At 43.3% G+C, this 72,089-nt stretch overlaps 2 protein-coding genes across 2 annotated transcripts; one reads left to right on the top strand and one right to left on the bottom strand.

Moving 5' to 3' along the window:
* The first annotated feature begins 12,351 nt into the window (after window positions 1–12,351).
* On the top strand, window positions 12,352–21,881 carry LOC139410099 (diphthamide biosynthesis 5). Its single transcript, XM_071155542.1, has 7 exons — window positions 12,352–12,803; window positions 13,275–13,399; window positions 16,607–16,715; window positions 18,121–18,241; window positions 19,942–19,981; window positions 21,206–21,309; window positions 21,379–21,881. Exons 1-7 carry the CDS (start codon window positions 12,669–12,671, stop codon window positions 21,612–21,614), a joined length of 870 nt encoding a protein of 289 aa, XP_071011643.1. The 5' UTR covers window positions 12,352–12,668; the 3' UTR covers window positions 21,615–21,881.
* Window positions 21,882–22,058: 177 nt separating this feature from the next.
* On the bottom strand, window positions 22,059–54,264 carry LOC139409037 (zinc transporter 7-like). The gene is made up of 11 exons (XM_071153694.1): window positions 54,101–54,264; window positions 53,215–53,316; window positions 52,576–52,689; window positions 49,432–49,519; window positions 49,099–49,231; window positions 45,153–45,359; window positions 40,872–40,919; window positions 36,829–36,964; window positions 25,428–25,518; window positions 25,162–25,311; window positions 22,059–23,748 (listed from the first exon to the last, which is right to left on the bottom strand). Exons 1-11 carry the CDS (start codon window positions 54,178–54,180, stop codon window positions 23,701–23,703), a joined length of 1,197 nt encoding a protein of 398 aa, XP_071009795.1. The 5' UTR covers window positions 54,181–54,264; the 3' UTR covers window positions 22,059–23,700.
* Window positions 54,265–72,089: the final 17,825 nt, after the last annotated feature.

Raw genomic sequence — 72,089 nt, forward strand, 5'->3', positions numbered from 1 at the left:
GCAGGACCAAATCAGAGAGATAGATAGGAGCAAGTCCATGTTATGCTTTGTAGGTTAGCAGTAAAACCTTGAAATCAGCCTTAGCCTTCACAGGATACCAGTGTTGAGAGGCTAGCACTGGAGTTATATGATAATTCTAGCAGCAGTATTTAGTACTAACTGAAGTTTATTTCGTGGTTTATCCGGGTAGCCGGAGAGTAGAGCATTGCAGTAGTCTGATCTAGAAGTGACAAAAGCATGGATTAGCTTCTGCATAATTTTTGCACAAAAAAATTCAGATTTTGGCAATGTTACGAAGATGGAAAAAAAGCTGTCATCGAAACAGACTTGATATGTTCGTCAAAAGAGAGATCAGGGTCCAGAGTAACGCCGAGGTCCTTCACAGTTTTATTTAAGACGACTGTACAACCATCAAGATGAATTGTCAGATCAAACAGCAGATCTCTTTGTTTCTTGGGACCTAGAACTAGCATCTCTATTTTGTCCGAGTTTAAAAGTAAAACATTTGCCGCCATCCACTTCCTTATGTCTGAAACACAGACTTCCAGGGTAGGCAATTTCAGAGCTTCACTATGTTTCTTCGAAATATACAGCTGTGTGCCGTCAGCATTGCAGTGAAAGTTGACATTGTGTGTCCGAATGACATCACCAAGAGGTAGAATATATAGTGAAAGCAATATAGTGGTTCTACAACAGAACCTTGAGGAACACCGATATTTACAATTGATTTGTCATAGGACACACCATCCACAGAGACTAACTGATATAATTCTGCCAGATAAGATTTAAACCAGGCAAGAACTTGTCCGTGTAGACCAATTAGGCTTTCCAATCTCTCCAAAAGAATGTGGTGACCGATGGTGTCAAAGGCGGCACTAAGGTCTAGAACCACGAGGACATATGCAGAGCCTTGGTCTGAAGCCTTAAAAGGTAATTTACCACCTTCACGAGTGCAGTCTCAGCAGTATGATTGGGTCTAAAACCAGATTGGAGCGTTTCGTATATATTATTTGTCTTCTTGAAGGCAGTGAGTTGCTGAGCAACAGAGGGATCACAGAAATGTATGCAATCATTTAATTGTAAGTGGCTTTGGATAAAAGCATCTACCAAGTGGCATATATTATATTAACATGGTAAAATACAGTAAGATAGGGAACTTATTTCAATTAAAAATTTTACATTCGCTACATTCAAACACTTACATATTCCCCACTCTCTTTTAGTTCACACTACCTTACTTTTTCTATACATCTTTCCCCATCCCCCTCTCCCTACCATTATTTTTGGCATACAATACAAGTTGCTTCTTTACTCTGAAAGCCCCCCTCTATGCTGGGTTAAAGTTCATTTAACCAAGGAGCTGAGGACTGGGAAATAGTTAGTTTGTGTGTGGGAGGAGGACACTCACCACAGTACCGTCCAACCGTATTGCCCCTTACTGCAGGGACAATTTGCTACTGGCTGACTGGACTCAAACAAAACGGAAGAGAAAAGGGACCAGGGGACAAAGAGAGACGCCAGTGGAAGCTGGCACTCCTCCCCATGGCAAGCTTAATCACCTCACAGAGGAGCACAGAATGCCATTACATAATCAGCCACTAAAACAACAACCACTGCCATTAATTGGGCTGCAATTTAAAGTTTGGGGAGGAGTGTCCCAGAGATTAAGCTTGGCTGTTTTCCACTTAAAGGGTTAATCAGAGAGACGTACATGTGCAATAGTAGGTGAGTTACAGAGAGCTGATAGTTTGATAGCCTAGATAGCCTAGATACCCAATATTATAGTGAGAAAGGGAGAAGTGTCACACTTCAAAAGTTTATCATATCATCTACCCATTTTGTAATCAAAAACTTTTCAGGTACAATTATATGGGGAGACAAAGGAATACATCTAATATACTTCATAAGGAAACTATCAATAGATCTAATGTACTTCATAAGGAAAATATCAATAGATCTAATGTACTTCATAAGGAAAATATCAATAGATCTAATATACTTCATAAAAAAAATATCAATAGATCTAATGTAATTCTTAAAGGAAATATCAATAGATCTAATGTAATTCTTAAAGGAAATATCAATAGATCAAATATACTTCATAAGGAAAATATCAATAGATTGAATATACTTTATTAGGAAAATATCAATAGATCTAATATACTTCATAAGGAAAATATCAATAGATCTAATATACTTCATAAAAAAAATATCAATAGATCTAATGTAATTCTTAAAGGAAATATCAATAGATCAAATATACTTCATAAGGAAAATATCAATAGATTGAATATACTTTATTAGGAAAATATCAATAGATCTAATATACTTCATAAGGAAAATATTCAATAGATCTAATGTATTTCATTAGGAAAATATCAATAGATCTAATATACTTCATAAGGAAAAGATCAATAGATCTAATGTACTTCATAAGGAAAATATCAATACATATAATGTACTTCATAAGGAAAATATCAATACATCTAATGTACTTCATTAGGAAAAGATAAATAGGAATTTCAGAGGATGTGAGCTGAGACGCATCAAAAGACCTACTCTTAATAGAAAAATAAAACCTTGACCCAGACATTTGGGCCATAAACTTTAGCTTCAATTAAACCATCAGCTTAATTTGTTAAAATACTGTACATAAACAGGGCATTCAATGTTGAGTGTCCAAGGAGCAGAACTCCAATCCCCCCCCCCCTCCCCTCCCATTTTCCCACACCGCATGTGTGAAGTAAATTCTCATTAAGAACCAAATTGTTTTCAGATGCTGGCCTGGCTGAGTTTCCCTGGAAACGTCTGGGAGTAGGCTGGCGTGGCAGGCAGTGTTGGAATGGGCAGAGGGAGAAAGAGAGAGATCCGGGCATGCTGCAAATCTCATTTCCAGGGTTCAGTGAGCCCATTTTGCCACGCACAATGTCCGCCGACGGGCTCTATTTGGCCCTTTACAAATGGCAAGGAAGAATCACTGGCAAGCCCTTGGATAAGTCATTTTCTTTCATTTATATTATAAAATATATTTAATTAATCAACTTTAGGGTTAGTGTTATACTCATTGAAATAAAACCAATTATTCTGGTGCCATACTGGAAACAAAGTAACAACAAAATGGAATAAAATAAAACATGTTTGAATTAACTTCATTTCCATGTAGAAGGACCCATGAGCACCAACATGTGAAGTTCATATGAGCATGTCAAAGTGGGTGTCAAATGAAAGCTAAGAGTCTACATTTTGTTTTAATTAAGGCACATGTAAAACAAAATTTTACCATTTCCCATCCTAAAAATGTGGAATAAGCAAAGGCTTGGATTTCTTGTCAAACAGATGGAAAATGAATCTTAAAAATCATCTACTATAAAACGTCTTAAAGGTTATTAGAAATACATCAAACACAATAATGTTGAAGACCCCCGCCAACTAATATCAACATTTATATTTAGTTTATCAATAAAAGTTCTGCTTTCTGTATGTTTAAGAAACACTTCTGTTACCAAAAACTTTAAGATATTTTCTAATTTCTCTCCCTCATGAGGGGGATAACAAAAGTTCACAGAAGTAACAAGTAAAGGTAGACCTATCAACACCATACCTACTGTGAAGCATGGGGGTGGAAACATCATGCTTTGGGGCTGTTTTTCTGCAAAGGGACCAGGATGACTGATCCGTGTAAAGGAAAGAATGAATGGGGCCATGTATCGTGAGATTTTGAGTGAAAACCTCCTTCCATCAGCAAAGGCATTGAAGATGAAATGTGTCTGGGTCTTTCAGCATGACAATGATCCCAAACACACCGCAAGGGCAACGAAGGAGTGGCTTCGTAAGAAGCATTTCAAGGTCCTGGAGTGGCCTAGCCAGTCTCCAGATCTCAACCCCATAGAAAATCTTTGGAGGGAGTTGAAAGTCCGTGTTGCCCAGCAACAGCCCCAAAACATCACTGCTCTAGAGGAGATCTGCATGGAGGAATGGGCCAAAATACCAGCAACAGTGTGTGAAAACCTTGTGAAGACTTACAGAAAACGTTTGACCTCTGTCATTGCCAATAAAGGGTATATAACAAAGTATTGAGATAAAATTTTGTTATTGACCAAATACTTATTTAATTTGCAAATAAATTCATTAAAAATTCTACAATGTGATTTTCTTTATTTTTTATCCTCATTTTGTCTGTCATAGTTGAAGTGTACCTATGATGAAAATTACAGGCCTCTCTCATATTTTTAAGTGGGATAACTTGCACAATTGGTGGCTGACTAAATACATTTTTGCCCCACTTTATATATTTTTTCACCTATATTTAACCAGGTAGACCAGTTGAGAACAAGTTCTCATTTACAACTGCGACCTGGCCAAGATAGGGCAAAACAGTGTGACACAAACAACACAGAGTTACACATGGGATAAACAAACGTACAGTCAATAACGCAATAGAAAAGTCTATATACAGTGTGTGCAAATGTAGTAAGAGTTAGGGAGGTAAGGCAATAATAGGCCATAGTGGCGAAATAATTACGATTTAGCAATTAAACACTGGAGTGATAGATGTGCAGAAGATTAATGTGCAAGTAGAGATACTGGGGTGCAAAGGAGCAAAAACAATATGGGGATGAGGCAGTTGAGTGGGCTATTTACAGATGGGCTATGTACAGGTGCATCGATCGGTAAGCTGCTCTGACAGCTGATGCTTAAAGTTAGTGAGGGAGATATAAGTCTCCAGCTTCAGTGATTTTTGGCAGCAGAGAACTGAAAGGAAAGGCGGCCAAAGGAAGAGTTGGATTTGGGGGTGACCAGTGAAATATACCTGCTGGAGCGTAAGCTATGGGTGGTGCTGCTATGGTGACCAGTGAGCTGAGATAAGGCAGGGTTTTACCTAGCAAAGACTTATAGATGACCTGGAGCCAGTGGGTTTGGCAAAGAATATGAAGCGAGGGCCAGCCAACGAGAGCATACAGGTTGAAGTGGTGGGTAGTATATGGGGCTTTGGTGACAAAACGGATGGCACTGTGATAGACTACATCCAATTTGCTGAGTAGAGTGTTGGAGGCTATTTTGTAAATGACATCGCCGAAGTCAAGGATCGGTAGGATAGTCAGTTTTACGAGGGTATGTTTGGCAGCATGAGTGAAGGATGCTTTGTTGCGAAATAGGAAGCCGGATCTAGATTCAATTTGGGATTAGAGATGCTTAATGTGAGTCTGGAAGGAGAGTTTACAGTCTAACCAGACACCTAGGTATTTGTAGTTGCCCGCAAATTCTAAGTCAGAACCATCCAGAGTAGTGATGCTAGACGGTCGGACGGGTGTGGGCAGCGATCGGTTGAAGAGTATGCATTTAGTTTTGCTTGTATTTAAGAGCAGTTGGAGGCCACGGAAGGAGTGTTGTATGGCATTGAAGCTCGTCCAAAGAAGGGCCAGATGTATACAGAATGGTGTTGTCATGACGTTGGCCTGGGGGTAGGTTTATGACAGTCATAAATACCTCTCCCCCCTTTTTTCTCTCTCTACCTTACTGATGTGACATTTGATAATCCTTTGGTTAACATAGAGACTCTGGGAACATCAGAAGGTGGGGGGAAATTAACTATATTCTGGTAATCCGACCAATTGAACATATGCGGTGGTACTTAATGAATATGATGTCAGTTCGATTGTCATCTGAGACATTCTCATCAATGATAGGATGACATAAACTCTACAGTGGAAAGTCTACACATTGTAGTAATCGGATTCACATGGAATTGTTGTTCAATTTAAATGTTTGAATATAAAATTATTGGTGAAGAGATTAAATGTAATTTTCGCTTCCAAATGAGAGATTTGGGTTTTCATAAGATTAGGGCTCTGCTCAATCAGTGGCCCGCCCCTGTGAAGAGACATGGGTTATAAAACTTTTCAAACACACCCTTCTCACTCCACTATATAAAGCCTTGAAGAAAATGTAACCTCCTGTTCCGAGGAAGTGAGGACGACGGTCCGATGTCAAAATGGTTCAGATAATAACTACAGAACGAAGCCAACCTCAGCGTGAGCTTTGGTTGTGAATGGTATGAACTTTGAACTCTTATTCAATACAGAAGTGATACCTCCGTTGAGTTAGCAACAGCAGCTGCAAACGTGGGCTAGGAAAGAACAGACAGAGTATCCCGTCTACCACACAATGACGTTACTACAACGTATTCAATTTACCAGCAGAGACATTCTTCAAAGGACACGGCTTTTCATCTACCACCAACCTACCGAAGCGCAGCTCAGAGTGAATATTTATTGCATTTTCCTTTTCCAAATGGGCAGTAATTTGGAATGCATAAGATACTATATTTACAATAGAGACATCGCTTCTCCCTTCGTTCCTCAGTCTTCCTGCTCTTTCACTCAAACCCTTTTCTTTGGGTAGCCAGCTGTCATATCTGTTCCGCCCGCTAGGGACATTTTCCTTTATGACAAAATGTGTAATGAATGTATGATTCATTCTGTGTATATGTAATTCTGTGTGATTAGTTAGGTATTTAGTAAATAAATAATTAAACCCAATTTTGTATTGCTGATTCAACTTGTTAGCCAGGGTTCGTGAAGATAACCAAGAATTTACAACTTTCAGATGAGACTGAAATAAGGTGATGATTAATATTGACTGCTATTGATGTAAAATATTACTAGGTCTTTAAGAGTTTATTTGGAAGATAACTGCTCTATAAATATTATTTTGTGGTGCCCCGACTTTCTAGTTAATTACATTTACATGATTAGCTCAATCAGGTAATATTAATTACAGAGAAAGGATTTTATAGAATAGCATGTCATATCACTTAATCCGGCATAGCCAAAGAATCACCAGCAGCAAGAGCGACATCATTGATGTATACAGAGAAAAGAGTCAGCCCAAGAATTGAACCATGTGGCACCCCCATAGAGACTGCCATAGGTCCGGACAACAGGCCCACCGATTTGACACTCTGAACTCTATCTGAGAAGTAGTTGGTGAACCAGTCGAGGCAGTAATTTCAGAAACCAAAGCTGTTGAGTCTGCAGATAAGAATGTGGTGATTTACAGAGTTGAAAGCCTTGGCCAGGTCGATGAATATGGCTGCATTGTATTGTCTTTTATCGATTGTGGCTATGATATCGTTCAGGACGTTGAGCATGGCTGAGGTTCACCCATGACCAGCTCGGAAACCATATTGCATAGCGGAGAAGGTACAGTGGGATTCGAAATGGTCTGTGATCTGTTTGTTAACTTGGCTTTCGAAGACTTTAGAAAGGCAGAGTAGTATAGATATGGGTCTGTAACAGTTTGGGTCTAGAGTGTCATCCCCTTTGAAGAGGGGGATGACCGTGGCAGCTTTCCAATCTTTAGGGACTTCAGACAATATGAAAGAGAGGTTATAGGGGTTGCAACAATTGTGGCGGATAATTTTAGAAAGAGAGGATCCAGATTGTCTAGCCCAGCTGATATGTAGGGGTCCAGATTTTGCAGCTCTTTCATAACATCAGCTATCTGGATTTGGGTGAAGGAGAAATGGGGAGGCTTGGGAAAGTAGCTGTGGGGGGTGCAGAGCTGTTGACCGGGTTAGGGTTAGTTTTTGTGCTGGTCAAGGGTAGTCAGGTCTGGAGTGAACCAAGAGCTATATCTTTTCTTAGTTTATTTTTATTTTTTATGGGGCATGCTTATTTCAGTGGTGAGGAAAGCACTTTAAATAATAACCAGGCATCCTCTACTGACGGTATGAGGTCAATATCCTTCCAGGATACCCGGGCCAGGTCGATTAGAAAGGCCTGCTCGCTGAAGTGTTTTAGGGAGAGTTTGACAGTGATGAGGGGTGGTCGTTTGACCGCGGACCCATTACGGACGCAGGCAATGAGGCAATGATCGCTGAGATCCTATTTGAAGAGAGCAGAGGTGTATTTAAAGGGCAGGTTGGTCAGGATGATATCTATGAGGGGGCCCATGTTTACAGATTTAGGGTTGTTGCTGGTAGGTTCCTTGATAGGTTGTGTGAGATTGAGGGCATCTAGCTTAGATTGTAGGACGGCCGGGGTGTTAAGCATATCCCAGTTTAGGTCACCTAACAGTACAAACTCTGAAGATAAATGGGGGGAAATGAATTCACATATGGTGTCTAGGGCACAGCTGGGGGCTGAGGGGGGTCTATAACAAGCGGCAACAGTGAGAGACTTATTACTAGAAAGGCAGATTTTTTCAAGTAGAAGCTCTTACTATTTGGGCACAGACCTGGATAGCATGGAAGAACTCTGCAGGCTATCTCTGCAGTAGATTGCAACTCCACCCCCTTTGGCAGTTTTATCTTGGCGGAAAATGTTGTAGTTGGGGATGGAAAATTCAGAATTTTTGGTGGCCTTCCTAAGCCAGGATTCAGACACGGCTAGGACATCAGTGTTGGCAGAGTGTTCTAAAGCAGTGAATAAAACAAACTTAGGGAGGATGCTTCAGATGTTAACATGCATGAAACCAAGGCTTTTACGGTTACAGAAGTCAACAAATGATAGCGCCTGGGGTATAGGAGGGGATCTAGGGGCTACAGGGCCTGGGTTAACCTCTACATCACCAGAGGAACCGAGGAGGAGTAGGATAAGGGTACGGCTAAAGGCTATAAGAACTGGTCGTCTAGTGCGTTGGGGACAGAGAATGAAAGGAGCAGATTTCTGGGAGTGGTTGAATAGATTCAAGGCATAATGTACAGACAAGGGTAAGGTAGGATGTGAGTACAGTGGAGGTAAACCTAGGCGTTGAATGACGATGAGAGAGGTTTCGTCTCTAGAGGGACAAGTTAAGCCAGGTGAGGTCTCCGCATGTGTGTGGGGTGGGACGAAAGAGCTATCTAAGGCATTTTGAGCGGGACTGAAGGCTCTACGGTGAAATAAAACAGTAAAAACTAGCCAAGACAGCAGTAGACAAGGCATATTGACATTAGAGAGAGGCATAAAGCAATCACAGGTGTTGATCAGGAGAGCTAAGACAACAACTGGGAAATGGCGATGTTATTGAAACAGTCCAGGGGGAATCAGCTGTGGAGCCGAGTGATCATAGGGTCAAAAGAGCAGCAGTAGGTGAGTCAGAGTGCTGTTCGGTAGTCACTACTACACTAGAGCGAGCAGTGTTCAGAAAAGCTAGCGGGACGGGGCTAGTAACTGGTCTTTCAGGGACATATGTTACCAAATTGGTAACAGAATTTCCAAGAAACGGTAACAGAATTTCTGCAATTAAATTGGCTACAATGGGAATTCCCAGTAGTCACAAACCACAGTTGGGTCACCTGCTACTGTCCTTCCTCCCTTCCACTGACATAATGTTATGTTCAGCTCATAACTATTTTCTTTCTCTTTCTGTCATCTGGTGGTCAAAGCAAGAGTGTTTAAACAGTCTGGACAACCCCTCCCTCTCTCTCTCTTTTCTCTCTCTCTCCAATTAATGACACCTCTCCCCGCTCTTTCCATTTACCAAAAAAAGCATCCTCACCCACTGAGCAACGACCGACACCGGAAGTCCATGGACGTTGAAAAGAAGTAGACATTTTGTCAGTCCGCCCTGGCCTTGAATTGAGTGCCCACAGACGCTGTTTTTCGGTCCGTTTCGGACAAGCCTTGTTTCATTGTCCACAGACGTCTGGACCGGCATTCACCTGGCCCAAACATAGACGTTCATGATTGGTTCAGATTTGGTCCGGTCCGAAGTTCAGTTCAGTACAGAACAGTACAGAGAAGTAGAGTATGGTTCAGTACGCAGTAGAGCACACTAGACTCGAGTACACAAATGTACTGTAGTGAACTCTATTGCACTGTACTGAGCTCTACTGTGCTGGACTTTGATGTGTAAACCTGAACATCTATGATTGGTTCAGATTTAGTCCAGTCTTGGTTGTGGAGCTCAATAAATAATAGCCAGTGTGTAGAAAAATACCCAAAATACCTTTATGTATCCATTTAGGGTACATCACCATGAAAGGAATGACATTCATATCCATAATTATGCAATTCCGTTACCAGAACTATGTTACCAGTGTAAATCCTCTTCACTTACTGTAGCTGAATAACCATAAGAGATTTCTTTCTAACTCAAGGCTTCATGTCATAGCTGACACACACATTTTTTTCTGCAGACATCTTTGAATCTTAATCTCTTAATTAGGAGCAGATATTTAACAAAGTTCTTGGAAAATGTGGTCACATAAAAAAACTGGAGGAAGATTTTACCGACATTGCAAACTTTGTATTTGCACAGTTCTTCCAGTAAATATGTTTTTGTGTAAAATTTTCTGTGAATTTTTTTCAAAAGTAGTGCATAACTCAATGGTTTTTGTTTGGCATACATTTTAAATCCGCTACTGTGGAATTGCCCTTTATTTAAAGAGAATAAAAGATTGACAACCATGTTTCAATTAGTAACTTATCAAACCTCATGAAGAAACAGATCATTTGATACGCTATTCAAATAATAACCTTTTGCCAAGTGGTTCAGTGGTGGAGAGTGGACAAGATGGTTAATATGTCTTAGACTTATGTGTTTCAATTCTTTCAACTCTCACTTCAATTGGTGTTGAAGACCACCTTGGTCTTGAAAGATGTACATTTAAATACGTGTCCTCAGCAAAACAATGCCTGCTGATAATTTCCTTTAGGCGGGTGCTCATTTAATTTCCAACACAGAACTCTTCCCCAGACAATTCTGCTAATACTTTCTATTTGTTTTTGCACACCATGGCAGGCTATCAGCTCTAGACAATCTTTCCAGTCCGTTGTACAGTATGTCTGCCCTCTGTTGCACTTCCTCTTTTACCCACAGCTCCCTCGACAGGTAGGAAGCCATTAGCAATCTCATATCAGATTTCATATCTGTCTTGAAATGATTATAAAATTAGCCTTAATTACCTCTAGCTCCTCTTGGTATCAGTGATATCACACTCTGCTCTTGTGAGAGAGAACTTCTGTTTATTGGAATTTTCATCACTTTCATGGATTATGTGTTAGCTGAAACTCTGACAAATGAGTACAAGACTCCAGGTTTAATAGGTGAGAGGGAAAGGCATGTCTTATTTTGTTTTGTTTTCTGTAGGTGATGGTGGGAGGGAAGAGGAGGAAACACACACACACACACACATACACACACACACTGCTTCCCCATCTCAGCACAATGGCAGTGCCTCCCTCACTCTGTCCATTCGAAGCAGTTCTTTGAAAGAGCTGTAGAGACAAGCAGAGGCCCACAAAGCCCCTCACTGTTGGCCTCTACCCTCAAACCCTAACTATAAATCAAAGTTCCCATTGCCCAAGTTCTCCATTTGGTGACAAAATGCTGCATATTTCTGAACATTATATTGATATAATGAAACCTGGTCAGATAATGTCGAATACATTATTGAAGGGAAGGAAGTTGTTTAACAGATGTCTACTCCACATTATCTTGGCAACTTTGTGAACACTGTACACTGATGAGGTAATAAACTGCACTCAAAACCAGGCCTTCACATGAATACATTTTGGTGCTAAAACACCCACATTCCGTCCCATTAACATGCAAGTGCTTGGGTATTGCCCAAACCAGCTCCATGAAAAGTGTTGCTCCCTGTGGATTGTTTTACAATACATGTAACGAATCAGCTAGAATCAAAACTCTAAACGCATTCCAGTCAGATTAGAGAAACTGTGGGGTCGAGTTCCGGGGCAATGCCTGTAACCTTGACAACAGTATCCATTCAATAAACAGGACAATCAGCGTAAAACACAACCCCATGATCTCCTCTGCCTAAATAAATACTGATAGGGATTCTAGTAAATGCTTAGAAAGAGTGACATTAGAAAGTGAAAATGTGTGTTGGTGAACTGTGATGGCATGCCCTCTGCATTGTGAGTATGATCTTCATGCTTAATTTTTTGAAATGTGTCTTTATTTAACCTTTATTTAACTAGACAAGTCAGTTAAGAACAAATTCTTATTTTACAATGAGGCCTACCCCGGACAAACCCTCCCCTAACCCGGACGACGCTGGGACAATTGTGCGCCGCCCTACGGGAGTCCCGATCACGGACGTTGTGATAAAGCCAGGGTCTGTAGTGACGCCTCTAGCACTTAGAGGCAGTGCATTAGAACGCTGCGCCACTCGGGAACATGCACTTAACTATGCAATCACATTATGATTTTATACATTTTTTCACTTTTACTTTGTAAAAACGTTAAAGTCACAAGGAAATTGAAAAAAAGTCAAACTTTATAAATAATCCGAAAGTAGCCTACATGATGCTCCACCGACAAATGCACTCCCACTGTTCTAATACCGGGCTGGAACGGACCCACATTGCAGGAAGACATGCAACTGTGTCGTAAAATCAAGAGTATTTTGCGTCAAGACGTATGTGAAATCGTATAGTGTTTACACGTGCGTTTAGTGACAAGTGGATTCAAGTTCCAAACTGTAGTAGCGGCGTATATTCACGAGGGAATCTGATAATACATGCAAGCGTATTCTAGGTACCAGTTTAGATATGTTATGTCATAACTAACGGAACATTTTAAAACGGCAGCGGTCTGTTTTCTGCTAGGTTTAGCAATTAGCTAGCCTTAGCCTGCTATTAAGACAGTTGTGATGACGTGTGGTGTTAGCCACCAATATAGCTAACTCATAAAAAGTGTGGTATTTCTACGTTGCAATGCTGTACTTTATTGGGCTTGGGTTGGGAGATGCAAAGGACATCACCGTAAAGGGGTTAGAAATTGTAAAGCAATGCAGTCGTGTCTACTTGGAAGCCTACACGTCCATATTGACAGTTGGGAAAGATGCATTGGTAGGTTGAATATTATGTAGCACTATGGCATGCATGTGGTGAAATTGTGCATGTCTGTGCTACAACAATCCCTCCAATTTCGAAGTCGGCACTGATGCAGTCCAGAGCATGTGATAAAACTGCATCAGGGTACAATACCTCTTGAAGTGCCTGTTGTCTTTGCTTCTAGTTAAAGATATTATAGACTTTTCCATGACAGTAAAGTTGCATTAGTTGAAATGACCAATGAGTGGCTGGAAATCGTATAGACTGTGTGGCGTTGACACTTCCTACTCATGGTGTTTTCTTAAAATTGAGTAAAAGTCACATGTTCTCAAGTTTATAGACAGTGCACGTTCATTAAACAGAGCTCAAGCTGGCAGGATGGAGATCAAGGTTTTATCGTTGCCACCAGATAAAGTCCATCCACCGTTTTTAAAGCAAGTTCAAAAGGCACTATGTGCCGTGAATAAGTGTGATCTATGACCTTAGGAGGAGTACTATGGACGGGAGCTGATACTGGCCGACAGAGACATGGTGGAACAGGAGGCTGATGAGATCCTGAAAGGGGCTGACGTCAGTGATGTGGCATTTCTTGTGGTGGGAGATCCATTTGGGTAATTGATTACTGTACTTGTTTTTCATGCTTGAAAAGTAATTCATTACGTTATGACTATTACTGGCAGGCTAGTTTTAAAAGATGTTGCCGTGAACAATAGAAGTGCAGGCCCTGGCCGTAGATGAACTTGCTAACCACTGCTCCAATAGGATTGAAGGACTTCTGGGAGGTCGTAAGGCGCATAGGAATGTTACACTAGCCCCTCCGTCTCCCAGGCAGTAGGCGATACAAATCGGTAACAATTCACACAAAGTTTCGTTCATGACACGTCATAACAATGTCATAAGCGGCATCGTAAAGTGTCCTAACACATGACACGTGACCTTTATTTTATGAATGCTTATGACAGCTGGAATGAGCTATATATTTATTTGCATTATGACAGGTGTGTGTGATTGATCAGACACGCTAAGGAGAGATCTCCATCTGTTAAGTTCATGATTACCTCCACTGACGCAGCACACACGTCATATCACTTCCCCTGTTTGCACTGCTCTAATGTATGTACAGTGTGATATAATGAGTGAGGTGTTATATCACACATACTGTACACGCACCTTAGTAAGTATGTCATGAAAATGAAAGTCCCAACACATTTTGAGGGAGTGTATACAACAACAATTACAAACAGGATTGAAAATAACATCATTACAAACCGGTTGATAAAACGTCATTACAAACAGGTTGAAATAACGTCATTACAGACAGGTTGAAATAACGTCATTACAGACAGGTTGATAAAACGTCATTACAGACAGGTTGATAAAACGTCATTACAGACAGGCTTGAAAATAACGTCATTACAGACAGGATGAAAATAACGTCATTACAGACAGGCTTGAAAATAACGTCATTACAGACAGGCTTGAAAATAACGTCATTACAGACAGGATGAAAATAATGTCATTACAGACAGGTTGATAAAACGTCATTACAGACAGGTTGATAAAACGTCATTACAGACAGGTTGATAAAACGTCATTACAGACAGGTTGATAAAACGTCATTACAGACAGGTTGATGTCATTACAGACAGGTTGATAAAACGTCATTACAGACAGGTTGATAAAACGTCATTACAGACAGGTTGATAAAACGTCATTACAGACAGGTTGATAAAACGTCATTACAGACAGGTTGATAAAACGTCATTACAGACAGGTTGATAAAACGTCATTACAGACAGGTTGATAAAACGTCATTACAGACAGGTTGATAAAACTTCATTACAGACAGTCATTGATAAAACATCATTACAGACAGGTTGATAAAACGTCATTACAGACAGGATTGAAAATAACGTCATCACAAACAGGTTGAAATAACGTCATTACAGACAGGTTGATAAAACATCATTACAGACAGGTTGATAAAACGTCATTACAGACCGGTTGAAATAACGTCATTACAGACAGGATTGAAAATAACGTCATTACAGACAGGCTTGAAAATAATGTCATTACAGACAGGTTGATAAAACGTCATTACAGACCGGTTGAAATAACGTCATTACAGACAGGATTGAAAATAACGTCATCACAAACAGGTTGAAATAACGTCATTACAGACAGGTTGATAAAACATCATTACAAACAGGTTGAAATAACGTCATTACAAACAGGTTGAAAATAACGTCATTACAGACAGGTTGAAATAACGTCATTACAGACAGGTTGAAATAACGTCATTACAGACAGGTTGAAATAACGTCATTACAGACAGGTTGAAATAACGTCATTACAGACAGGTTGAAATAACGTCATTACAGACAGGTTGAAATAACGTCATTACAGACCGGTTGAAATAACGTCATTACAGACAGGTTGAAATAACGTCATTACAGACAGGTTGAAATAACGTCATTACAGACAGGTTGAAATAACGTCATTACAGACAGGTTGAAATAACGTCATTACAGACAGGTTGATATCTGGTTGAAATGACAGCGTTGCATTCAGTTTTTCTCTGAGGGAGGCACACAAGTAGGAATGAGTAAATCAGTAAGACATAGCCCTATCTGATTAGGGAGTACCATTGTAAACAACGCTCATCAATACCACTCACTCACTCCTTCATTTCGCTATTTGAGTTGTAAACAAATGGATAGGCTACATTTTTTTTGACATTTACAAAACATGGTTTCATTAAATCAATAACTAAAGAGAACCCTGAACCTTAAGTGGAGAATGTTGCTTTGGTGATCACACTGTTTTTCTTCTTTGCCATTTGAAAGCCTGCTGGAAGTTGATGCTTGTCATCATTTGAACAACATCCCTTGCCGCAAAAATATTGAAAGTCTCATGACCTTGGTATGCTTCAGTCCGCAATGACTATCATCTGCAGTTTCCATTTGCTTCCCATACAAATGGAAACGGAACTAATTGCTACAAAAATACTATCTCACAAAATCGTTTGGTATGACATCGATGCTCAACGGAGCACCACATGATTAAGAAAAGTGTTTTTGCAGCTATATGCTCTCTGAGCCGGTGGGGAAACGTTCTGCGGAGGGAGTAGTTGGACCAAACTGCTGTGTGAACACTGCAACGTCTCTGGAAAGAGCCACTCATTCATTGTACTGCACTCCCATTTGCTAGCGCTACTAATAGTGCTTAACGGGCATGGGGGTGGCAGGTAGCCTAGTGGTTAGAGCGTTGGACTAGTAACCGAAAAGGTTCTAAGATCAAATCCCCAAGCTGACAAGGTAAAAATCTGTCATTCTGCCCCTGAACAAGGCAGTTAACCCACTGTTCCTAGGCCATCATTGAAAATAAAAACTTGTTTTTAACTGACTTGCCTAGTTAAATCAAGATTTATTTTTTTAAATGGTGAAGAATGTTTTGGCTCTGCTCTTTTTCCATCCAAAACCACTGACCAGGAGGAGGGGAGGTTCAGTCAAATTCTCCACTCTCCATCACGGTCACGATTTGCTCCAAGAAATGTTGGGATTTAATAAAGTTAATGACATCTAAAACCAAGGATTCGGTTTGGGGCCAAGTGTGGCCTTTGAAATAAATAAATCAGGCAGTCGAATAATGAGTCTCACTGACCATAACCATCCTTACTGTAGCAAATTGCCAGTTGGTTTGGAATGGAAATGGAGCAGCAATGTGACATTTTTGGTCAAAGCTTGGACTTTGTTGTCAGGTTTCTAGAGGCAGCATCATGCCATGTTCTTAACACTTGATGTATCTTTTCCTTATAGCGCCACCACCCACAGTGACTTGGTCCTGAGAGCAGTGAATGCTGGGATACAATACAGGGTCATCCATAACGCCTCTATCATGAACGCAGTTGGATGCTGCGGCCTCCAGGTACGTCCACTTGAAGTCCTATTGGAAACTGAAACACACAGATTAGCAGAAACGTTGTCTACTTTGCTAAAAAAATAAAAAAAAGAGCTTATAACATCTGGTCTTCAATGCCCCATCATCTTAACCATTCTGTAGCAACGTCCTATGAAGGCAATCAAAGAGCATAATTGCCATTGGGAAAGAAAATCCATGTGGAGTCTATGGACTGAAATGGCAGAGCAGCACCAATGTCTCTTAATACACAGCTCAGCCCAGGACATCCATAATGTGGCCTTGCATTGACCTGTCAGGGGGAGCATTGTGAGCATGGGGGCATCCAGCTGTCCCACCCTGCCTCTGATGTGGTGGTGGGGGGGATTAGTGTTGCTAACGTCAGTGTTAGCGCATCAGGGTTGTCATTAGTGGGTAGTGACGCTCCTTTGGGCGTGCATCAGACGCACTAGTTGGAAGTGATCTGGCAACTCAAAGCCACTGCCAGTGAGCAATGACAGGAGAGAAGGAGGCTTTGCTATTCTAATGAAGGACGTGCCCATCACAGGGATCAAGGTTGTGTGTGCTCCCTGCCTGTCAACCTAGTGTGCTTCACCATATCCCTCTGGGGAGGGGTGTTCTATACTATATGTGCCTGTATAATTTACCTTTCAATTGGTTGTGCATTTTAATTGTCTTCCCTGTTACCCTACCAAATTATTTTTAAATAAAATGACCAACTTGAGTTCAGATGACTGGGAATATGTGGGTGGAGAATTAGCATGTTTTGCCAAACATCCGCATATCAATTTGACATTGGTTTCAAATTAGATGAAAAAATAGATGGCTAAAATGAGGTATTACAATCGCTCTCTAACTCAGAATTTTAAATGGTAAGAAATGTTTTAGAAAATACATTCAGACCAGCCGTATCAAGTGTTTTGTCTAGCTCAAGTCAACGGTGTATTGGTCTTGCACTGCAGTGCTCTTGTTAGTGTATTGGGGGAAGGGGGGAGTTAGGTAGGGTCCCAATGCATGTTTTGGGTCGCCGTGCTGTATCAAGCATGCCGCGGCTCAGAGTGCCATGTGATTTTTCACACACTGAATAACAGGAAGCACCTTGGGACACTTAGTGCAATCCAGTCTGCTGCAGCAATCACGGCCTGCTCACGAGACATAATTTTGCTCAACACACACACACACACACACACACACACACACACACACACACACACACACACAAATATCAATCAATAAGCTCACAGGAGCTGTCAGCAAGTGAACCAGAACCACAAACTCTTTATTTGAGAAACTGACCATTCACACCCAATGCTGCTGTCCTAAGATACTTTCAATGAACCCTTAGTAGAAGACAAGTCTAACCCTGAGTAGAAGACAAGTCTTAAATCACATTGTGTACATTACCTTTGGACAGCTGTACAACTTTGGAGAGACGGTGTCCATTGTGTTCTGGACAGATACGTGGAGACCGGAAAGCTTCTACGATAAAATCAAGAAGAACAGGGACCTGGGGATGCACACACTATGTTTGCTTGGTGAGTCCTACAGTTTCATCTCTTTTAGTAACCAACCATCCAGTGACGCGGTGTCCATATTAGGAGTCAAGTGACTGTCCTAATATGGACCGTGAAAAAAATACAAAGTGGAAAATCTGTACAGAATAGTAGGGCTGAGACGATACCCGTATTGCAATATTTTTTCCCCATGGCAAAAATTAAAACACAAAGCTGTAAAAACTACTTGGTCATTTCAAAACCAGCTGTTTGTAAAATAGTGTGCTGTAGCTTGGAAAATACATAAATATGACTCTGGATGACAACATAATGATGTTTGTTCCCAACATTAGGGCCGTTTTCATCAAGAAGTTCAATCCGCTTTGTTTCCTTTGCCACTATACTAACGAGTGTCGCGATACTGGTATCATCCCTACAGAATAGCATACATACAGTATGCCCGTAACCATTATGGACCGCACACGCTACGTAGTATCATTGGGTCTGGTCATACCCGAGCACATGGTGAGGAAACATGGGCGGTCACATCCGTGCACACGTGTGTCTGAGTGATTCTCCAGGCAGTCCCTCAGAGCTCATATTCTTCCAGACCTACTTCCAGTCAAGGTGCTGGTCTGCCTTCCAGGTGGAGGAAAGGAGCGAGGATATAGTGTGTGTGTGTGTGTGTGCGCCAGCCAGCCAGCCAGCCAGTTCTACACACTTTCATCTCCGGGAGGCTGGGACCAAACAAAGCCCTCATTATGACTGTTTCTACTCCAAGACCTTTTCCCTCCTGCGTGTGTCATCCCCTGGGTGCGTCATCCCCTGGGTGCATATTAAACAGTCCTCAATCACAGTCATAGTAGTAGACTGGGGAGTAGGTTTCTGTAATGGGAAGGCGGCTGTGACTGCAGAGGCAGATGGCCCGAACGCTCATAATTTATGTTTATTTGAGCAAGAGATTTTTGTTTGGATGCAGAGGGTTGCCCCCCCACCCCTCACATGGGAGAGCCCTATAATTCGAGGTAATGGATGCTGGTTGAAGCGGAGACGGTTTTGGGTCACACCCTTATTGTCTCTGTGGGCCAAGTTCCCTATGTGTCCCCAGGTGCGGCCCCAGCTGCAGAAGGGTGTGTGCGCCTGTGAGCTCACCGATATGAACCCCACCGATATGAACCCCCATTATTCAATAGTGGATCGGAAAGCCTGGCATTAGCCAAGGCACCTCCACACCCGTGAAGCAAAGGGCACGATTCTAAAAGGATGAAGAACGAGTGCAGACAACAAAAGCAGACGCACGCACAACTCTGATTGGGTCATCTATCATGACTTCCCCAGACAACATGCACGCCATACATCTACATGAGGGGAAACCTCATCACTGTAATGACACTAGCAGGACCATTGTTCCTGTTTGATTAATACTGATTTATAATTTAAAAAAAAATAATAATAATAATGTTTGGGTAAGATTTTGATGGTCTTTGTGTAAGGATTATTGACTGTTCATATTATTCAACAAAATGATGTATGATTATTATTCTAGCGGAGCGTAAAATTTTCCTGAAAATGGAATGGCTTAAAGGTGACCATGGAAGACTTAAAGGGACATTTAGTTCATCAAGCTGGCCTTGGGTAATTTGTCAAGATGTGTTGTTCATGGCCAGTTTGAGGGGAAAAGGAATTGTCCACATCTGTGAAATGGTTCATTACCTCCACAGCCCTCCTTTTTTTGTCCGCAGATATCAAAGTCAAAGAGCAGTCCATGGAGAACCTCATGAGGTAAGTCTCTCCTTTCCCCCTCCTGCGCTGGACTGTCTGGGAGGGGGCCGTCTGATTTATATCTGGTCAGTGGCGTTTCTATCCAGCAGGACTCTGAAACGGAGCAGAGTTGAGGTTTATTGCAGACGTTCACTTAACATACATTTATACTGGCAGCTGGAGACGGGCCAGGCCAGTGAGTCAAAAAAAAAAGAATACAGTGGTTTGTTTGACTTGGACACACAATCTGTTGTCAGTGTCGTCTCATTGGGCCAGGTTCAGGAAATACATTTAGTATTTTAATCTCCTGCATGTGTTTTCAGAAAAGATGACATACAACCAGTCCCAAACACGTTGCGTTTGTCTCACACTTGAGAATCAACAGACATGTCTGTTTTGGATGCCAGTTCATCTCATTCCACACTAATGCGTTACTGTATCATGTATTGGTTTGCAGGAAGGTTGTCAACTCCTCGTTCACTTTGCAGTGTCCTGCAATTATTTTCCCAACAGGAGCCTGCATGAGAGTAGTTTTATATGTGAATCTATAAAAGCTGAAATGGACTTCAGTAATCTGCCATGTAAGGGTTATGTACAGGGGAAAAGTATGGTTTTCATTTAAGACAGAAAAGAGTCTTAATTTTTCCAAGGTTTACTGGTGCATATATATTATTACTAGGAAATGGAATAAACACATGCCCTATGATTTTGGTCAATATTAAAATGTTTGCGCAGTGAGAGATTCATGCCCATACAGTATTAGCCGAAGGAAAAAATACCCCGTCTTTTCCCCCGCGGCCAAGGAATTTAGACACATTTGTGAAGGTTTTCTTTCCAGTAACATAGTTATCAAATAGATCTCTGGCTTGCTTTGTAAGCATTTTATGACTGTAGGAGATTTACACGAGACTCTGTTATTTTAGTTCTGATCTAGCACCAGAACAGCCACAGTGAAACATTGCCAGAATAAAACCTGCTTGATTTCAAAGTGCTGAAAGAGCTGAGAATAGCTCCATCTGAGCTACTCAGCACAGTACTGAATGCTTAGCATAATGGCCTTTTCTCCTTCCTTTTGAATGGCTCTACTGGTAACAAAGGGGCTTGCATTGTCTACACCTGGTTATTAGATTCAGCTTTTATATTCTGAAGAAGTCACCTCCACAGCACTTATAGGTCTGGGCAGTATGAACCCATTGGCATTGCATTACTCCATAAGTAACGTCCTTGTTTCTTTTTCTTGTAAAGGGGCCGTAAGATTTATGAACCGCCCAGGTTTATGACCGTGAGCCAGGCGGCTGAGCAGCTCCTGGAGATAGTACAAAACAGGAGGGAGCGGGGAGATGACCTGGGTGAGTTGCTATCATGTTGAATTGAATGATGTGAAAGAAAAAACACTAATTGCCTCGCTCTCCATCTAGCCATCAGGGAGGAGACCATATGTGTGGGTCTGGCCAGGGTGGGAGCAGAGGACCAGGTCATCCGCACGGGGACACTCCGCCAACTGGCGTCATGTGACCTGGGCGGCCCGCTGCATTCCATGATCGTGACGGGTCACCTGCACCCGCTGGAGGTAGACATGTTGCGTTTGTCAGCTGCCACCCCCGACGCACTGCAGGACCTCAGAATGACCGACAGCTCAACGTACACCTCCTAATGCACACATACTGCCTCAAGAATGACTCTCAGGATCTCCAAACGACCTAGCACACAAAGTTCCACACACTAACACAGGACCATGTGTCATATAGGCCTGCTGACTTCTGTTGACTTGACACGCCTAGCCGCTGACTCTACACACCAGTAGAGATATGTATTTAAACGTTCCATCCCAGGTAATCCAGTATTTCCCACCAGAACTGTCATTCTAAAGCATGAAAATTCAAGCCATACATTAAAGACATTGTATTTAACATTCAGCAAATAGGTTTGCATCATTTGAAATGTTTTTTTCTGACATGCACTGTGAACTATAGGACCTTATGTAGACAGGTGTGCCTTAATCATGCAGAAACAGGATGCACCGGAGCTCAATTGAGGGTCTGAACATGTAAAAAAGGGATAGTGTAGATTAAGAACAAGGCTGTAATGTGAAAGGGAAGGGGTTTGAATGCTTTTGCTCCCCCCCCCCCCCCAAAAAAAAAAAAATCCCTCATCCCCCATGCTTTAGCTGAAATCACAACGCTAGCTGGCTATGGCATCAAAATGTTATTACCATGATTGAAGAGGTAACGGAGTCAGATTAGTGTCTTGGTAAAAAAATTAAGCTGTCCTGTAATTTTTTGTATTCTTGGAAAATGAAGTGCAATCTTCTGGTATGCGCAGCACTACTGCCAGAAAGTCAACCTGGGCCTGTGAAACCAGAATTAAGAGTTTTACATAGACCAAAGCATATATTTCACTGATTTATTAATACTGATGTGCTTAAATGACACTTAGAATTCATCATCTAGTTCCTGAGTTGGATAGTTTTTAAAAGGCGGCGGCAACTCCCTTACATTATCTGGAGGAGGAAAGGGCCCGTATCGCTGAAGTTCACAGCTTTTGAAATGTAAAAAAGGTCATTTCCAATTGAGCCGAAATATGCAGCGTTGACCGTGAATGCAGTCTCTGCTAAAGCTGAATAGCTGTAGCTCTTCAGTGCTACAGATAGTCGAGCCCTACTTGATATGCAACAATTTAATGACATTGTCAAAAATAAAAATGTGGATGACAGCGCAAACTGAGCAAAAGACATTTAAAAATGTGCGCCACCTCTTCTCTCAAATATCCATGTAACGAACAAACATTGATGTACAATCTGTGCCAAACCATCAAAATTTCAACCTCTGCCAGTAATGAGAGAAATTAAATTATATGCAGTAAAATCATTTATTACATTTCAAAATAAGAATGGAACTGGCCAACTGCACACTTGGCCCATTACATTAAAGTAAGACCAATGAGGGCAATGAAATCATGGGTTTTAGGCTTACATCGGTTTTAACCATCCTCTTTGACAAGGTCGTAAGCAGCTGTTCAAGGTTCAAATAAAACCACTGTGCCGTCCAGGGAATTATGACAATATTCCCTTAGGAAAAATACCATGACAACCCTCAAAGGGATGCTGGATCAAGGGGTTGGAATAACAAGACCCATGTTGGTCATCTGATTCCTTTTGGGTCTGGAGGGACATAATTCCAGTCCATGATTTGGTGAAAAAGGCACTTAAGAAACCCAGAATGACAGTTGAACGGCTCAAGTGTGCAAAGTGCAACTAAATGGCAAAATGGAATATGCCCCATGTTAATTGTGTGTGACTCATATGGACGTATAAAAATAGACTATTTATGAATCTTACATGGTTGCAGGGCTTAACACGAATGTCCATTGAAGTGTACTTTAACGCAGACAATAGTTACAAATTAATTAAAATCCCATCTTAAAATGGAGGGGGGGGGTGATAAAACCAAAATAGGTCTCTGACATTAAGATAAACACTTCCTAAACAGTAGAATGGGTGGAAGTGGGTGTGTGCAAAGTTCTCGTTTTCCCCGCAGACGGCGCATCATAATTGGCAAGTTTTGGTTTCCCCCATTTTCTTGTGTCCTCTCAAGAGTCAGTGTACTTGTCCTGTAGCTGCTTCCGTCTTGGTCCTTGGTTTGTGATGTGGACTTTAAAACCCAGAGAGATGCGGGGTTTAGGGGGGGGAACCCCACAGCAGCACAGAGGCTTTGGTCCCAGGGAGATACGAGGAACGAGTCCTACATCGTCGCCACTTCTATCTGGACATACAGTTGCCGTACTCCAGCCTGTGGACAAGTACAATGGAGAAAACCAGTCACGATTTGCTTCAACACCTGTCACAACAGTGAAGATGGTTAATTTAATGTCTGACATTTCTGTGGCCTGTCATTACCTAGTACAGGTGTAATGTAATTCTAATGATAATGATGGTCTAGTGGTAATGGCAGAGCTCTTAATACTTGGCTGCTACATCTTTGTTTCTCAAACCTTCCACCTGGACTTGAATAGACCGATTGTCTGTCCATAAACCATCATTTAGGCTGCTGACCAGTTGGCGGTTATTTAAATGATAATGCCCTCGAAGCCGGTGTTTGGAGGATGTGCCAATATATCATCCAAACACCGGCTTCAAGGGCATTATCACTTTTATACAACAGGTTACCAACATGTTTTCATTAACATTATTTTATTTATTCATCCACAAGATATAGTCCCAACACATCTATGGTTGCTACCCAAGCCGGCTGGTCATTCGTTCTATTGGTTCGGTTGTCAGAGACGCGACCAAGTCGTTCAGTCTTTGTTCTTTATCTATGGATGCGACCCAGTAGTCTGTTCTAAATGTTCCATTGCCATATTGGCTGGCAACGTTCTTATCCCTTGCTTGCTAGCTAGGCAACTACGGCTAACTTCCAGTCACGTCAAAAGAATAACAGTAGCTGTTTTCTAGTGACATTTATTTGGATACATCCATAACAATGAGCTAATGAGGCGCGATTTCACCTGGCATAGAAAATGTGCTCTCTCGTCAGGACACTTGTTCAAAGGAGCTAGCCAACAACACAATCACTTCAAACACTGAAGCTGTAAAGACTGCAAACTAGCTGCACTTCGTTTCATTTTTACCTTTTTTCAATTTACATTTCTGTGTGTGTGTGTGTGTGTGTGTGTGTGTGTGTGTGTATATATATATATATATATATATATACATAAAAATGATGCCAGCTGATTCATGATTTTGACTGGCTGAGAAACGCTGTCTTCCCGTCCTGACCCCTACATGTTACTATGGGACAGCTGGAGATCGAATATTGAAACAATGTTGCAAATGTCAGACAGCAAGGTTTATACAAAACTCTGCTGTTGAAAACTAAATGTTAGAAATGTGAGAATGTCTAGATGGTTTTTAGTGGAGATCAAGTTCATATGGCTGGGCTGATGAGACAGTGAATTGCACAGTCAGATGGAACAGAGTAAATAGGCATCATCGATTTAGCCAGTGGTAACTTGTAGAATAGACAACTGGAATGCGCTTTTAACCAATCATTATTCAGGATTAGACCCACCAATTGCATAATAATTACACATGTTCCAATGTTAGTGATTTTGTGGTTTCCCATCAGCTGCAGGCTAATCAGTGTGTGTATTTGTAGGAGAATGACCATCTGACATTACAAAAGGATGGGTTCCTCTCCTACCTGTGTGAAAATGTTGTGCGTTTGGCTTAGAATCCATTTGCTGTCAGCGTCAGGTGCAATTAGCAGCTTGACTGTGCCAATGTAGACATCTGTGCATAGGGTCCAGAAGTGAGGCTCCTGCAGATTGTACACACCCTGCATCTGCTGCACCTGCAAACACACACAGTTCACACCTAGATTTATATGACCATTTCCCCTTGTTAAACATTTAACATGTTCAGCATTGACGTGAGGGTATGGTTGAGGCATGGTTGTGCAGCACTTACCCTCTGGTAGCATTCTGGCAGGGCATTGTCCAGAGAGGGCGGAGTTCGCTGCATCAGAATCCCAATGGACTCCCTCAACAAAGGCACTACACTGTGGCACAGAGGGTAAGGGAGAAAAATAGCGTGACTTACTTCCCCAACGTTTTCCTGTCAACACTGGCAGACCCAGGGCCAAGGCATGCCACATCTGGCCAAAGTGATATTGTGCTTCTGGGGCACAAGTCACGCTGAACAATATGAACCCTGGACAATGACAGCTTGCTTGGTTAGGCATGTAGGTGGTAGCCTAGGTACCAGTCTTTGGCTAATCCACTCCCTGTACTCCATGTCATGTGCCAAAGGAAAAAAATTCCTTTCTGCCATCTTCAAATATGAACATTAATGAGCTCTAGGAAAGATGAGGATTTGTATCCTGATTCAATCACCCTCACAGCTATCCTCAAATCACAACGATTATGCAAATATTGGAACCGTCACTTTTCCCCCCCCCACACATTGCATTTCTCTTTAAAAAAAAATATATATATATATATTTTTTTTTTTTTAACGAGAAATGCAATGGCTGCCGCAGTGCAATTTAGAAGTACCCCAAAAACCCGCGACCAATACATTTTCACCCGTTTTCAAAGTAGCCCAATTTACAGGAAAATTTCAGACGCATGGCCTTGAACACGATACTGACCCAAGCCACTGAAAAGAGGTGAAATAACAATTCAAAAGAACATGTAAACCTGTTATTAAATAGAGAGCCAATGGCAATGTAGGACATGTGGGTTAAGCATGACATGCTAGTGAAATCTCCCCACATCTAAAACCATCAGAAGTCCCTCTGATTCAAAGGAGCATGAAAAAACTATTATTACAGTCAGCTACACTAGGATGGTTACCTTAAACAAAATGGTGTGGGTTTAGTAGACAGGGGAGGCCAAAACTACTCTACATTGTCAGATTTTTTTTTTTTTAAATGTAATAAAATGAATGAAACTGACAAGTAGCTAGGTTTCTATCCAATTGGCGACAGATTTTTATGTGAATATTCAAAATTCTGCATTTCCCTTTGCTTACGGAAAACCGTATCAAGCGAAGGGTTTGAGCGCTGCGCGAGTGGATATTTGAAATGGAAGTTCTGGAACTCCCTTGCATGCTTCGGTTATTGGGAAAAGTCCACAATGAAACGTTTGCATATGTTGACCACCGTAGCCTACCATTTGATACAATAAAATGTTGAAATGACAAAATCTCTGGAGTTATTGCAAATCAATTTGTGCCACTTGTGTAGCTTAACTGCAGCTAGCAAATATTTTGTAAATATCGTATGACTTCATTTTGTTGTTGTAGCGTTGTGTTATGCAATTATTAATGGCCAAGTTTAGTTAATTAAATTGGAAGTTATCAATTGTGATCATGGTCAAAGCTCTATAGCAATTGCTGATCAGCTGTTAGAAAGCGTCAGCTTAGGCTACAGGTAAGAAATCAAATTAAAATAAAAAAAAAGACAAGCACTGGCCTATTCAGTTCATATCCATATTATTAATATTTGATTCAGCGATTGAAAAATGACACCATCCTCAGTAGCCTATTCCAGCAGGTTATTGGGCAACACAAGCACTTGTCCAGGCTACTGTAGACCATATTATGTAGGTCTATAAGGGGCTACATGCTACCTGTATCTAGCTATGCAAAATAGAATTAGTCATAAACCCAGATTTAGCCTATTGAAATGACAAGTCAATCGTGCAAATAGGCCATTTATAAAACGGGTTGTAGTCTTCACATCTGGCTCATAATGGATGGCACAATTGCGATCTGTCCAAATTTCATCACTCAAAACTCTCCTGTCGGATTTATATAGTTATGCGAAAAGGGATTATTTAAAATGTTAGCAGTCAAACGAGTTAAAATGACATCCACTGGTGGAAAATGATCTGCCAAGTTTAATAAAGATAAATGATCTTCTCTCCCGGCTTATTCAAATTCCTTTTACATGACGTTAGCTCACAATAATTATTACATTGATGACAGAGTTTTGCTTCTTATGTTGATATTCCTTAATTCGCTCGATAACGTTATGGGAAAGGGTTTGTATAAATATGACAACTCCTCTCGCTGTGCATCCATTTTTTGGGGCTAGTTTTTCAAGCCTTGTGGGCAGATTGAGTGGTGATTGTGCTAGAAATTTGGGCTAGACCTGGCAAACCCAGTCTTCACGTTGGTATCCGGTTGCTAAGAAACCGTATTTGCCCAGACAATCCTGTCAAAAGTTGCTAGCTCAGTGTAAATACATACTGCAATTAGAACCACAAAATATCTTATTTTGAGGCTTAAAATCTAAAACTACAACGTGCCTAGCTAACAGCTAAATGTTTGTTTTTGACTTTGTTAATTCTTTATCAATGACAAGGAGTGGCAAGCTTGCCAAAGGGATTGGTACTCAAGACTATGCAGGTAGGGCCACACCATACAGAATTGGAAGTCACAGAAGCTGCTTTCAGTGAGCAGGAATACTGCACTACAGACCCTAGCTGGCTGCAGCCGAGACTACTAGCATAGTTGAACAATGACTTCATGAGGCTGGACAGTGCCACGTCAGCCATTCTTGATCCTTCCTTTTGTCTCCTCGCAACCATCTCGCGGCCACAGTTTTAAAAAAATCCCATTGCATGTCCCGCCTAACCCCTATACCAAAGCCACAAGGCCGACCACCACAGCATATGTGAGCCATCAGAGGGTTTGGCAGCTTTCCCCATTCCCAAAACCCCACTCACTCCCCTCTTCTCCCCGTCATTATCCCTGAATCCCCTACACCCCACCAGAAGCCCCACTCGGTCCATGTCAACGTGGGCAAAACTTTCCCTTTGCTCTTCCTCCACGTCTACAGTCTTCCTTGCACTACATGCTAGTAGCACACTACACTAACCAGCTCGTCGGCATATAGGCTACTGTACATTCTTCAGCTTTGCCTTTGAGTCTTAAGGGTCCGGTCGAAATGTAGCCAACGTTCCCCTACCGAACGTGTTAATATGAAATCAAAGACTTGATTATGGCCGACGGGAAAAGAGAACCTTTGAAGAAATTTAAAAAGTCACACATTGACTCCTTATTTATGACATGTATTCCACAATTATAACAGCCATGAACTTTTTGTTTTGACTGTCATTTTGTAATAACTTAAATGACAACCATTTTCTCAAAACGGTCTTTGAATTGAAGCTAAATAAACAAATGTGAAAGAGATTTGTTTACGTCGGTCTGTTCTTTAAGACAAGATTTTCCATGGGCTGCTTCTCAATACACTGATATCACCCTTCTGTATCTGCAGTGAAAGGTGACAGAGCTAGAGCAGTGTTTGTCAGATCATGAGACATCCCGAAAATTGGTCTTCTCACGAAAATGTCTGTAGTATCCAAACGGTTATGATCACTATTGAAAGGTGTCTCTCCCCATTTTGCTCTAGGATACCCACAAGCCTCGTCTGAAAGTCCCTGGTACCTGTTTTTTTTTTTTTTAATGAATGGAAGTATATATTGAGATATTTTAGACATTTAAACTAAGGGGATAAATACATTTCCTGATCTTTCTTATCACAGACACGTCAGAACAAACTTCCTTTAGATGTTTTTTGGAACCATCTATTGTTCCATGTAGTGAATTTGTTAGCAATTTCCAAATGCCTGAAGGTACCACGTTCATCTGTACAAACAATAGTACGCAAGTATCAACACCATGGGACCACGCAGCCGCCATACCGCTCAGGAAGGAGACACTTTGTCTCCTAGAGATGAACGTATTTTGGTGGGAAATGTGCAAATCAATCCCAGAACAGCAGCAAAGGACCTTGTGAAGATGCTGGAGGAAACAGGTACAAAAGTATCTATATCCACAGTTAAACGAGTCCTATATCAACATAACCTGAAAGGTCGCTCAGCAAGGAAGAAGCCACTGCTCCAAAACCGCCATAAAAAAGCCAGACTACGGTTTACAACTGCAAATGGGGACAAAGATCATACTTTTTGGAGAAATGTCCTCTGGTCTAATGAAACAAAAATAGAACTGTTTGGCCATAATGACCATCATTATGTTTAGAGGAAAAAGGGGGAGGCTTGCAAGCTGAAGAGCAGCATCCCAACCATGAAGCACGGGGGTGGCAGCATCATGTAGTGGAGGCGCTTTGCTGCAGGAGGGACTGGTGCACTTCACAAAATAGATGGCATCATGAGGCAGTAAAATTGTGAATATATTGAAGCAACAGCAAGACATCAGTCAGGAAGTTAAAGCTTGGTTGCAAATGGGTCTTCCAAATGGACAATGACTCCAAGCATACTTCCAAAGTTGTGGCAAAATGGGCAAAACTGAAAAAGCATGTGCGAGCAAGGAAGCCTACAAACCTGACTTAGTTACACCAGCTCTGTCAGGAGGAATGGGCCCAACTTATTGTGGGAAGCTTGTGTAAAGCTACCTGACACGTTGGACCCAAGTTAAAACAATTTAAAAGGCAATGCAACCAAATACTAATTGAGTGCATGTAAACTTCTGACCCACTGGGAATGTGATGAAAGAAACAAAAGCTGAAATAAAATCACTACTATTATTCTGACATTTCACATTCTTAAAATAAAGTGGTGATCCTAACTGACCTAAGACAGGGAATTTTTACTGGGATTAAATGTATTTGGCTAAGGTGTATGTAAACTTCAACTGTATATATAATTTTTTAGATACCTTAAAGAGGAGTCTTTCTATTCAAAAATCAAATAGCTAAATAATCCTTGGTATGACCATCTTAAAACAATTCCATATGTTAGCTTAGAACCCCCCCCCAATCTAGAGGGTTAAACAGGGGGATTTTGATAATGTTAAAATTCGATTTCCGCAGGGAAATTTAAGGCCAATGTCTAAAAAATATTTGGTAATAAGTGGAAGGCAAGGCATCTTGTGAAATGCCAGTGACTTCCTCTTCCCCAGTTGACTAGTTATGATTATGAAGGTATGGGCAGCAATTAGAGAAGCTTTTATTTGTGCCAGCCTGACATTAACAGTAGCCAAATGAGGAGCCGTTAAGTGATCCATCCATTTCCTGACTGTTCAGCACTCCTGGCCAGTAAACGCTGTGGTAACACACTTAACAATTCAGCACACAGAAGCATTTTGTGTAATACACGTGTGGTGTACTGAACCATGTACTGTATGGTACTGTGGAAGCAGCCAATAACCAACAGTATAGAATCTCAGAGTCAGGAGCTTGTGTCTTTGTTTTGCTCCCCGATTTGATTAATGAAAATATTGAATACATACTGGTAAATTATAGAAACATTCTATAATATTTTCCAGAATGCAATACTGTCTTCAATCACGAAGTTGCATTGGATCAAAAACCAACTAGTAGCTGAAGGATGGGACTAAAAACAAAATATAACTATTGTAAAATGTATAAGCTAGAAGTAAAAGCCTGTGTTGTTGTCCATTAGTTTACTTCAATTTGGGAAGGTAGGGTTTATATATATAAATTATATAATTTATATATATCTAAAAATGCCAACATCGGTATCAGCCGATGTCTAGTTTAACGCCGATATGGAAAACCGATGTCAAATCTGACGTGCATACCTATATAACGTATATTTGACGTAATGGCGCCACATAAAATGATGCGTGCAATACAGCATTCCTAAACTAGCCCATGTAAGCTGTGTGGATCGAGAGCAGTCATTTGAAAGTAACACAATTTCAGCGAGACAATTTAAAGGCGAAATCCATTAAAGCCAATAATAGAATTCATTGCCCTTGACAATCAACCGTTCTGACGCCGACTGGTTGAGCACCGGTACACACTACCAAGTGATCTATTTTTCAGTGCGCTATTTTTCAGATGTTGGCCTACCGGAGTTACAGTAATACCGTCACTACTATTAGCTTCACGACACATACTATGGAACGCCGTTTGGGTCTTTGTGTGTCAAAAAATATACTTAACCCTGTTGCCCAAAGCGAACGTTACAGCTATATAGTTAGCTAGCTAACTATAGCTACTGAAACGGATGATGTCGTTTTGCTATGTTTTTGGGGAACAATATTGTTTGCATCCATGAGCTAGCTAGCTTTTTTTATGACCAGCACTGTAGGTGCGAGACAACTTTACCAGCATCATAGCATACGTATCGATGAAGCGTTGTGATGAAGCGTTTTCGCTCCTCCCTTGTACTTGACTGAAGAATTAAGATCACTAATTGGTAAGAAACTCCCCTCACCTGGTTGTCTCGGTCTTAATTGAAAAGAAAAAACCCCAGAAGACACTAGGCCCTCCATGGAATGCATTTGAGTCCCCTGATTTCGAGCTTTGAACCAAGACTCAAAGCGCCAATGTGTAACATCCCTGGTATTGGCATCTTGGAAACCAATTCACCAAACATTTTCTCACCAATTAGTGGACGTCTAACAAGTACAGGATCTTTAGCAAGGCACACAATAATCAACCACTAAGTACTATCGATATAAGCAGTCATTCAATAACAGTAGCAAGAGCAGTATAGGCCTAAACCCCTCAGTCAAGGGTGATTTACCACCAAAAAAAAAGTGGGAACATCGCACTCACCAGGCAACCAATACTAAACAGTAGGCAACATTTGACTCATACTGACGTTACTGCATGATGAGGTTGAAGCAAATCCCGTTTCTTCCCAATGGGGAAAATAATGCTCTTCCAATGAGGGGCTGCCAAAGTGTCAACACTGTTCTGGAATTCCCCAAGTTGTAAAGAGGGGGAGTCAGACCCACATTCTTCAAGGCCTTGGCTCGAACAGTCTTGGAGTTGAACAATGAAGCAAAACTATGGAAGCTCCACCACGATAAGACCAGAAGAAAATTAAGCCTACATCCACCCGTTCTGAATGAAAGCATATGTTCATCATGAGAACATCTAAAAAAGGACACAGACCTGCCATGGATAACATGGGTTGAGAAGTTAGAAACAGTTTAAGATGGATACATAAATCTCAGACGCATGGCCTTGAACACAATACTGACCCAAGCCACTGAAAAGAGGTGAAATAACAATTCAAAAGAACATGTAAACCTGTTATTAAATAGAGAGCCAATGGCAATGTAGGACATGTGGGTTAAGCATGACATGCTAGTGAAATCTCCCCACATCTAAAACCATCAGAAGTCCCTCTGATTCAAAGGAGCATGAACAACCTATTATTACAGTCAGCTACACTAGGATGGTTACCTTAAACAAAATGGTGTGGATTTAGTAGACAGGGGAGGCCGAAACTACTCTACATTGTCATAATTTTTTTAAATTTTTAAATGTAATAAAATGAATGAAACTGACAAGTAGCTAGGTTTCTATCCAATTGGCGACAGATTTTTATGTGAATATTCAAAATTCTGCATTAAAAATAAATAAACTCTTAAAATAAGTGTTTTATTGCATTTAACTCTACCAATGGTTTTATCAAACTTTAACGATAATATAGCAAATTTGCCCAGTCTTGTTTTGACGCATGCTCTCGAGAAGTTCGCTGATAAAGTGGACAGGTTATATGATGAGATGTGGATAAGAGCAATAATTGTATTTGCTAATTGGCAGCCAAGCACCGATCATCATCATTAATTTTACCGACAAGATCCCACCACGTCGAATGAAAAAATGGCGTGTCGACATTTATGAAATTGTACAGACATGTCCTGTTTCCATCAGCCCTGTTGTGACAGGGTTTTTTACGCGTCAGGTAATTCATCTGCATTAGATAGTTGGATGAAAACCTGGTTATTGTCAAGAATCGACGAAAGTAGTGTCAACTTTCTGCCTTTTCCATCTTTCAACTCTTTATGTCTCCTCAACTCAAGGAAACGTGACAGCATTAAAGAGGGAACACTGAAAACACAAGGCCCTCCCCATCAGAAAGGGGAGGGCTTTCACAGTGGTTATGTGGAGGAAGGGCTCATTACCTAACCTCAAGCCCTCACCTTCATTACCAGCCAACACGATGGCTCTTCTGCCAAGTCTAGTTCATGAAAGGAAATACCTCAAGGGAATGATGTAACAGAGGTCAAAGGTAAGAGTACACTATGACTAATTATGTACGAGTTTGGAAGTGATGAATTGTATTTTTTTTTATTTTTTAAATGCTTCAACTTCAAGCCTTCAATAATTGGGTCAAAATAAACAGCATTCAAGTTAACGCATAGCACTCACCCCGTTATATGTAATCAATGTACTTTTGTATGGCACCTGGGTATGTACTGTTCAAACATCTAACAATGAGTTGCCACACTAAAGCCAATTCATCTTAGCACACCGTCGTCTCTTTAACATCCTTCCAATAGTTATCCTCATTTCAAATGAGCCAAATCACTGTCCCAAAAGGCCTTGATTAGTACTCGTATTTACATAGTGTCCTAATTTATTCACACCTACCTTATCTGGTTTCCAGGCTTTCACCTGGGAGTCATTACCCAGCCTTTTCCTCCAGCAGGGAGGGAGGAGCCTCAGCCGGGCTCTTGGTCCCAGCAGCAGAGTCCCACATAAGGCCACAGCTAACCCACAGCCCCACAGAGAGAGCCAAGGGGCCCGCAGGGGCCTCTAACCACCTCTCTTCACTCTCTAATCACAGGCTGCACAGACTGTTCCATCTGTCCACAGCCAACCCAGATATTCCCCCTTTGGTGCGAGGCCAGCAGCCACCAGGCCTTGACCGAGGCACACAAAGAAACACACTGGGACAGCCCAAGGCAAACACACACGTGCAAAGGGTCTGTGCTTGGTTCTGTAGTTTTTGCAAGCTGCAAAGGTTTCTTCCAAGTATGGCTGTTCAGGGAGGATGGGAAAACTGCACCCCCCCCCTTAATAGTCCTCCTGCCTCCAAATGTGGTCAATGTCAGCAAAATAAAATAAAACAAAACATGGTCAACCAGCTGAGGTTCAAGGAGCACACACACTGACTTCCATTTCTCCAAACAACCTACTGTCCTTCTGCCGGTCCAATAACAGAGAGAGAACTACGGTCCATTTCACTGGGTAATCAAATAGAAAAATGATATCTGTAGGCCAATATTGTTTGAATCTTGAATCGCACAAATGGATGATGGCAATTCCAGAACGGTGGGGAATATACTTCAAGTAATTACACAACTTTCATTTTGCGTGGTTCTGGAATAAATCCAGCACTCATTGCAGTGCTAAAGGTTTTTATCAAGATATCACAATACGAGGTCCCAAAATAACTTCACACAGAACTTAAACTAACAGGAAGGTGATTACACTCAAAACAAAAACAAATATTCACGACAAAAACAACACGCATCAAGGCCTGTGGAAATTAATCTCCGTTCCCGCACAACCATCTGGGTGGGGTCCAACAAAATGTCCACAAAGGGGAAATGTTTTCCAATCCCTGTTTGACTACTCTCTCGCTCTCCATTTTTTCCCTGTCCAGCCGCTTAACAAAAACAACAAGTACAAACATTCTGAAAATAATAGCCAAATACCAGCCGCGGATTAGGTGGTTTTACAACGGAGGTTAGTTGTATGTTTTTCGCTACTTATTTTGGGGCTCACATCTGCTTCATTATTTTATTTGCTCTCTCCCTCTTCATTCTTCCCTCACTTGTTCCATTTCGCACCTGTATTGAAATGGCTCTTTTACGAGCCTCGCTCGGTTCCAAGATGGAATGCAACATGCTGTAGAATAAGCCTAGGTGGGTTCGTTTGTTCTCATTGTCCAACATGTGAACTGTTAATTTCTTTGCCTTTCACAGATGGCTATCGAGAAAAACTTGAGGAAAAATGCTTAAGTCTCAAGGACAAAACCCCACTCAGGCAGATCAAGAAAAGGGGGAGAAAGCCACACTAAAAAGGATGGCTTTGTTCACACATATTTAAAACGGAACCGTCACAGATCACGACCACATTCCAGAGAGAAGGAAAGAAAAGGCTCAAAGACAGAGATGGCGAACAAGTTTACCAGAGAGGCTTTACTCACTGAGTTTACATTTGCATAATGGGGCCCTCTCCCCAACCACTTTGTCACTACTGTACGACTAACAGAGGACAGTGAAGAATTGAGAAAAACATGAGCAGGAGAGCCACTAAGAACTAAATGCCTCTTTTCTGGGTCTCAAGACTCATTCAAATCCATTCCTCACCAAAAATATTTTTTCAAATCCCTCTGGATTTCAGCAGTTTTGCAGGTCCATCTACCACTTGGTAACAAAATCTGAAAAGCTAAATATATTATTTAGATGCCAAAATGTCACTCTCTCGCTTCTCGTAGGGTTACGCGCTGTGTAAAAGTTGGGCTACACCACCTATCTGCTGGGATTGGCCAGGTGGTCAAGGAACAATCCTTGGCTCTCCCATTCGGCCTGTTGGAGTGACTGGCACTCTATTGCAAGTGCGACTAGTTCTGTCTGCTGAGGTTGGCTCGGTCGGTCTTCACCCCAAATGAAGAAACCAGTTTAAGTTTACTGGTTGCTGAAACTTCCTGAAGCTTGATGTAAATCATGAGTCATATTTACTAAAGCTCCCTAAGTCAGATGTAGGCTACACAGAACATTCAAATCAATGCTGGGCATTATTTAGTGTAGAGAGCATGACTCTTACACTGCATAAAAAGTCTACTTGGCAACATCTTGGCAGTAAACGTTTGAAGAATGCTACAAAGCAGGACGGAGCATGATTTCTGGGATGCCATATGTTCTGGGAGCCACAAAGACTCCACCCCACTGTACAAGTCCTGTAATTCTGCACTTTACAGTGGTGTTGGCAGAGTTTGAGAAAGATTAACAGTGGCCAATTTGAAGTGGTGAGACAACATGCCCGAATGCATGCTTGCCTTCTCTGTCGTTTCATCTTGTTCTGCAGCACCAGGAGAAGTGGGTCTACGGTGGAGACTGACCCACCCTTAAAGACATTTAGCTGAATAGCAGAATACCAATACTCATCATCATGGGAGAAGCCAGTGTGCAATATTCCCTGGGTTCAGCACTACATGTGGAGCGTTCAATACATGGGGATTCTTGTGAAATTGCTCTGGTGTTCGGTTGTTATGATGGCAAGGCGAAAACAAAATGAACGACACGTGAGGTAAAAAATATCTATTGGGGTGCTTAATGAAGTGGCTGCACCAGTGCAGAAATCAAACAAAGGCAATAATGTCTAAAAAGAGAAGTACATTACTGTTTTGAGCTTACTTTGAAGGCATTTTAAATCCATCCTGAAAACAACAGTTCCAAATTGTACTGGTGAAAAAGACACAGTAAATCTAGCCCTGAGTGTGTGTGTGTGGTACTTTCCTGCAGCAGTGTGACGATGGCCTTCAAGTTTCTCGCTTGCGGGAATATTTGTAGAAATGAGTGTGTGGCCTGTTGGGAATCGTACTACTGTGCGAGGTCAACTGACCTGACTCCGATCAGAATGGAGATGCACATGGAGCAGATGGGGTCAGCGATCATCAGGTCATACTTCTGCATCAGGAGCGCTGAGATGATCACTCCCACACTGCCCAGAGTGTCAGCTACGATATGTAAAAACACCCCTGTAAAACAACATGGGTTGTCTTAAGTATTTCATATCATCCTCATCTACAAATAATTTGTCCCGCAGCAAAACACAATATAGATATATATAGTACCAGTCAAAAGTTTACGAACACCTACTCATTCAAGGGTTTTCCTTTAATTGTACTATTTTCTACATTGTAGAATAATAGTGAAGACAGCAAAACTATGAAATAACACGCATATGGAATCCTGTAGTAACCAAAACAAGTGTTAAACAATTCCAAATGTTTTATTTGAAATTCTTCAAAGTAGCCACCCTTTGCCTTGATGACAGCTTTGCACACTCTTGGCATTCTCTCAACCAGCTTCATGAGCTAGTCACCTGGAATGCATTTCAACTAACAGGTGTGCCTTGTTAAGTACATTTGTGGAATTTCTCTCCTTCTTAATGTGTTTGAGCCAATCAGTTATGCTGTAACAAGGTAGGGGTGGTACACAGAAGATAGCCCTATTTGGTAAAAGACCAAGTCCATATTATGGCAAGGACAGTTCAAATAAGCAAAGATAAAAATGACAGTCCATCAATACTTTAAGGTCAGTCAATCGGGAAAGTTTTTGCGACTACACTTGAAATTATCAAGCGCTATGATGAAACTGGCTCTCACGAGGACCGCCACAGGAAAGGAAGACCCAGAGTTTCCTCTGCTGCAGAGGATAAGTTACCAGCCTCAGAAATTTCAGCCCAAATAAATGCTTCAGAGTTCAAATAAGACACATCAACAGTACAGAGGAGACTACGTGAATCAGGCCTTCATGGTCAAATTGCTGCAAAGAATCCACTACTAAAGGACACCAATAAGAAGAAGAGACTTGGGCCAAGAAACATGAGCAATGGACATTAGACCGGTGGAAATCGGTCCTTTGGTCTGATGAGTCCAAATTTTAGATTTTCGGTTCCAACCACCGTGTCTTTGTGAGACACAGAGTAGGTGAACGGACGATCTTCCCATGTGTGGTTCTCACGGTGAAGCATGGAGGGAGTGTGATGGTGCTTTGCTGGTGACACTGTCAGTGATTTATTTATAATTCAAGGCACACTTAATCAGCATGGCTACCACAGCATTCTGCAGAGATGCGCCTTCCCATTTGGTTTGTGCTTAGTGGGGCTATCATTTGTTTTTCAACAGGACAATGACCCAAGATACCTCCAGGCTGTGTAAGGGCTATTTGACCAAGAAGGAGAGTGATGGAGTGCTGCATCAGATGACCTGTCCTCCACAATCACCCGACCTCAAACCAATTGAGATGGTTTGGGATGTGTTGGACAGCAGAGTGAAGGAAAACAAGTGCTCAGCATATGTGGGAACTACAAGACTGTTGGAAAAGCATTCCAGGTGAAGAGTGCCAAGAGTGTGCAAAGCTGTCGTCAAGGCAACGGGTGATTACTTTGAGGAATCTCAAATATATTTAGATTTTTTTGGTTTCTACATGGTTCCATAGGTGTCATTTCATATAGTTGGTCTTCACTATTATTCTACAACGCAGAAAATAGTAAAAATAAACAGTCAAGGCCATGACTAGTATCAGAACAGTATCAGTATATAGAACAGTATATACAGTATCAGAACATTTAAATAGTGGGCAATTACCATTTTTTTTATAACTCCATTTTATCCACTTTTGTTTAGTCCTTCAATTAAAATGCAACATGAATGGAATTCCATTTTGGAGTTTGGCTGGGGTTAGCCTTCGGAAGTTGAGAACTTGTGAACTATTGTGTAACACATTCATTGTAGCACAAAAAAAAAAAAAGAGGAAAAAAATAAGCATTTACCAGGTATTTAAAGGAGCACGTCAATAAGAAAAAAATATAATTTGCTACTGTGCCTATAACCTATAATTTGACAAAAGAAATATCAACCAACCTCCTGGGTTATAGGTTCATAACAATGCCACCCAAAGAAGAGGAAAGGTCCTCAATCAATGGCCAAAAGGGAACAGTGGTTAAGTCACCTTTTGCACTGTCAGCTCCCCCTTCCCCTCTTTCTCTCTCCTATCCACCTCCTTCGTTCTCCAGAGCCCCCTACACCACCCCAACTTCTGTGTGGGCCCAGTGTTTCCCCTGAGCAGGCCTCCCAAAAGGCCCAGTCGCTCTCCCTCTCTTCATTGCTCTCTATGTGCCGGGTGAAAGGGACAAACTACTTTATCCTTTCAGCCCTTTCCCACAGAAGCCTGGACAAAGGAGTTTAGTGACAGTGCTCCTGGACTCTTTCTCAGATGTAATGGTGCCTTGACATTTCCCCACCAAATTCAAGTTACCAGACCCATTAAATCTCACAGCATTTCAAAGGTTTTTTGCAGAGATGTTGGAAATACTGTCAAACAGATAGTCCTACTATGTCAAGGCATTCCTACTATGTCAAGGCATTCCTACTATGTCAAGGCATTCCTACTATGTCAAGGCCCTATCATCTATGCATAACCCCCCCACAGTATTCTTCCCTTGAACTGAATGAAAATGTATCCCTACAATCTCACATACAACATTATAGCCCATTAAGGAGGTGTCGAATGGTAGTTTACCAAGTCTGACGTGAGGAAATATTTTAAGAAGATCAAAATAGTTTGTGCACAGTCCACATACAGTGCATTCGGAAAGTATTCAGACCCCTTGACTTTACACATTTTGTTAAGGACCAGCCTTATTCTAAAATGGATTACATATCCATTATTCTCAGAAATAATTATTCATGGATTATTCTCAAATCTACACACAATACCCCATAATGACAAAGCAAAAAACATGTTTAGAATTTTTTACAAATGTATAAAAAAAAATTAAAAAACTTATTTACATAAGTATTCAGATCATTTTCTATGATACTCAAAATTGAGCTCAAGTTCATCCTGCTTCCATTTGATTGGAGTCCACCTGCGGTAAATTCAATTGATTGGACATCATTTGGAAAGACACAGAGTTGACAGTGATTGTCAGTGCATAAAACAAGCCATGAGTTAGAAGGAATTGTCCGTAGAGCTCTGAGACAGGATTGTGTCAAGGCACAGATCTGGGGATGGGTACCAAAACATTTATGCAGCATTGAAGGTCCGCAAGAACATAGTGGCCTCCATCATTCTTAAATGGAAGAGGTTTGGAACCACCAAGACTCTTCCTAGAGCTGGCCGCCCGGCCAAACTGAGCAACAGGGCGGGAGAGAATGGCTTGGTAAGGGAGGTGACCAAGAACCCGATGGTCACTCTGACAGAGCTCTAGAGTTCTTCTGTGGAGATGGGAGAACCTTCCAGAAGGACAACCATCTCTGCAGCACTCAACCAATCAGGCCTTTATGGTAGAGTGGCCAGACGGAAGCCACTCCTCAGTAAGACAGCCCACTTGGAGTTTGGCAAAAAGGCACCTCTTTGGCCTGAATGCCAAGCGTGACGTCTGGAGTAAACCTGGCACCACCCCTACGGTGAAGCATGGTGGTGGCAGCAAAGTGCAGAGAGATCCTAGATGAAAACCTGCTCCAGAGCGCTCAGGACCTCAGACTGAGGTGAAGATTTACCCTCCAACAGGACAGCGACCCTAAGCACACAGCCAATACACATGAGGATCTGCAGAGAAGAATGGTACAAACTCCCCAAATACAGGTGTGCCAAGCTTGTAGCGTAATACCCAAGAAGACTCGATGCTGTAATCGCTGCCAAAGATGCTTCAACAAAGTGCGGAGTAAAGAGTCTGAATAATTATGTAAATGAATTGTAAAATTTTTTTTTTTTCTAAACACAAAAACTGTTTTTACTTTGTCATTATGGGGTAGTGTGTACAAATTGATGAGTGAAAATATATATTTTAAATCAATTTTAGAATAAGGCTGTAAGGTGAACAAAGACGAGTAAAAAGCTGCATCAAATTAGTCAAGTCATTTCAATGTTCAGTACCTTGCAAAATCTGTTTGCTGGAGCCCTTCCCTGGCGTGTGCAGTTCATCTGAAATAAAATACAATTCATGCATTAATTAAATCAAATCAAATCAAATTTTATTTGTCACATACACATGGTTAGCAGATGTTAATGCGAGTGTAGCGAAATGCTTGTGCTTCTAGTTCCGACAATGCAGTAATAACAAGTAATCTAACTAACAATTCCAAAACTACTGTCTTGTACACAGTGTAAGGGGATAAAGAATATGTACATAAGGATATATGAATGAGTGATGGTACAGAGCAGCATAGGCAAGATACAGTAGATGGTATCGGGTACAGTATGTACAAATGAGATGAGTATGTAAACAAAGTGGCATAGTATAGTATAAAGTGGCTAGTGATACATGTATTACATAAGGATACCGTCGATGATATAGAGTACAGTATATACGTATGCGTATGAGATGAATAATGTAGGGTAAGTAACATTTATATAAGGTAGCATTGTTTAAAGTGGCTAGTGATATATTTACATCATTTCCCATCAATTCCCATTATTAAAGTGGCTGGAGTTGAGTCAGTGTCAGTGTGTTGGCAGCAGCCACTCAGTGTTAGTGGTGGCTGTTTAACAGTCTGATGGCCTTGAGATAGAAGCTGTTTTTCAGTCTCTCGGTCCCAGCTTTGATGCACCTGTACTGACCTCGCCTTCTGGATGATAGCGGGGTGAACAGGCAGTGGCTCGGGTGGTTGATGTCCTTGATGATCTTTATGGCCTTCCTGTGACATCGGGTGGTGTAGGTGTCCTGGAGGGCAGGTAGTTTGCCCCCGGTGATGCGTTGTGCAGACCTCACTACCCTCTGGAGAGCCTTACGGTTGAGGGCGGTGCAGTTGCCATACCAGGCGGTGATACAGCCCGCCAGGATGCTCTCGATTGTGCATCTGTAGAAGTTTGTGAGTGCTTTTGGTGACAAGCCGAATTTCTTCAGCCTCCTGAGGTTGAAGAGGCGCTGCTGCGCCTTCTTCACGATGCTGTCTGTGTGAGTGGACCAATTCAGTTTGTCTGTGATGTGTATGCCGAGGAACTTAAAACTTGCTACCCTCTCCACTACTGTTCCATCGATGTGGATAGGGGGGTGTTCCCTCTGCTGTTTCCTGAAGTCCACAATCATCTCCTTAGTTTTGTTGACGTTGAGTGTGAGGTTGTTTTCCTGACACCACACTCCGAGGGCCCTCACCTCCTCCCTGTAGGCCGTCTCATCGTTGTTGGTAATCAAGCCTACCACTGTTGTGTCGTCCGCAAACTTGATGATTGAGTTGGAGGCGTGCGTGGCCACGCAGTCGTGGGTGAACAGGGAGTACAGGAGAGGGCTCAGAACGCAACCTTGTGGGGCCCCAGTGTTGAGGATCAGCGGGGAGGAGATGTTGTTGCCTACCCTCACCACCTGGGGGCGGCCCGTCAGGAAGTCCAGTACCCAGTTGCACAGGGCGGGGTCGAGACCCAGGGTCTCGAGCTTGATGACGAGCTTGGAGGGTACTATGGTGTTGAATGCCGAGCTGTAGTCGATGAACAGCATTCTCACATAGGTATTCCTCTTGTCCAGATGGGTTAGGGCAGTGTGCAGTGTGGTTGAGATTGCATCGTCTGTGGACCTATTTGGGCGGTAAGCAAATTGGAGTGGGTCTAGGGTGTCAGGTAGGGTGGAGGTGATATGGTCCTTGACTAGTCTCTCAAAGCACTTCATGATGACGGATGTGAGTGCTACGGGGCGGTAGTCATTTAGCTCAGTTACCTTAGCTTTCTTGGGAACAGGAACAATGGTGGCCCTCTTGAAGCATGTGGGAACAGCAGACTGGTATAGGGATTGATTGAATATGTCCGTAAACACACCGGCCAGCTGGTCTGCGCATGCTCTGAGGGCGCGGCTGGGGATGCCATCTGGGCCTGCAGCCTTGCGAGGGTTAACACGTTTAAATGTCTTACTCACCTCGGCTGCAGTGAAGGAGAGACCGCATGTTTTCGTTGCAGGCCGTGTCAGTGGCACTGTATTGTCCTCAAAGCGGGCAAAAAAGTTATTTAGTCTGCCTGGGAGCAAGACATCCTGGTCCGTGACTGGGCTGGGTTTCTTCCTGTAGTCCGTGATTGACTGTAGACCCTGCCACATGCCTCTTGTGTCTGAGCCGTTGAATTGAGATTCTACTTTGTCTCTGTACTGGCGCTTAGCTTGTTTGATAGCCTTGCGGAGGGAATAGCTGCACTGTTTGTATTCGGTCATGTTACCAGACACCTTGCCCTGATTAAAAGCAGTGGTTCGCGCTTTCAGTTTCACACGAATGCTGCCATCAATCCACGGTTTCTGGTTAGGGAATGTTTTAATCGTTGCTATGGGAACGACATCTTCAACGCACGTTCTAATGAACTCGCACACCGAATCAGCGTATTCGTCAATGTTGTTATCTGACGCAATACGAAACATCTCCCAGTCCACGTGATGGAAGCAGTCTTGGAGTGTGGAGTCAGCTTGGTCGGACCAGCGTTGGACAGACCTCAGCGTGGGAGCCTCTTGTTTTAGTTTCTGTCTGTAGGCAGGGATCAACAAAATGGAGTCGTGGTCAGCTTTTCCGAAAGGGGGGCGGGGCAGGGCCTTATATGCGTCGCGGAAGTTAGAGTAACAATGGTCCAAGGTCTTTCCTCCCCTGGTTGCGCAATCGATATGCTGATAAAATTTGGGGAGTCTTGTTTTCAGATTAGCCTTGTTAAAATCCCCAGCTACAATGAATGCAGCCTCCGGATAAATTGTTTCCAGTTTGCAGAGAGTTAAATAAAGTTCGTTCAGAGCCATCGATGTGTCTGCTTGGGGGGGGATATATACGGCTGTGATTATAATCGAAGAGAATTCTCTTGGTAGATAATGCGGTCTACATTTGATTGTGAGGAATTCTAAATCAGGTGAACAGAAGGATTTGAGTTCCTGTATGTTTCTTTCATCGCACCATGTCACGTTAGTCATAAGGCATACGCCCCCGCCCCTCTTTTTACCAGAAAGATGTTTTTTCCTGTCTGCGCGATGCGTGGAGAAACCTGTTGGCTGCACCGCTTCGGATTGCGTCTCTCCAGTAAGCCACGTTTCCGTGAAGCAAAGAACGTTACAGTCTCTGATGTCCCTCTGGAATGCTACCCTTGCTCGGATTTCATCAACCTTGTTGTCAAGAGACTGGACATTGGCAAGAAGAATGCTAGGGAGTGGTGCGCGCTGTGCCCGTCTCCGGAGTCTGACCAGAAGACCGCCTCGTTTCCCTCTCTTTCGGAGTCGTTTTTTTGGGTCGCTGCATAGGATCCACTCCGTTGTCCTGTTTGTAAGGCAGAACACAGGATCCGCGTCGCGAAAAACATATTCTTGGTCGTACTGATGGTGAGTTGATGCTGATCTTATATTCAGTAGTTCTTCTCGACTGTATGTAATGAAACCTAAGATGACCTGGGGTACTAATGTAAGAAATAACACGTAAAAAAACAAAAAACTGCATAGTTTCCTAGGAACGCGAAGCGAGGCGGCCATCTCTGTCGGCAGACAATTAGTATTGACTATAGAAAACAGGGCAAACCACAAATGAGATTTACAACAGCCTTTCAACTACCTAGATAGGTTCATCTAGACTTCTGCTGGGACACAACGAAAGGGGAGTGAAGTGTTGCCACATATGCTTAAAGCTCCAGCTCACATATCAAGTTCTAGCAAATACTAAATTGTGTGAATAGCAATAGACAACAGTAGAGCGAACAGTCAAGAATTGCATAGTGAACATTCAGGCCTAATAAACTAATCCCCCTGCCCCGACATCATTTAGTCCCCTTGAGCAGACAGCATCAGCAGTGTGGCAATAGCGCCACCTAGTGGTTTAGGCAAGGTGGAATTTTGCACATTTGGGCAACTTATCCAGTGTGAGCAGAGCTTTAAAAAAAATATATATTTTTTAAAGGGATCACAGACCCAGCTAGGAATTGATTTGGGATTGGACTGCTAAAGCAAACACACAGAAGCAGAAAACTAATTTAAAATGGGCTTCAATAAAATCACCAACAATTGTGACAAAAACCCAATTTTTAGGAAATTGTTGCCAGTTGCCACAAATCATACACTGCACATTCACTCTCCTCAAATGGTTTTGCGTATTTACCTAAATGAAGATTTTAAAACATTGGCTGCCACTGAAATAACTTCCAATTCTAGAACAAACTTATTCTCTCATACTGCATTACAGGCATTTAGTTCTGTGCTAGGAAGTGCTGTTGCCTTACCATGGCAGTGGGGCTCCTCGTGGGAGTGGCTGTGCCCATGTCCGTGGCCGTGCCCTCCGTGGCTGTGCCCGTGTCCATCTCCATGGCTGTGCCCATCTCCATGGCTGTGCTCGTGCCCATCTCCATGTTTGGACTCGTGCCCATGCCCCCCATGGCTGTGTCCGTGACCTGCATTGCCATTGAACAGAGAGTGGCTGTGGCTGTGACCTGCAAAAGACCGTAAAACACACATTACACCTACAAATACATTTGTGTTGTCAGTTCCATTGAACATAAAAAGGCGAATTACTAATAATTTGGTCTTGGTGTTTAGGGTCTATTAGGGGGTGCGCCCTACTTGAGGAATGTGTTCTGTAAAAAGCACTCAATGTTTGGAGAGGTGCCGACTATGGGAAAGTACAGTGGGAAAGTATTCCGACGCCTTGACTTTTCACATTGTTACGTTACAGCCTTTTTTGTATTTTTTATTCCTCAATCTACACACAATACCCCATAAAGACAAAGCATAAACAGGTTTTTAGAAATATTTGCAAAATACAAAACTGAATCATCACACACACACACACACACACACACACACACACACACCTTTACTCAGTACTTTGAAGCACCTTTGGCAGCGATAACAGACGTGAGTAGGACGGTATACGCTTGGCACACCTGTACTTGGGGAGTTTCTCCCATTCTTTCTCCACAGACCCTCTCAAGCTCTGCCAGGTTGGATGAGGCACAGATATTTTCTCTCCAGAGATGTTTGATCGGGCTCTGGCTCGGCCACTCAAGGACATTGAGACTTGTCCTGAAGCCACTCCTGTGTTGTCTTGGCTGTGTGTCGCACCAGCCTGAGGTCCTGAGCACTTTGGAGCAGGTTTTCATAAAAGATCTCAGTACTTTGCTCCGTTCATCTTTCCCTCGATCCTGACTGATCTCCCAGTCCCTGCTGCTGAAAAACATCCCCACAGCATGATGCTGCCACCACCATGCTTCACCCTAGTGATGGTGCCAGGTTTCCTCCAGATGTGATGCTTGGGTATTCAGGCCAATCAGGTCAATCTTGGTTTCATCAGACCAGTGAAGCTTGTTTCTCATGGTCAGAGTCCTTTATTAGGTGCTTTCTGGTAAACTCCAAGCGGGCTGTCATGTGCCTATTACTGAGGAGTGGCTTCCGTCTGCCCATTCTACCATTAAGGCCTGATTAGTGGAGTGCTGCAGAGATGGTTGTCCTTCTGGAAGGTTCTCCCATCTCCACAGAGGAACCCTGGAGCTCTGTCAGAGTGACCATCGGGTTCTGGTCACCTCACTGACCAAGGCCCTTCTCCCCAGATTGCTCAGTTTGGCCAGCTCTAGGAAGAGTCTTGGTGGTTCCAAACTTCTCCATTTAAAAAAGATGGAGGCCACTGTGTTCTTGGGGACCTTCAATTGTGCAAACATTTTTTGGTACCCTTCCCCAGATCTGTGCCTCGACACAATCCTGTCTCAGAGCTCTATGGACAACTCCTTTGGCCTCATGGCTTGGTTTTTGTGCTGACATGAACTGTCAACTTATACAGGTGTATGCCTTTCCAAAACATGTTCAATCAATTGAATTTACCACGTGTACTCCAAATCAAGTTGTAGAAACATCTCAACCATGATCAATGGAAACAGGATGAGCTCAATTTCAAGTCTCATAGCAAAGGGTATGAATACTTACGTAAATAATGTTTCGTTTTATTTAATTTTTTATAAATTAACTAAAAACAAATCTAAAAACCTGTTTTTGCTTTGTTTTTTTGTGTTATTGTGTGTAGATTGATGACAAACTTTTTTTTATTGAATCCATTTTAGATTAAGGCTGTAACGTAAGAATGTGGAAAAAGGGAAGGGGTCTGAATACTTTCCAAATGCACTGTATAATTTCTAAAAAAATAAAGTTGCACACTTTGTCCCCACCAATTTAATGGGTAAACCTTAACCGTTAGGTTTACCCATTCAATTGTTGAGAGCATATATAGCTAATCAAACTGACCAAAGCCACACTATAGGCAGAGCAGAGTCAATCTCCCCTGACAGACAGAAGAGCAAACCACGAAAGGTGGAGCTGAGGTGAGCACAAGCAGCAGCAATGACGTTTGCAGAATGGTGAACTAAATTAAACGGCCATTGCAGAGGAGTGTTTGTCATCTTCGACTGGATGCGAAGCTCAGCAGACTGAGCTGCATAGCATGTGCTGCAGCTTTAAGTCAGGTGCAGGTAGTGCGACTCAATTTCCTGCCATAACTAAACTCAGTAAAAAATAAATAATTAAAACACGTCCCTTTCTTAGGACCCTGATAATTCATAAAAATCCAAATAACTTCACAGATCTCTATTGTAAAGGGTTTAAACACTGTTTCCCCATGCTTGTTCAATGAACCATAACAATTAATGAACATGCACCTGTGGAACGGTCGTTGACACTAACAGATTACAGACGGTAGGCAATTAAGGTCACAGTTATGAAAACTTAGGATACTAAAGAGATGTGGCCAGGGCAATAAATTGCAATGTCTGTACAGTGAGACACCTAATACAGCGCTACAGTGAGACGGGATGGACAGCTGATCGTCCTCGCAGTGGCAGACCATGTGTAACACCTGCACAGGATCGGTACATCCGAACATCACACCTGCAGGACAGGTACAGGATGGCAACAACAACTGCCAGAGTTACACCAGGAACACAATCCCTCCATCAGTGTTCAGACTGCCCGCAATAGGCTGAGAGAGGCTGGACTGAGGGCTTGTAGGCCTGTTGTAAGGCAGGTCCTCAGACGTCATCAGCAACAACATCGCCTATGGGCACAAACCCACTGTCGCTGGACCAGACAGGACTGTCTCACCGGGGGTGAGGGTCGGATTCCCGTTTATCGTTGAAGGAATGAGCGTTACACTCTGGATTGCGGATCGATTTGGAGGTGGATTGTCCGTCAAGGTCTGGGGCGGTGTGTCACAGCATCATCGGACTGAGCTTGTTGTCATTGCAAGTAATCTCAACGCTGTGCGTTACAGGGAAGACATCCTCCTCCCTCATGTGGTACCCTTCCTGCAGGCTCATCCTTACATGACCCTCCAACATGACAATACCACCAGCCATACTCCTCGTTCTGTGCATGATTTCCTGCAAGACAGGAATGTCTGTTCTGCCATGGCCAGCGAAGAGCCCGGATCCCATTGAGCACGTCTGGGACCTGTTGGATCGGAGGGTGAGGGCTAGGGCCATTCCCCCCAGAAATGTTCGGGAACTTGCAGGTGCCTTGGTAGAAGAGTGGGGTAACATCTCACAGCAATAACTGGCAAATCTGGTGCAGTTCATGAGGAGGAGATGCACTGCAGTACTTAATGCAGCTGGTGGCCACACCAGATACTGACTGTTACTTTTGATTTTGACCCCCTTTGTTCAGGGACACATTATCCCATTTCTATTAGTCACATGTCTGTGGAACTTGATCAGTTCATGTCTCAGTTATTTAATCTAGTTATGTTCATACAAATATTTACACATGTTAAGTTTGCTGAAAATAAACGCAGTTGACAGTGAGAGGACGTCTCTTTTTTTGCTGAGTTTAGTATCGCGCCACATATGAGGCAAGCTATTAGAGTGTTTGAAAAGTGTACAGTGACTGGTGACTTAAGAGCAGAAAGGGGTTAGGCAGTGTGCCTGAGGGAATTTGAGAGAACAACTTGGGGGACCACCAAGTAAAGGAACTTTAGGGGACACAAGTGAAGGGTGCATGAGTTGAATCAACTCATGGCTCCACCGCAACACTATATGCTTTTAGGCCTAGCATAGAAGCAGTACAGGGACTATCAGGAAAGTGTGGAGTGACCACTTGCGAGAGAATGAAGATGAGGAAAACATGGAGTGATATGGTAGATGTGTAAAGTGACTACGGGGAGAGAGAGAGTGCGCGATGTCCTCATCTTACCTTCATCCCCTCCGTGAGAGTGGCCGTGGCCCCCGTGCTGGAACACAAAGATGCCCACCAGGTTCACCAGCAGCCCAGCGACAGACACGGGGAGCAGACGATCGTGATTCACGTGTGGCGGCTCCAAAAACCTCTGTCAGATGCAGCAGGAGACAAGACCAGTCAAATCAACATCGTTATTGAGAATCGGCCATCTTAAATAAAATGTGACAATATTGTTGAATCACAGGTGCTTAGACAATATAAGACAGGGCCTATCAAAATCATTCAAATCAATGTTCTTTTCAATATGTAAAATACTCCTAATCAAACCCATTGTGTTCTGAGGCATACCTCTACGCCTTCTGAGAAAATGAAGAAGGCGGTGAAGATGAGGAACAGGCCATTCACAAACCCTGCCAACACCTCCGCCCTCACATATCTGAAAACAGAAAGGGAAGTACAGTACACACAGGTCAACAAGAGGCTAATCAATGTGACTTAAAAACAGCGGGAGCTATTTCAATGCCAACAGAAATTGTATTTGAATTCCATAATTTTGTATTAGGATATTGAATTTGAATGTAATATTTTTTTAAACGTGTAATGCACAAATAAAATCATTTCATTCATAAATTGAGATAGTATTTGATTTGAAACTGAAATTAATTATTGCATTGAGTTAAATGTAATTGAATATTCAAATTCAATATTTATATATTCAGTTTCAATATGGTAGATATTGCATTAATTGTGCATCAAGTTCACAAACTATAATTTCAAGTTAATCAGATTCAAAACCAGAGAGAACATCCTGGTACCTTGCCAACCAGGAAAGGCAGAGGAGAACAGAGGATTAAACTCTACAGTAAACAGAAGCTTCTGGTGGTTTCTAAAGCCAATGTGGCATGTTGAATAAATTTTCTGCCTATGAATTTGGCGCTAACGTCTCAACTATTTTGGCTAATGGGTCACAAAAAAATAAGGTAGAAAACTGTTACACTCCCTATCGTCAAACATCTCATTCCATAATCATGGGCATTAATATGGAGTTGGTCCCCCTTTTGCTGCCATAGCAGCCTCCACTTTTCTGGGAAGGCTTTCCACTAGATGTTGGAACATTGGTCTGGGGACTTGCTTCCATTCAGCCACAAGAGCATCAGTGAGGTTGGGTACTGATGTTGGGGGATTAGGCCTGGCTCGCAGTCGGCGTTCCAATTCATCCCAAAGGTCTTTGATGGGGTTGAGGTCAGGGATCAGTGCAGGCCAGTCAAGTTCTTCCACATCGATCTCGACAAACCATTTCTGTATGGACCTCGCTTTGCACACAGGGGCATTGTCATGCTGAAACAGGAAAGGGCCTTCCCCAAACTGGTGCAACAATGTTTGAAGCACAAAAATCGTCAACAATGTCATTGTATGCTGTAGCTCTAAGATTTCCCGATTTCCTAGCCCGAACCATGAAATGCAGCCCCAGACCATTATTCCTCCACCAAACTTTACAGTAGGCACTATGCAGTCGGGCAGAGAGCGTTCTCCTGGCATCCACCAAACCCAGATTCGTCTGTCGGACTGCCAGACGGTAAAGTGTGATTCATCACTCCAGAGAATGCATTTCCACAATGGAAACCCATTTCATGAAGCTCCCGACGAACAGTTCTTGTGCCGACGTTGCTTCCAGAGGCAGTTTGGAACTCGGTAGTGAGCGTTGAAACCTGAGGAAAGATGATTTTTACATGCTACGCGCTTCAGTGAGTTTGTGTGCCCTACCACTTCGCGGCTGAGCAGTTGTTGCTCCTAGACGCTTCCACTTCACAATAACAGCACAGTTGACCGGGGCAGCTCTAGCAGGGCAGAAATTTCACAGGCCAATGTTTTTCTATGGAGATTGCATGGCTGTGTGATTTTATACACCCATCAGCAACATCTGGCTGAAATAGCCGAATCCACAAATTTGAAGTGGTGTCCACATACTTTCGCATATATCGTGTAGATTTAAGTCTCCATCAAGGGTCATCATTATATGTGACTGACTGGGTTAAGACTTTTGGCCTGCTGAACTAAAGCCTAGGCATTAGTCCTGTGACTTGGATGGTCTCTTCAAGGAAGTCAAAGGGGGGTGAAGTGTAACGCAAGTGGTTCGGTGACAACGCTCATGTGATGAGTGACTTGTCTGAGACCTGAAAAGTTGCATTGTCTGGCGCTCAGGATACCTGGGCCAGAACCCCATCAGTAAAACAAGTCTTCAGGTCTCAGGCAAGGTTGCTCATCACATGCATAGATCACCAAACCACCTCTGTTGCACTCATTAAAATGGAAGGCACAGATCCTTATGCCGCCGTTTGCCACGGAAAATGGTAGGCCTGATTTCGAACCCAGACAGTTTGGTGCCGTGATCTCTGAATAGGAGGTCAAAGGGCGGTGAAATGTGACCGAGGTGGTCCGATGAACCACACTCTTTTGAGGAGTAACCTTGCTGCAGACTTGAAGACATGTTAGCTTCCTGAGTTCCTCCCCATGGGCTTTATCTAAGTGGATCGGCACAGTCTTGTGACATATAGGAGACATGGTTCAAACCCAGTCAGTCACAAGAGCAAAATGAAATAGGACGTAGAAAGGCTATGACAGGGTTATTCAAATATATTCTGATGGAGGTCCAACTTGTGAAACACCCTTCTAACGTGTCCTACGCGGCCTGTGATCAGCATATCAGAAGGCGCGTCCATGTCCAAGAGCGTTAGCTTCAGGAATGGGGTCATAATAGCTTATAGCCAAAACGGTTCAAACATTAGAGGAAAATTCATTGGAAAAAAATATTCAACATGCCACATTGGCTTCAGAAACTTTACCACAGACAGAGGAGAACAGATAGCTTTTGACTACCTTTCCTGTCTGGAAAAGTACCAGGCTTACATCTCTGGTTTTTTAATCTGAATTTAGAGAACTGAAAGCCTCCGAGAAGCTGAATTTATTAAATATTGATCAACTTGAAATTATAGTTTGTAAACTTGATACACAGACAATGAATTCAATATCTACCATATTGAAACTGAAAATAAAAAATGTTTAACTTCAATTTGAAATTCAATGCAATATTCATTCAATTCAGTATCAAATCATGAAATACAAGGCCAATTAGGACCTCAACGATTCCATTTGTGCATTACAAATTCAAAATCCTAATTCAGAATTATAGAACCTAAATACAATTTCAGTTTGAACTGAAATCACTCCATACAGGTGCAACACCTTTGCTACATTAGTAGCAATACACACATCCAAATATGTACTAAAGGTGCAGATTTTTGCGATCACCAGCAGGATTGGCAACCCTGGATATCAATAAAGGCATAAGATCAAAAAATACAGGTAATCATACACGCTTGGTAAGACGTCACAAACTTCAAAATGTAAACATTAGCAGAGGCTCCTTAGCAGTGCTGGAGGCGGCGTTACCTTTGCGAGTGAAGCTACAGTCTACATTGACTGCATACGTACCCATATGAGAATGAGTCATTCGACCTCCACCTGGAAATCACAGAGGCTGCAAGTCCGGCTAAAAGTGCAGTGCAGTCAAAGAACATGTGAAAGGAATCTGATATCAAACCTAAACTGAGAGCATATACACACACACACACAACAACAAATAACTTGTTAGACTGGACTGTCTCCCGCACCAGATATCCTCCCCAAGCTTTGTAATTGCCGGGGGTAAAAGTTACACTAAAACACAAAGTTTTTTTTAATGAATGACTAAGTTATGGCTGATAAAACATTACTGCACATATTAGTTCTAATTGGCTAGTTACTTGTCTATGGGAACACATGGATTTTATAACAGTGACATTTTAACCCCAGCAGCTGGTTCCAGGCAACAATTTGAACACATGTTGCAGATAGGATGTCCTGGCAGAAATCCATGCATAAAATACAGCTATCAAGATGGATAGCCATTTCAAAACACATAACATGTGTCTAGCTAGATGTTATAATGTAGTTTGTGGTGCAGTCCCACTGATAGGAGCCAGTGCAAGCAACGGGCATTGTTGGTACAACGCTTGCTTAGACATACGTGGCACATCCTGATATAAGAGTTGCGTTTTTTAGGCTTTTCCCGTCGAATGATACGGAACTTACCTGTTACTCCATATGCCGTACGATAATTCAACAAAAGCAAAGGACAGATTCAGACAGAGAAAGAAAAACAAATTGCGTGATGTTTTATCAGATAGGATTGATCTGGGGGAAAAAAAAAGAAATTTCACTGAGTTAGTCGCAGCTAGCGCGAGTTATCAACCAAGCCAACGTCACCTAACTAACGTTTGCTAGCTTGCGCTCATCAAAACAGTAGAGCCAGTTAAGAATGAGAAGTAGCTACCTATGTCAAATGTGCAAAATTGCATCAATTTCCTGAACACGCATGTTGACCGCACACATATTTAATACTATACAGAAAAACAAATTGCGTGATGTTTTATCAGATAGGATTGATCTGGGGGAAAAAAAAAGAAATTTCACTGAGTTAGTCGCAGCTAGCGCGAGTTATCAACCAAGCCAACGTCACCTAACTAACGTTTGCTAGCTTGCGCTCATCAAAACAGTAGAGCCAGTTAAGAATGAGAAGTAGCTACCTATGTCAAATGTGCAAAATTGCATCAATTTCCTGAACACGCATGTTGACCGCACACAAATATTTAATACTATACAACCCCCCCCCTCCCTAGGCTAGCTAAGTAATTCGGGAAGTAACGAACTTCCATTCGTGCATCTGAAGCTAACTGGCTATCTAGACAGCTAACTTAGCCTTATGTTTGTCTATGGAGCTAACTAACAAATATCTATTTGGTCAGCAACCAAGGTGGATGGTCCCATACCCCTAGCAAGCTGTTTTTGGTAGCTAACGTTAGCTAGGTAACTACAGCATAATCTTTTGCATCAAGCATAGAATCAAAATAGCTAGCTAACAAGCTAATTAAGACCTAACAAAAATACATCAAGAACACAAACAAATATGACAATTTACCTGAACCATCCTGAAATCTTGGCGAGGAGGTTGAATTTGGGTGGCTTGTACTCGTCGTCTTTTATAGATAATGGTAACATTTTAGCAGTCCCTCCCAGGTTGTGCCAAGCTAGCTAGCTAAATACTGCTGGTTTGAGCTGGAACCACCAACTCAGCTCTCAGCCAATACATCCGATCAATAGAGGGCGCTTGCGCTACCAAAACATGTAATACATGTTATAGGGACTGTACTGCCTGCCTACAGCTATGGTTCAAGTGGTTTTCAGACAGATTCTCAAATAAAGCCAATGAATGGTATGTTGGTGTATGGATATAGTAGGCAATCCTATATTCTGGGGTTCCCATATAGAGGTCCAAGGGCCCCCAGAGTTCTCATTAATGTGCTAAGAACCCCCTATCAGATATGGTATTTGGTATTTTATTAGGATCCCCAATCCTTTGTATTTTATCTAAGGTCATGGAAAAGATTATTTTCGAGCAGATTAATATTAGCAGATATTTCCTTACATAACCTACTATATGAGCTCCAATCTGGCTTTAGGAAATCCCATACAACCAATAGTTGCCTACTATATCTAACTGACTACATCAGGAAGGAAGAAGATGGAGGGAACTTTTGTGGTATGGTTATGTTAGATCTCCAAAAGGCGCTTGATGCAGTGGATCATGAGACTCTGTTTAATCAAACTAAGTGCCATGGGCTTTAATCATGTATCAGTAAAATGGGTTAGCTCTTATCTGCAAGAAAGAAAACAGATGGTGAATGTGGATGAGACCCTGTCTAAAACCCAAATCTTGAACTGCGGAAAATCCCAAGGGAGTGTGCTGGGTTCACTTTTCTTTTTGTTGAATATAAATGATCTGAAATCTGCCTGTACCTGTGACCTTTTCCTCTATGCAGATGATTCTCCGCTGTTGGTTTCCCACAAAGACAAAAATGTGGTTGAGAAAGACCTCAGTGCTGAACTTCGGAATGTCAGTAAATGGCAATAAGCTGTCACTTCCCCTTGGAAAGTCCATCTTGTTCGGCTCCAAAGTGAAACTGAGGAAATCCCCTGATTTTAAGGTGGTAGTAGATGACTTAGTGCTCACAGTAAAGTACTGTTAATTATCTTGGATGTGTGCTAGTGTAACCGAAGTAAAATGGCTAGCTAGTTAGCAGTGGTGCGCGCTAATAGCGTTTCAATCGGTGACGTGACTCGCTCTGAGGCCTTGAAGTAGTGGTTCCCCTTGCTCTGCAAGGGCAGCGGCTTTTGTGGCTAGATGGTTAACGATGCTTCGAGGGTGGCTGTTGTTGATGTGTGGAGAGGGTCCCTGGTTCGAGCCCAGGTTGGGGTGAGGAGAGGGGCGGAAGCTGCTATACTGTTACACTAGATAACCACCTGACAGAAGAGAGCACAGCACAAAAAAATTATCTCCAAAGTGGAACATCAAATTTGGTTTCTGGCAAGAACCTCCAAATATCTGGATAAGAATGCAATGGTGGCATTGGCAGGGGCTCTTGTTCAGTGCCACTTCAACTATGCGTGCTCTTCCTGGTACAATAGTGCCCCACAGATAATACAAAATCAATTGCAGACATCTCAGAACAAATTAGTCAGGATAACTCTTAAACTTCCAGCACGTATTAATCTTGACCATTCCCACTTTGAAAGCCTTAGATTGCTCCAAAGTGGAACAAGAGAGTCTCTCAGACTAAATGGTCTTGTCCATAAGATTGTCCACAGGACGGTCCTCAGGTACCTATGTAACTCCTTTAACTTGGTGAAACTGAAAGAGTGAAACTGACATTGTTCATTTTAGATTTAATAGTGGTATGGGGAAATTAAAAACATTTTAAACTCAGCTACCATTCTTTGGAATGGTCTTCCAAATAATAGCTTCAAGTTCTCGCTGAAAAAATTGCTAAACAGTAGCATGTCTCAAAAGTGAGCAGTAAGATTATAGTGCGTGGCTGAGAAGGAAATGCCCGGGATAGCATATAGTCTGCCTTTTGGTGCCTATTGTGTGTCATATTGTGATTGTCTTGTATATATTAGGTATTGGTTGTTTTATATATTAAGGGTATGTGAGACAAGGGAGATGTACCTATGGTTGTTTATTAGGAGTGGAACTGTACTAATTAGCTCATTTTATGAAACAAACAACAATTATGTCTGTCATTGTCTGTTGCAACTACAACTGCCGCCTAAACTTGCTGCATCCCTCGTCCCCCTTCAAAAAGGACCACAATGGTAATAAGCTTTTAAGCGTTGTGTTATCCTTGATGATTTTCTTAAATTGAATGTGGAGGCGTCACTGGCTGGAGCACCCTTATGTACAGTATGTATTGAAAAAATAGACTAATAAATTAAATCCATCAATGAAAACTGTTGCAAAAGCAGCAGCTACTCTTCCTGGGGCCCACACAAAACATGACCTAATACAGCACATTAATGGACAAGAACAGCTCAAGGACAGAACTACATACATTACATAAAAAAACAGCACAAATAGCCCACATATCAATACATACACACAGAATATCCCAGGGACCCCCGTCAGATTCTGTTCCCCAGAGTGTTTTGTTGTAATATAAGGCTTTGTGCCCCGTCATATAGATATGGTTCCACCATCACATCAAATCAAATCAAATTGTATTGGTCACATACACATGGTTAGCAGATGTTATTGCGAGTGTATCGAAATGCAAGTTCTGACAGTGCAACAATAGCTAACAAGTAATATCTATCAATTCCACAACAAATACCTAATACACACAAATCTAAGTAAAGTAATGGAATGAGAATGTATAAATATATGGACAAGCAATGTGTCACGTTCTGACCTTAGTTCTTTTGTTATGTCTTTGTTTTAGTATGGTCAGAGCGTGAGTTGGGTGGGTTGTCTATGTTCTTTTTTCTATGATTTGGGATTTCTGTGTTTGGCCTGGAATTGTTCTCAATTAGAGGCAGCTGTCAATCATTGTCCCTGATTGAGAACCATACTTAGGTAGCCTGGTTTCTCTTTTGAGTTGTGGGTGCTTATTTCCTGTTTAGTGTTTTTGTCTTTCACCTTACGGGACTGTTCGTTTGTTATTTATTGTTTTGTTCAGTGTTCTAGTATGTCCTTAAAGCTATGAACACTTACCACACTGCGCATTGGTCCTCCTCTCTTTCTCCCAACGACGAACGTTACAGAAGCACCCACCACCAAAGGACCAAGCAGCGTGGTAACGGGCAGCAGCAGCGATCTCAGGACTCCTGGACATGGGAGGAGATTCTGGACGGCAAGGGACCCTGGGCACAGGCTGGAGAGTATCGCCGCCCCAAGGCAGAGCTGGAGGCAGCGAAAGCCGAGAGGCGGTGGTATGAAGAGGCAACACGGCAGCGCAGTTGGAAGCCCGAGAGGCAGCCTCAAAAATGGATTGGGGGGTGGCACACCTGACTAAGTCAGGTAGAAGACCTGAGCCAACTCCCCGTGCTTACCGTGGTGGAGAGAGAGGGACCGGGCAGGCACCGTGTTGGCGGGGCTAGAGTGGGCATCGAGCCAGGTGCCATGAATGCCGGCTCAGCGCATCTTGTCTCCAGTGTGTCTCCTCGGGCCGGGGTACATGGCACCAGCCCTACGCATGGTGTCCCCGGTTCGCCAGCACAGCCCAGTGCGGGCTATTCCACCTCGCCGCACTGGCCTGGCTACAGGGAGCATTCAGCCAGGTAGGGTTGGGCAGGCTCGGTGCTCGAGACCTCCAGTGCGCCTTCACGGTCTGGTCTATCCGGTGCCATCTCCACGCACCAGCCCTCCGGTGGCAGCGCCCCGCACCAGGCTGTCTCTCCGTCTCCTCCCTACAGGTGCTCCCGCCTGCCCAGTGCTGCCAGAGTCTTCCTCCTGCCCAGCGCTGCCAGAGTCTTCCTCCTTCTCAGCGCTGCCAGAGTCTCCCGTCTGTCCTGAGCTGCCAGAGTCTCCTGTCTGTCCTGAGCTGCCAGAGTCTCCCGTCTGTCCTGAACCGCCGGAGTCTCCCGCCTGTCCTGAGCCGCCGGAGTCTCCCGCCTGTCCTGAGCCGCCGGAGTCTCCCGCCTGTCCTGAGCCGCCGGAGTCTCCCGCCTGCCCTGAGCCGCCGGAGTCTCCCGCCTGTCCTGAGCCGCCGGAGTCTCCCGTCTGTCCTGAGCCGCCGGAGTCTCCCGTCTGTCCTGAGCCGCCGGAGCCGCCCGCCTGTCCTGAGCCGCCGGAGACGCCCGTCCGTCCTGAGCCGCCGGAGCCGCCCGTCCGTCCTGAGCCGCCGGAGCCGCCCGTCTGTCCTGAGCCGCCGGAGCCGCTGGTCAGCTGCCGGTATCGCCCTTCACTCCGGAGCTGCCGGAGTCTCCCGCCTGTCCGGTGCTGCCGGAATATCCCGTCCATCCGGTGCTGCCGGAATCTCCCATCTATTCGGACCCGTGGCTAGGGTCCCCAGTCCGGCGGCGAGGCCACGGAGGCGGTTAAAGAGGCGGAGAAAGACTATGGTGGAGTGGGGTCCACGTCCCGCGCCAGAGCCACCACCGCGGACAGACACCCATTGGTCCTCCTCTCTTTCTCCCAACGACAAACGTTACAGAACACTTACCACGCTGCACATTGGTCCTCCTCTCTTTCTCCCAACGACGAACGTTACAGAACACTTACCACGCTGCGCATTGGTCCTCCTCTCTTTCTCCCAACGACGAACGTTACACAATGTCAGAGCGCATAGGCTAAGATGCAATTGATAGTATCGAAAACAGTATATACATATGAGATGAGTAATGCAAGATATGTTAACATTATTAAAGGGGCATTATTAAAGTGACTAGTGTTCCATTTATTAAAGTGGCCAATGATTTCAAGTCTGTATGTCGGCAGCAGCCTCTCTGTGCTAGGGATGGCTGTTAAACAGTCTGATGGCCTTGAGATAGAAGCTGTTTTTCAGTCTCTTGGTCCCAGCATTGATGCACCTGTACTGACCCCATCAGCCTACAGTCCATTACCCTAAGTAGGTTACGTTGCCCTGATTGCACAATAGTGCTTACAAATAAAGTCATTACAAAAGGTTTTTATGATTTATTCAACAAAATAATGTATTTGTTGTAATATAAATGAAACACAAAAACATGCTAATGGAAGCCTATCGGCATAATGCAAATCTTTTGAAAATAAAGTTTTAAATATAACAACGTTTTCTTGGTTCCTCGTTTAAAAATATAGTAAGGAAAGTTGACATAATTGCAACTTAGCTCACAGTTTGCCTTTATAGGAAAAACATATAGGCTACCCCGTGTCATTTTTTTCATATTCTAGTAGAAAACTGAAAAGAATTGCAATTTTAACAGCTTTTGTTATGATCAGAAATGTATTCAAATGAACCCCTCAATAATGTCATGCACTTTTGTTAAACTTTAGACTGAGTTTGGTAAAAAAAGGAAGGTACAACCGGCAACATGGAGAATCTGCCAATGTATTCCTCTTTTTGACCACTAGATACCCCCCAAGCTCTGGATAAGCAAGCTGGACCTCAATGCTGATGGTATGAAATCTACATTTCTGTGTAGGCTGTTGAATAACATAAATAAAAGTCAGTACGTAGTTTTAGAAAACATAATTAAGATAATACTATACATAACTATACATAATTGGACTGCAAACACTACAAAACATTGATTCTTCCACTGTGAGAATAGTGCTGCAAGTGCTGGCCCACTGGGCACAGATGTCAATTCAACATCTATTCCAAGTTGGTTCAACGTAATTCCATTGAAACGATGTGGAAACAACGTTGATTCAACCAGTATGTGCTGAGTGGGGGTGAGCATATGGGGGTCTATAACTGAACCATAGGCACTCTGAGCCATTTCCTGCTCTTCTGGATTTTATTACAAAAGAATACTGCATGAATCCCAGTGAGGATACCACAGTATGGCAATAAGGGCATCCTGGGAAATAACCATCATCTCAAGTTTGATAGCTTCCTGTGCTTAAAGAAAGATCAAATGAAGTTCCTCTCCTCCATGTTTCACACCAACACTATTACCCTCCTTTGCCAAAAGAAGGATTATGTCTGTGCTATATATGTTATATGTTATATGTTATTCAATGTAGTTGTCGTGGACAATGCATTCATTATGTCTGTCTGCTGAAATAAATGAGAAGAAATGGGGGAAAGTGGACCAGTCGGTGACAAAGAGACACTTCACAAACATAAGAGCTGTTGGATTCTGAGATAATGAACCAACAAGCGTAGGTAATGATGAGAAACTGGGCGTAAGGACTGAATATCAAACAGTTGAAAAAAGCGATGTTTGTGAACATAAAAACTGTACTTCCAGAGGGGACATGTTTCCATGGTAACTGTGTCTGTTGATCCAAATAGGCACAATTATCTTGTTGCCTGAGTTACTAAGAACCAGACAGGCACAATAAGTGTCAGCACTGATAAAATCCAAGTACTGATTGGTACAAAAAACAGGCAGGGTGCCTAAAAAGCTAAACACACACGACCATCTCGCAAATTGCCACTAACATAATGTTGGCTGTTTTAACAGGATTTATTTAGTCAAGCAATTGTTTTTCTGTCTGATTTTTGTACATTTTTTGTTCAAGTATGCCAGTTCAAGTATGGGGACTGGCAATGGTTGTGACGTTGCAGTGCTATGAGTTTGTTACCCATGCCCCCCAAAAAATCACTTAATGCCAACCCTTTATTTAGCCTCTGAAATTGTAATCCTTATTCAACTGTTGGTACACTTAAGCCCAAGCAGGAAATAAGTGACAATATCTTTAAATGCGTATGTCTTTCATTCAATGACTTCATGAATATGTATTACGACAATATGATAACAAGTGCTTTGTTTGGAAAAAAATAACACGTAAATCGTGACTGGCAATGAATGGCTAACCTATGTTCTTCTGGTCTCATGAACATGAAGTGGTCTGCAAAACAACAAGCCACTTGATCTTGTCTAACACATAAAACAGGGACAAATCCCTGTTTTATGTCTGCAGAATAACATATGCTCCTCAGATGTACAAATGTACATGAGGTTATTTTGTAAAAGATCCTGTCACACTGGTTCTGCATGTCATCTGACATGAATGCATATTATCTAAGGGAGACTAGCATGGCTCTTGTGCTGCCTAAATAGGTACTAGTTTGTTTCCGCATAAGCCAATTGTATTCTATTGCTCAAGTTCTATAATCTGAAAATAAATGTGCCTTTTTCAAAACAACCATACAAGTTTCGCTATCATACTACTGTGTGTGGGATGTAACATCACGTGGCTTAACCAACCTTGCCAAGATTCCTTTTCGGCCCTTGTGTCCATGGTACGAGCTATGTGTTTAACATCTTGCATTGTGCATTATTGCAAAATACTTAGTAAATGTAGTGTACAGCACAGTATAGAGTTGGATAGAGAACTGGAGTGTCCTCCTGTTGAGAAATGGCCCAGATCTGATGTTTTTATTATCAGACCACCATCACATAGTTCATCTTTCCAAAGGCAAGTCTGACTAGCACAACTGTGTTTACCTTGGCACTTCTCCAGCAACCAGACACTGGGTCAGAGTGTAAGTCAGCCTGGTTTTAGTTTGCACACATCCATTTCTAATAAGACCTGAAGAATGTGAGTCTCTTCCTTTACAAAGATGGTGAAAATCACAATCTAAACCATCAGTTATAGAAACCCCCTCTTTTGTGCTGAAATCGTTTTTTGTGCTTATGATAAGTTGGCATACATAAGCATGCATGTCAAATTTGTATTAGTGAATTAATGAGATCTAGTTGCCTGTCCTATAGTGATCTTAAAAGGCATGCATTGATGTCCATTTGACCAAATGTTTAGTTACCTTGTTTACAGGGAGAAGCATACACAGGGACTTCTGGGTCATCACAAATTATGCAGCATGTTGTTCTCCAAGAGCATAGAACACAAAGTACGGTACATAGATTTCTGCTTAAGTAAGCATGCAAGTCTTGGCCAAGCATTTCATTCATCATTGCTTCAACTACTTTAACCAAGGCAGGAACATGGCAAAGCAAAGTTTCCATTCAATGGGTCAAGCTGGTACTTCCGCCTAAAAGGCTCGGTTCCACCGGAGATAGCTCCTTAATCAACCCATCTGCAGCAGGCAACAGGAAAGCAAGCATAACTTCGGTGTCACTTTGAATACTCATGTGACCTCTGTATCCTGGCCATGTTGTTATTTAGAGACATAAGTGCTTGCTTTCCTCATTGATTTTCATGAGGAACTTACTTGGAACTTCAAACATGGGGTTCCTGCATGGGTCAGCAAGCTTTGGTTAGGCCTCAGTGATCTGGGGGAGGGCAGGGGGAACATGCAAGAGGGAACATGAGCACATGGGTAATTGGAAAAAATTAACACTCTTCCTCCCTTTTACTCCCTTACATTTGTCTCCCTTGACACATTTTCAGACATTTACTAATTAATAATAATGGTTGTTTTAGAAGTGCACTCACACAAAGAGCAAACTGGCGAGCATTGTCATGAAATATTACAAGTCAATTGTAAGGCAGTGCCGGCTCAGCCAATAAGCGACATAAGCAGTTATTATTCTTTTGGGGAACTCAGTAGGGGTCTCAACTAACTGTAGAGGAATTAGAATAATAGAATCCGCAAAAGATGCAATTTTGAAATTTGGTAGTGCATCAGTGGTTCTCCTCTTGTTATGTCAGTCACTGACAGTCAGTCAAATATCCCATGTCAGCCAAAATGTTTTGATTGCTAGATAAATTAGTCTAACCAGCTATTTAAAGTTTGTAGTAATCATGGCCAATTTACTGACCGGGCAAAAAAGGGCACCTGCCCAATGGCCCTGACCTCTATGGGGCCACCATTGATTTTGTTAGTCACTCAGAGATCATATGAACATGGAATAAGTCAGGGGAAAATGTGTAGAATTGCAGGAAATTAGCTTTAAAACTGCAACATTTTCTCTGCACCCCATGGCAAAATCCCGAAACGGGGACAGTTGTTGCTAACGTGCGCTAATGTGACTAGATTGATGTTGTATACAACAGCCAACTTTCCGGGACATAGACATGTCTTATATGGGCAGAAAGCTTAAATTCTTGTTAATCTAACTGCAGTGTCCAATTAACAGTAGCTATTACAGTGGAAAAAACATGCTATTGTTAGAGGAGAGTGCACAACAACAACAAAAACTTTTAGCACAGCAACTGGTCTGATACATTCACCTCTGAAGGTAAATAATGTACTTACATTCAGTAATGTTGCTCTGATTTGTCATCCTGAGGGCCCCAGAGATAAAATGTAGCATAGTTTTGTTTGATAAAATCTATTTTTATGTTCAATGTAGGAACTGGGGTCTACAGAAAGTTAGTGTATAAGCTAATGATCCATCATGTATGACATTCCTGGGAGTGTGTAAACTTACATTTTTCATTACCATAGCATTATTGTATGTTCTCTATAGCTATTGTACTTGAAAATGTATCAATTGACCAATTCGGCACATTTGGGCAAAATCCTGGCAGACTTGATACAAAATATTATGCAGTAATGTAATTCTTCACTGGATCAGTCTGAAACTTTGCACACACACTGCTGCAATCTGGTGGCCAAACTGTAAATTACACCTAGACTCCTATGTGAAAGTATGGCCTTTCTCTTGCATTTCAAAGATAATGGAACAAAAAATAAAATAAAACGCATCTTTTACCAGATATAATGTGTTATATTCTCCTACAAACTTCAAAGTATTTCCTTTCAAATGGTTTCAAGAATATGGATATTCTTGCTTCAGGTCCTGAGCTACAGGCAGTTAGATTTTAGTATGTCATTTTATGCAGAAACTGGAAAAAGGGTACGATCCTTAAGAGGTTTTAAACGGGAACATTTCTCTGCACCCCTTGGCAAAATTTTTAGAATTACAGCAAATTAGCTTTAAAACGTATTTTCCTTTAATTTTTAGATTTGTGTGTATTGTATTGAATTGTTAGACACTACTGCACTGTTGGAGCTAGGAACAAAAGCATTTCGCTACACCCGCAATAATATCTGCTAAATATGTGTACGAGACCAATCAAATTTGATTTGATTTGAACTATAATATCTTCTCTCTGTCCCCATGGTAGAATGTGTTGAATCGCAGTTGATGAACTTTAAAGCTGCACATTTTTCTCTCCACTGCCAAACCTTGCTTAGAGCCCCCAAAAGGCTGCTTGCTCTGTTGTAATGTATGCTGTAAGTATAAACTATGAGGAATTCTCATCCAGTCTTGTTGTGCAAACAACCAAACAAGAATCCAAATCAGGTGTGCTGGAGTGGAGAGCGACAACCCATACCCGGACGACATTCCCCCCTGGCAACAGGGGTTCAAGCTCTGTCTCGGCCATTCTATATGTTTCTCAATTCTATACTGTCTAATTTCCCGATGTCCTGTCTGACAAAATTAATACAAATATGAAAGGAGGTCAGAAAACCAGATCCCCTTTACAAAGAAGGGAGGGGGGGGGGGATAGTCAAAAGCCGGTGTTTTGTTTTAATCAACAGAACATAATACACGGGGGAAAATGTGCTGGCACTACAGATATGTTATTCAGATAATCATTGTGTTGGAGCCCAACAGTTAAATTAGCCCTCCACATGAAACATAGCCTGGTCCCAGGTATTGTTGTGTTATCTTGCCAACTCCTATAGTCATTGGCAATACAGCAAAATAAGATCTGGGATCAGGCTGTATGAAACGACCCTGGGTCAACCAACATCTGCTGAATCATGGGGTCCCCCCCCCATAAAATTATTTAAGTGATAATCAACAACAACAAAAAACTCTAGACAGCAGCTTCAGTTCGTCTAAGCAAAACAGCAAAGACTTGTGCCTCCCGTTCCAGAGGCCAGGAAATACCCCCAGCACAAATCATTGTCCCCATGTCAAAGATGGGCGAACATCTGCAGAACATCCTTCTTTGGTCTTACATAATTTACACAATTTCTTCACGACAAGGTTAACGGTCATTGGGATCCAGTATGAGACTTCAACACAACTCAAGGCTCCCCACAGGAAAGCTCTTTAAAACGGAAAAGCACTTCAAGTGTTAGCCGCAAGAGATTTATCTCCTTTAATTGCCTCGGTAGATGAATAGTCTGAAGCAGCATAAGTTGTCCAGTTCATTCCCCTTTAATACCACTATCCACCATGTCACAGGACAGTGAAGCAAGAGGAGCAGCTCATGTGCTTCACCATGTACAGAAGTGACATTGACTCTTATTCAACTAGAATCTGCCATTGTTTTTATATTACTTTTATCATGCCTATTTATGAGTGCCAACTTAATCACCTGTGCTGAGTGTTGGTTTTACTTGGCTTTAACTTAGTTCATGACATTCTCACCTGTGAAATGGAATTACATGAACTATTTGTTTGATTGCATGGTGTGCTGTGATCCCCTAGATTGGCATAGACTACGTTGACTTGAGACAGTTGTTGCCAATTCCTTATCACCCCCCCCTCCCCAAACGAATTGCTAAACATTCCTCAGAACTAGAGTCAAAAGGAACATACCGTCAGGACGCCATTCAGACCGGGGGAACCTCTCGACCGACAGACGTCCACCTCGTTGCTGCTGCATGCCTACTCTGGTAAAAATATACAAATCTACCGGTCGCTATAGCACTACTAAAGGAAAGCACTTGTTTCAAACGTGTGAGTGTGACTCCAATTGTTGACCAGTACATGCGAGAGACAACACCCAATACTACAACCCAGCAGGCCTGGCGTAGAGCGAGAGACAACACCCAACACTACAACCCAGCAGGCCTGGCGTAGAGCGAGAGACAACACCCAACACTACAACCCAGCAGGCCTGGCGTAGAGCGAGAGACAACACCCAACACTACAACCCAGCAGGCCTGACGCACCTGCGAGAGACAACAACCAACACTACAACCCAGCAGGCCTGGCGTAGAGCGAGAGACAACACCCAACACTACAACCCAGCAGGCCTGGCGTAGAGCGAGAGACAACACCCAACACTACAACCCAGCAGGCCTGGCGTAGAGCGAGAGACAACACCCAACACTACAACCCAGCAGGCCTGACGCACCTGTGAGAGACAACACCCTTCACTGCAACCCAGCAGGCCTGACGCACCTGCGAGAGACAACACCCAACACTACAACCCAGCAGGCCTGGCGTAGAGCGAGAGACAACACCCAACACTACAACCCAGCAGGCCTGGCATAGAGCGAGAGACAACACCCAAACACTACAACCCAGCAGGCCTGACGCACCTGCGAGAGACAACACCCAACACTACAACCCAGCAGGCCTGGCGTAGAGCGAGAGACAACACCCAACACTACAACCCAGCAGGCCTGCTGTAGAGCGAGAGACAACACCCAACACTACAACCCTGCAGGCCTGGCGTAGAGCGAGAGACAACACCCAACACTACAACCCAGCAGGCCTGGCGCACCTGCGAGAGACAACAACCAACACTACAACCCAGCAGGCCTGGCGTAGAGCGAGAGACAACACCCAACACTACAACCCAGCAGGCCTGACGCACCTGCGAGAGACAACAACCAACACTACAACCCAGCAGGCCTGGCGTAGAGCGAGAGACAACACCCAACACTACAACCCAGCAGGCCTGGCGTAGAGCGAGAGACAACACCCAACACTACAACCCAGCAGGCCTGGCGTAGAGCGAGAGACAACACCCAACACTACAACCCAGCAGGCCTGGCGTAGAGCGAGAGACAACACCCAACACTACAACCCAGCAGGCCTGGCGTAGAGCGAGAGACAACACCCAACACTACAACCCAGCAGGCCTGACGCACCTGCGAGAGACAACAACCAACACTACAACCCAGCAGGCCTGGCGTAGAGCGAGAGACAACACCCAACACTACAACCCAGCAGGCCTGGCGTAGAGCGAGAGACAACACCCAACACTACAACCCAGCAGGCCTGGCGTAGAGCGAGAGACAACACCCAACACTACAACCCAGCAGGCCTGGCGTAGAGCGAGAGACAACACCCAACACTACAACCCAGCAGGCCTGGCGTAGAGCGAGAGACAACACCCAACACTACAACCCAGCAGGCCTGACGCACCTGCAGAGAGAGCGAGAGACAACACCCAACACTACAACCCAGCAGGCCCTAGAGCGAGAGACAACACCCAACACTACAACCCAGCAGGCCTGACGCACCTGCGAGAGACAACAACCAACACTACAACCCAGCAGGCCTGGCGTAGAGCGAGAGACAACACCCAACTGCAACCCAGCAGACAACACCCAACACTACAACCCAGCAGGCCTGACGCACCTGCGAGAGACAACACCCTTCACTGCAACCCAGCAGGCCTGACGCACCTGCTAGAGACAACACCCAACACTACAACCCAGCAGGCCTGGCGTAGAGCGAGAGACAACACCCAACACTACAACCCAGCAGGCCTGGCATAGAGCGAGAGACAACACCCAACACTACAACCCAGCAGGCCTGACGCACCTGCGAGAGACAACACCCAACACTACAACCCAGCAGGCCTGGCGTAGAGCGAGAGACAACACCCAACACTACAACCCAGCAGGCCCGTAGAGCGAGAGACAACACCCAACACTACAACCCAGCACGTAGAGCGAGAGACAACACCCAACACTACAACCCAGCAGGCCTGACGCACCTGCGAGAGACAACACCCAACACTACAACCCAGCAAGCCTGGCGTAGAGCGAGAGACAACACCCAACACTACAACCCAGCAGGCCTGGCGTAGAGCGAGAGACAACACCCAACACTACAACCCAGCAGGCCTGACGCACCTGCGAGAGACAACACCCAACACTACAACCCAGCAGGCCTGGCGCACCTGCGAGAGACAACACCCAACACTGCAACCCAGCAGGCCTGACGCACCTGCGAGAGACAACACCCAACACTACAACCCAGCAGGCCTGGCGTAGAGCGAGAGACAACACCCAACACTACAACCCAGCAGGCCTGACGCACCTGCGAGAGACAACACCCAACACTACAACCCAGCAGGCCTGGCGTAGAGCGAGAGACAACACCCAACACTACAACCCAGCAGGCCTGACGCACCTGCGAGAGACAACACCCAACACTACAACCCAGCAGGCCTGACGCACCTGCGAGAGACAACACCCAACACTGCAACCCAGCAGGCCTGACGCACCTGCGAGAGACAACACCCAACACTACAACCCAGCAGGCCTGGCGTAGAGCGAGAGACAACACCCAACACTACAACCCAGCAGGCCTGGCGTAGAGCGAGAGACAACACCCAACACTACAACCCAGCAGGCCTGGCGTAGAGCGAGAGACAACACCCAACACTACAACCCAGCAGGCCTGACGCACCTGCGAGAGACAACACCCAACACTACAACCCAGCAGGCCTGACGCACCTGCGAGAGACAACACCCAACACTACAACCCAGCAGGCCTGGCGTAGAGCGAGAGACAACACCCAACACTACAACCCAGCAGGCCTGACGCACCTGCGAGAGACAACACCCAACACTACAACCCAGCAGGCCTGGCGTAGAGCGAGAGACAACACCCAACACTACAACCCAGCAGGCCTGACGCACCTGCGAGAGACAACACCCAACACTACAACCCAGCAGGCCTGGCGTAGAGCGAGAGACAACACCCAACACTACAACCCAGCAGGCCTGGCGTAGAGCGAGAGACAACACCCAACACTACAACCCAGCAGGCCTGACGCACCTGCGAGAGACAACACCCAACACTACAACCCAGCAGGCCTGGCGTAGAGCGAGAGACAACACCCAACACTACAACCCAGCAGGCCTGAGAGCGAGAGACAACACCCAACACTACAACCCAGCAGGCCTGGCGTAGAGCGAGAGACAACACCCAACACTACAACCCAGCAGGCCTGACAACACCCAACACTACAAACCAGCAGGCCTGGCGTAGAGCGAGAGACAACACCCAACACTACAACCCAGCAGGCCTGACGCACCTGCGAGAGACAACACCCAACACTACAACCCAGCAGGCCTGGCGTAGAGCGAGAGACAACACCCAACACTACAACCCAGCAGGCCCTGAGCGAGAGACAACACCGAACACTACAACCCAGCAGGCCTGGCGTAGAGCGAGAGACAACACCCAACACTACAACCCAGCAGGCCTGGCGTAGAGCGAGAGACAACACCCAACACTACAACCCAGCAGGCCTAGAGCGAGAGACAACACCCAACACTACAACCCAGCAGGCCTGACGCACCTGCGAGAGACAACACCCAACACTACAACCCAGCAGGCCTGGCGTAGAGCGAGAGACAACACCCAACACTACAACCCAGCAGGCCTGGCGTAGAGCGAGAGACAACACCCAACACTACAACCCAGCAGGCCTGGCGTAGAGCGAGAGACTGCCCAGCAGCCTAATTTCTATCAACACATCTGCCACTCTGATCCTCAACACTGGAGCCCCCCAGGGGTGCGTGCTCAGTCCCCTCCTGTATTCCCTGTTCACCCACGAATGCATGGCCAGGCACGACTCCAACACCATCATTACGTTTGCAGACGACACAACAGGGGCAGGCCTGATCACCGACAACGACGAGACAGCCTATAAGGAGGAGGTCAGAGACGAGGACGTGTGGTGCCAGAATAACAACCTATCCCTCAACGTAACCAAGACTAAGGAGATGATTGTGGACTACAGGAAAAGGAGGACCAAGCATGCCCCCATTCTCATCGACGAGGCTGTAGTGGAGCAGGTTGAGAGCTTCAAGTTCCTTGGTGTCCACATCACCAACAAAATAGAATGGTCCAAACACACCAAGATAGTCGTGAAGAGGGCACGACAAAATCTATTCCCCCTCAGGAAACTAAAAAGATTTTGCATTGGTCCTGAGATCCTCAAAAGGTTCTACAGCTGCAACATCGAGAGCATGGTTGCATCACTGCCTGGTACGGCATTTGCTCGGCCTCCGACCTCAAGGCACTACAGAGGGTAGTGCATACGGCCCAGTACATCACCGGGGCTAAGCTTCCTGCCATCCAGGACTTCCACACCAGGCGGTGCCAGAGGAAGGCCCTAAAAATTGTTAAAGACCCCAACCACCCCAGTCATAGACTGTTCTCTTTACTACCGCATGGCAAGCGGTACCGGAGTGCCAAGTCTAGGACAAAAAGGCTTCTCAATAGTTTTTACCCCCGAGCCATAAGACTCCTGAACAAGTAATCAAATGGTTACCCGGACTATTTGAACTCTGTGCCCCCCCAACCCTTATTTTATGCTGCTGCTACTCTCTGTTTATCATATATGCATAGTCACTTGAACTATACATTCATGTACATACTACCTCAATTGGCCCGACCAACCAGTGCTCCCGCACATTGGCTAACCGGGCTATCACCCACCACCCGCCAACCCCTCTTTTACGCTACTGCTACTCTCTGTTCATCATATACTGTCACACCCTGACCTTAGAGAGACGTTTTATTCCTCTATTTGGTTAGGTCAGGGTGTGATGTGGGGTGGGTATTCTATGTTCTATTTTCCATGTTTTGTATTTCTTTTTTTTTTGGCCGGGTATGGTTCTCAATCAGGGACAGCTGTCCATCGTTGTCTCTGACTGGGAACCATACTTAGGCGGCCCTTTTTCCCACCTGTGATTGTGGGTAGTTAACTTTGTTTGTGGCACTTAGCCCTGTTGAACTTCACGGTTGTTTTCTGGTTTTGTTGGCGACATTCATCCTAAATAAAAAGGAATATGTACGCTCACTACGCTGCGCTTTGGTCTAGTTCTTTCGACGGCCGTGACATATAAGCATAGTCACTTTAACCATATCTACATGTACTGTGCATACTACCTCAATCAGCCCGTCTAACCGGTGTCTGCATGTAGCCTTGTTACTTTTATAGCCTCGCTACTGTTATTTTTCACTGTGTTTTTACTGTTGTTTTTATTTCTTTACTTACCTATTGTTCACCGAATACCTTTTTTTGCACTATTGGTTAGAGCCTGTAAGTAAGCATTTCACTGCAAGGTCTACACCTGTTGTATTAGGCGCACGTGACAAATAAACTTTGATTTGATTTCATGTGTTCACCCATTTTATGTTGTGCTGTAGCGAGAACCTAATACAAATACAGCTATGTACTATGAGGAGAACAATCTCTGACAAATCAATTATATTTATTTCCAAAATCGTTCTATGTGCTTTTTAAATCCTTATTCAGGAATAAGTACAGGGCTGCTTACATCGGAAACCAATAAAAGTACACTCAAATCAAATCAAATGTATTTATATAGCCCTTCGTACATCAGCTGATATCTCAAAGTGCTGTACAGAAACCCAACCTAAAACCCCAAACAGCAAGTAATGCAGGTGTAGAAACACGGTGGCTAGGAAAAACTCCCTAGAAAGGCTAAAACCTAGGAAGAAACCTAGAGAGGAACCAGGCTATGTGGGGTGGCCAGTCCTCTTCTGGCTGTGCCGGGTGGAGATTATAACAGAACATGGCCAAGATGTTCAAATGTTCATAAATGATCAGTATGGTCAAATAATAATAATCACAGGCAGAACAGTTGAAACTGGAGCAGCAGCACGGCCAGGTGGACTGGGGACAGCAAGGAGTCACCATGTTCAGGTAGTCCTGAGGCATGGTCCTAGGGCTCAGGTCCTCTGAGAGAGAGAAAGAAAGAGAGAAAGAGAGAATTAGAGCAAGCATACTTAACCGGTTTTAGAAATGATTGTAAATCCCCCCCCCCACCAAAAGAAACAGAAATGTCAAATTTACATAAGCATTCAGACCCTTTACTCAGTACTTTGCTGAAGCACCTTTGGCAGCGATTACAGCCTTGAGTCTTCTTGGGTATGACGCTACAAGCTTGGCATGTCTGTATTCTCATATTATTTTCTGCAAATCCTCTCAAGCCCTGTCAGGTTGGATGGAGAAGGTCGCTGCACAGCTGTTTTCAGGTCTCTCCAGA

Source organism: Oncorhynchus clarkii, chromosome 5 (genome assembly GCF_045791955.1).
Source record: "Oncorhynchus clarkii lewisi isolate Uvic-CL-2024 chromosome 5, UVic_Ocla_1.0, whole genome shotgun sequence".
Lineage (NCBI taxonomy): Eukaryota > Metazoa > Chordata > Actinopteri > Salmoniformes > Salmonidae > Oncorhynchus > Oncorhynchus clarkii.

Excerpts from the sequence above, each read along its gene's own strand:
- LOC139410099 (XM_071155542.1), top strand. The coding sequence starts at position 12,669 with ATGCTGTACTTTATTGGGCTTGGGTTGGGAGATGCAAAGGACATCACC. Across the intron at positions 13,400-16,606 it reads GTGGTGGGAGATCCATTTGG|CGCCACCACCCACAGTGACT; the intron begins GTAATTGATTAC and ends TTTTCCTTATAG. Across the intron at positions 21,310-21,378 it reads GGAGCGGGGAGATGACCTGG|CCATCAGGGAGGAGACCATA; the intron begins GTGAGTTGCTAT and ends CTCTCCATCTAG.
- LOC139409037 (XM_071153694.1), bottom strand. The coding sequence starts at position 54,180 with ATGTTACCATTATCTATAAAAGACGACGAGTACAAGCCACCCAAATTC. Across the intron at positions 53,317-54,100 it reads AAGATTTCAGGATGGTTCAG|ATCAATCCTATCTGATAAAA; the intron begins GTAAATTGTCAT and ends TTTTTCCCCCAG. Across the intron at positions 52,690-53,214 it reads TACGGCATATGGAGTAACAG|TTTAGGTTTGATATCAGATT; the intron begins GTAAGTTCCGTA and ends ATATGCTCTCAG.